This window comes from Pyrus communis, chromosome 17 (genome assembly GCF_041283825.1).
Source record: "Pyrus communis isolate YQ-2024b chromosome 17, ASM4128382v1, whole genome shotgun sequence".
In the NCBI taxonomy this organism is placed as follows: domain Eukaryota; kingdom Viridiplantae; phylum Streptophyta; class Magnoliopsida; order Rosales; family Rosaceae; genus Pyrus; species Pyrus communis.
Window position 1 is genome coordinate 5,293,628 of NC_142581.1, and position 54,552 is coordinate 5,348,179.

At 37.2% G+C, this 54,552-nt stretch overlaps 2 protein-coding genes and 2 long non-coding RNA genes across 11 annotated transcripts; all 4 read right to left on the bottom strand.

Annotated features, from left to right (window-relative positions):
• Positions 1-1,985: 1,985 nt before the first annotated feature.
• Positions 1,986-8,664, bottom strand: LOC137708776 (uncharacterized). Of its 4 annotated transcripts, none has more exons than XM_068447927.2 (9): positions 7,556-8,664; positions 7,135-7,472; positions 6,969-7,025; positions 6,296-6,802; positions 5,962-6,111; positions 4,409-4,513; positions 4,194-4,241; positions 3,636-4,069; positions 1,986-2,789 (listed from the first exon to the last, which is right to left on the bottom strand). In XM_068447927.2, exons 2-9 carry the CDS (start codon positions 7,463-7,465, stop codon positions 2,166-2,168), a joined length of 2,256 nt encoding a protein of 751 aa, XP_068304028.1. In that variant the 5' UTR covers positions 7,466-7,472; positions 7,556-8,664; the 3' UTR covers positions 1,986-2,165. The 4 variants fall into 4 exon arrangements, with proteins under 4 accessions (XP_068304028.1, XP_088545067.1, XP_068304029.1 ...); XM_088688941.1 differs by having other exon boundaries at positions 7,552-8,632; XM_068447928.2 differs by having other exon boundaries at positions 7,610-8,616.
• A 5,317-nt stretch (positions 8,665-13,981) lies between these two features.
• Positions 13,982-15,944, bottom strand: LOC148689310 (uncharacterized). Its single transcript, XR_015958388.1, has 2 exons — positions 15,740-15,944; positions 13,982-15,639 (listed from the first exon to the last, which is right to left on the bottom strand). It is a non-coding gene; the product is annotated as an uncharacterized LOC148689310 (long non-coding RNA).
• Positions 15,945-21,389: 5,445 nt separating this feature from the next.
• On the bottom strand, positions 21,390-38,837 carry LOC137708868 (uncharacterized). Of its 5 annotated transcripts, XR_015958472.1 has the most exons (10): positions 38,677-38,837; positions 38,430-38,530; positions 36,443-36,985; positions 35,322-35,496; positions 35,011-35,238; positions 34,429-34,545; positions 33,929-34,338; positions 33,632-33,755; positions 22,320-22,386; positions 21,390-21,548 (listed from the first exon to the last, which is right to left on the bottom strand). XR_015958472.1 is itself a non-coding variant. In XM_088689196.1 (7 exons), the coding sequence occupies exons 5-7, from the start codon at positions 35,048-35,050 to the stop codon at positions 34,133-34,135; spliced, it is 363 nt and encodes a 120-aa protein (XP_088545322.1). In that variant the 5' UTR covers positions 35,051-35,238; positions 35,322-35,496; positions 36,443-36,985; positions 38,430-38,530; positions 38,677-38,837; the 3' UTR covers positions 33,757-34,132. The 5 variants fall into 5 exon arrangements, 2 of the variants coding, with proteins under 2 accessions (XP_088545322.1, XP_088545323.1); XR_015958474.1 differs by lacking the exon at positions 22,320-22,386 and having other exon boundaries at positions 33,632-33,739; XR_015958473.1 differs by lacking the exon at positions 22,320-22,386.
• A 980-nt stretch (positions 38,838-39,817) lies between these two features.
• On the bottom strand, positions 39,818-42,479 carry LOC148689311 (uncharacterized). Its single transcript, XR_015958476.1, has 2 exons — positions 42,044-42,479; positions 39,818-40,013 (listed from the first exon to the last, which is right to left on the bottom strand). It is a non-coding gene; the product is annotated as an uncharacterized LOC148689311 (long non-coding RNA).
• Positions 42,480-54,552: the final 12,073 nt, after the last annotated feature.

The window sequence follows — 54,552 nt, forward strand, 5'->3', positions numbered from 1 at the left end:
AAAACTAATGAAAAGAACTTGAAAACTTTGAGTTTTAACGATAGGGACAAAATAAAGAATAAAGTGAATAGTACCAGGTTTAACTTTTTAGTGTAAAATGTGGTTTTTCATTAAAGTGAACAATACCGTGGGTTTTTCGTTAAAACTTCCTTTGTTTTCGGTGGAAAACGAGGTGGGCTTCGACCCATTTCGACTTTTTAGGAAAGGCCTAACTTAACTTCGACCCGTTTCAAATTGGACATGTCACAAGAGGTCTTGTGCATGACCAATTTTAAAAAAAAATCCAGAAGTATTGGAAGACGCTTCGTGGGTTTAGATTTTGTAGTATACTCAGAATATAAATCGGTACATCACATGTTATAATATAAGGAGAGAGATGCGAAAAATGTATATTTATCTAGTATTCATAATGTATTAACTTGTATTCCGGATAGATGAAAAAATTTCTCCCTTTAAGGGTGTTAATTCCAACATCCGATGGAGTTGATCCTTGAGGGATAACTAAAGATTTCATTGTTTGAAACTTTAAAATAAAGGATAAAATTTAGTGACAGTCCATTCAAATAGGAGTAAACTGTGGTGTTAGCCCATCAATTATTTCTTCATCGACTTCTACAAGTTAGCTTATTATTCCTACAAAGACAACACCAAACTAGATTTCTTCTCGTTCAAGAAAGGCCCAAGAGCATTTAGCACTTAACTAGTTTGGTATTTTTCATCGTTCCTACATGAAACAATGCAACGTCTGAGTGTTTTTCAGTCACGACCTTTGCAAGCAGATACTTTGATGGAAACAGTTTATGAATATAGATGCCCATTGCACCATTCAATCATCCAATTCATCCCTAAAATTCTGCCAAGGATTTTGTCAACAATGTCCTTATCGTATTTTCTTTTCATAAAACAAGGCTTAATCAGATGCAAGGTTTCTATGACAATAGAGTATTCAAAAGATAGCCCATATAGTGAAAAAAAGTGAGAATTGAACCCTGGTGATAGAGACTACTTGGAATTGAGCCCCGGATTAAAAACAATAGGCCTTCCTTCCCATTTTAGCTCACCGATTCATCCAGAACCAATTTCATGTAATTTGGCTTTGTTTGTTTTTCTTCCAACTTGAATTGTTTGAGTCATTTAATTAATTGGGTTTTTATTGTTTCTTTGTTTTGGGTTCTAATGAGTTCAGTTGGAAGAATCCCCACCGAATTATGTTTGGGTTTTGAACTCAAATTTCTCTTGCCCAAAAATAAATCAAAGAAATATAAACAGAAGAAAGCATCAGAGAGACAAAATTTGCAGTCAAAATCGTTCTACACGCCTGCAAATCTGTGAAAGTTGAGATGTGGGTTATCTGAGGAGGCGAAATGAGAGTTCTCCGTTTTGCCAATGTGAAAGAGAAAGACGTGGAATGGGTTAACAAATGAAAGGTGATTAATTTAACCTTGCATGTGAGACTCACTGGCAGCATATTAACGATACTTAACATAAATTTTAACTTAGGATTCAATTTCTAACCGTCCTCACCACAAGGGTTTATTTCTTAATTTGTTTACTACAGGGGATATTTTCCGAATACTATATCATTACGGGGACCATTTATCCGATTTAGCTTGCCAAACAAGGATAAAGCAATTAACGTCATAAAAATGTCAAAACATCAATTGTGCTTCAAGTGTTATCAATTATTTTTATTTTTTTTCATTCATATGGCAAAGTCATGCATTGTATATTAGTCTAGGTACTTAGTGTAGGTACAGTATTTTCTTATTAAGTGCATTAGTTTAGGTATATTACATATTTAGAGGCAATGGATTAGTCTAGGTATAATACTACAGGTACAATCACACTTATGTAGAATTTTCCCAATGATTGATGAGGATGAATGTAAAATGGTTTAAATTTGGAAGGAGGATCAAAGTAGTTTAGTTGATGCTCAAATATGCAAAGTTCAATCTATTTAAAATAATAAGAAATCAAGCTATAAATGAGATTCTAAAAGTATGATTTACTCAAAAGTGACAGAATCCGGAACACATACATTATACATGCTTTAGGCCCAAAAACATAAAGAGTGCAAAAATCCTTTTTATCATTATTCATTATACAAATCCTAAAAACTTCCTCAAAAGAGACAGAAGCAAATATCAACGCAAAATGAGTACAGTTTAAGACGAACTGAAAGACCAAGGTTTGCTTTTTTTGTTGATCAAAAATATTCCACCTCCGTAAGTAGAAATGAAGATCTCAACAAGAAGAGAAAATTGCATCCATACAAAGGAGACAACCGGAACACTAGCAAGTAAAATCATCGGATACACTATCCACTTTTTTGCTTCCAGCATAAGAAAAAGGGTTGAAGAAAACGCGATCATCATGGTAACGATAGAGGAGAAGAGGGTGAAAAGGCCTATCATCATCTTTGTTGGCAATGATTTAAGAAAATCATCTTCAGCATAACGCGAGTTAAGAATTCCTAAAAATGTCACGACTGAAGTTGTGGAAGAAAAAAGTGAAAAGACATCCGCAACTATAAAAACCATAAATATCCTTTTATTTAGGAAGATGGGAAAGCCTGCTTTGCTCCCACCAGGAACTGAAAATACTGCAATAAACATGATTGTAACAATAAGAGCAGCTACAACCGTACAAGAAGTTGCAGTTGCTTTCATTGATCTTTCACCTTCGTTTGCCAATTCCTTGTGGTTCTTAGTAAATAGATCGCGGGCGGTCATGCCATCTGGATGGTTAACAACTTCAAGAAACTTGGAAGGTACAAGTTTCTCCACCTCCTGCATTTCAGTGAATAGAAGAAACTTAAATTTTCTTTAATTTATTTTCTTCAAAGGCACTCAAATCTAACCCCAAGTAATTAATACTTTTGTACTCTTACAAATCCTTGATGTATGCCCTTTGACCTTGAATGTATATGCTCAAATCTAATCCCAAATAACCTAACATTCTGAGTTCGTAACAGTAATCAAAATTTCATTTTTGTGATTTCATTTTTAATTTGGTTGTTTCCTATTTGAGATTGCAAATTGCTGTCACAAATAATCAAGTTTTATTTGGTATAGTTTCCAAATAATCAAGTAATATACCGATTGACCACGTGGCTAGAACTTTATACAGTAAAACCTATTAATTTACAGACCTTGTGGATTGCTTTGGAGATAAACTCATTTTTCTTTAACTCACTATGTCTTAAATCTAAACCCTCATCCATTTAGTCTAGCTTAAAATTGTAATATTGTTTATAAAATTTTGGTTCCAATTTCGGCCAATTATAAATAGAAATTATCTCCATTTTGTACTAAGCTATGTTCCTTTTAATTCACGCCCTAAGAAGAGAGGTGGTCTTTAAATAGAATACTCCCATATCGGTTTGAATGAGGCCACATTTTAGCAGTCACTTAAGTTTGTAATACTCATATATATATATATAAAGGTATTGGTGTTGGTGGTGGTTATATAGGTTTTGGTAGTGGTGGGTTCACATTTATACTAAGTCAGTCATAATTAGATCTTAAACTCGCTATCGATGAGAAAAAAAAAAAATAATAAATATATATATATATAGAGAGAGAGAGAGAGAGAGAGAGAGGGAGGGAGAGAGAGAGAGAGAGAGAGATTCTAACCTTAAACCATTGTAATTCTCTTTGCATCTGCAGTGCTGCACATTGGATATGTTTAAGCTGTGCAGGTGGGGATAACCTCGCTGCTGAATGCAGTAAAGTATTGTTGAACTTATCTACTCTGGATTCAGTACGAACATTCATGATTCGGATAAATTCATGGAAAAAGTTATAGACTTTTTCTTGACGGCATTCAATGGAAAACTGAAACATGCCCTTTGCATTTTCATCATATATCCCTAAGGCTAGGATATTTGCTGTAAACAGCTGACGAAGAAACTCATCATTCCCGTGTTCAACAGCTTTGAAGAGTGCTGTTTGTACGGAACTTCCTTGCATTTGTTTAAGGCTTACACCTTCTATCATTTTGCACATGCCTTGTAAAACTTCAAGGGATTGAACATGGATCTGTTTCATTTTGTACATGTGATCGATTCCTAGGTTGGCATAGAAAAATAATTAATCATTAAGTTTCAAAAGTACGACCAAAAGAAGTTCTAAGCGATGACTGGATAAATGTTAGAGTAAAACTTGAATGAAAAGATTGACAAGAAGCATTACCGAAAAGTTTACGGACAGTTGAGACGAGCCCTCGCAGTAAAGCCATAACTACATCGCAAATACAAAATGTTTTGCATTAGCTATTCAAAGAATTTGTTAATTAGGTATGATCTATAACAAAGTAAAAGATGCGCCTGAGGACATAACTCTCGTTTTACTATATAGGGTACTGGGAAAAAAAATGCATAGTTCCATCTTACATGGATATTACATACCTGAGCGAATTATGAGATCCCTTTGATCATTAACCGGGTCATTGGCTTGTTTTTGAACATCTATACGAACATCACGGATCCCAGAAGCATGTCGTATGTGTATACCTATCAAAAAAATAAACACATGCCTCTAGTCAATATATAGAACTTTTTTTTAGTCTAGGGTCTGGACACATTAAACCTTTTCTTTTACTGTATAAATATTTATGTCTGTGAAAAGAGAAGTTAAGGTGCATACCCAAAATAAATGATTAATGGACACTGATGACGATAGAAGTACACATTAAATTTTTTAACACTTACTTTTAGATACTAAAAAATAAACTCAAGAGGGAAAATAACTTGCACTATAATATTTGAGCAAGACCCAAAACCAAAATTCTAATTTAACTCGTAACCTTAAACACCACATATTGAAGCTGTGCCGCTATAGAACTCATCGCATCTCACGTTAAAAAAAACTTGTGAAACAATTGAGGGATCTGTGAACTCGAACTTGAAACATGTTTGTATATGAGTACATCAAATACATGTTTGTCTTATTTGTCTATTTGTATGCAAGGCACTTACCGGTGAAGACAAACATAAGAGCCATTTAGGTTTTGGGGTATTGTTACTATTTCTTGACTTACACTAGTGAAGAAAAACATAGTGTGCATACAAATTAATCATGCCCAATCATAGCGTGTCAAGTGAAATATAAGCTGAATTTGACGGAACTACCTCCGATATCGTGAGAAACCACCATCTCCACTCTAAGTGGGCTAAGCAGACCAACCCTCTAAGGACCGGCATATGCCCACAACTATCAGGCCCTAACCCCTGATTCTCGCTAAGCAAGCTAGCAAACATTTTGTTTTTCTTCGAGGGACATGGTTGTCGACCCCGTGCACCTCAACCCTATATAAAATTGAGGTTCAATCATAAAATTAATTGACAATATAAGGAGTAACCCAACCCGTTATAAGTCATTGCAAGGTTTCTCTTTTTATCAATGTGAGACTTTTTACCTTCACATCATCACACAGCCCCTTACGTATGATTAACTTTTGAATCAAACACATGGACAATACAAATTGGGTGATGTTGAGGACAGTGACCATTGGGCTTCATAACCTACATGTATCTAAGCGGGAAGGGAGACTCATTGACTTGACTAAGCCCACTACGGCCTACTGGTAGACAATTTATGGATCTCTTCCACTATAAATAGCCAAGTCATACAAGGAAACTGGTTTATCACAAACTCTATTTAGAATTCTCTAATTAATTTTAGTCTTTCTCAAACACTTTTTGACTTAGAAATCTCCATCCAGACATAGAATGCATTTTATTGTTTTAATAATATATATATATATATATATATATATATATATATATAATATCAGGTTTTGAGATAAATCAGATTGCAGGAATCGTGTGCACGTCTCCTTCTATGTATAACATTTAGGAAATATCTTATTGAAAAACCGACCAACGCCCACCCAACTAGAGGGACAGAGAAATTAATAAAGTATAAAATTCATCATAGAATAAAGAATGTAGTTACTAACTGTTATAGATCCATTGTTGCCAGAATCTGAGACGTGTTCCACTTAAAAAGAGAGAGGGCATACAAGCCAATTCCTGTAAAAGTGTTTTCCCAGTAGAGTTTGTGGCAAAGGCCAAGTTTGGACAACGCTGAATTAAATCCAATGCAATATCTACAATAGGGTAAAAAGAAGAATTATATACATGAAAAAAGTAAGTAATCAATATTTGTTAGGGAACATGCTATTTAAACACATTCTCAAGTACAGGTGAGTTCTATAAATAATGAAACAGTCCACCTTAGTTAGAGTGTGTCAGAAAATGTGTGCGAATATTGTATCTAAAACATTTATGTACCCAGTTCTTTGGAGCTAAAACAGTGGGAAATAAGATCAGCACCAGTCCGACAGTTATCTTGGGTCGACGTCAAAGTTTCCAATGGAGTAACTGAATATAGATAGCGAGCCAATCCCCAGTGGCCGCCATGACAAGCCATGATCAGTGGGATCATATTCTGGAGATTGCAGGGTATGCAGAGTAATCTCTTGTTCTTCTCGATTATGCATCTAGCCACTTCGGGTCCTATGAGCGTAGCTAAAGCTATAGCTGTGACACCATTAGCGTCTTCTATTTCCAAGTCTTCCTCTGTCATCCACTCTACTACTTCTTTCGCCATATATTCGTTTTCCATTGAAACTGCCATGTGAAGAGCTGTCAAGCCTGATAGTGAACCTCTTTCTCTGATTGCGTCGGGATGCATAGTAAGATACTTCTTTGCAGAACTCCAGTCACCTTTTGCAACAGCATCAATCAAGGGTTGATGGTGGGGGAACTCGTTGAAGTCGCCGTTAGCTTTATAATACTCTGTCAAGTAATATTATTTATTGTTTGTTAACTAAACGTCAAGAATTTGGGGAAAAATTATACATAATGTTGAAATAAAAGAGAACTGAATCAAATAAAATTAAACGAAACAATAGAGATTCATACATGCTGCAGTAGATATCACCTAATATTACTACGTACGTACCCTCATTCCGCGTCAGACCGGTATTCAGCTCTTCATGTGCCATCAAAGGCACATCCTCTGCATCGATCACGCACGGTGACTTTATTAGAAGAAGAAAACTAAACTTAATAGTTATAATATTGGAATTTACTTGGAAAGGAGACATGTAGTACGTGCGTACACATACCTGTATTTTCCAAGGCTTGATCGGCCGGCTTCAACTTTTCAGCCAAAGTATCCCAGGCGATTCTGGCCGAGCTAATGCCCCGGATAATAAAATGAGTATCATCCCCGCAACAAGTATGGATTGCATGTAAAACCTTGGCATTATTCTTCCTCCAAACCATAAATTCCGCTTCACCATCTTCTTGTCTAGGAGGTTCAAAGGTCTCTTCCACAACCTCCCAAAGATCTTCAGCCAACAAGTAGGTTTTAAGGTGGAAACTCCAATCTTCATAATTATCATGACTAAGAACTTTAAGATTAGCAATTACACTTGAAACAACTGTAACTGCCATGTTTAATCTGCAAATGTAATCAATTATCCAAAGTGATATTAGGTCGATTAATTAAGAAAATAATGAAACAAAACAATATAACTCACTCACTCTGCTCGATCGAGTAGTGGCAATCTTCAAAAATAAGTAAGCTGCAGCTATTACCAATGAGCTTAAGTAAATTCCCATTCGGTGCACTTAGAGTGACCACACTTCTGATGTATATATAGATGTATAGCAAATGAGCGATGAAAAAGGACAAGAGACTCGGAAGACTATGCCACCTAATACTCCATTAATTTCCTGGTCGTTGTTAACTGCGTGAATTCAATAATGGGAGAGTTCTATCGCTAGTTTCAGCCATACACTTCTTGTCTTCAATAATTGACGGGGATAATACTTGCCTTCAACAATTGTGTGGCCCAATAAAATTATTCCACCTGTTAAGTGAAACTCAATCAAACACTTCTGATTCTCCTAACCAAACGCTCTGTCTTCCTCCTCAACCCTTCTTCCTCCAGCAACCCCTCACTCCGTTTCTTCTCCGGCGAACTACTCTCACTCCGGACCACTCCCATTCCCTCTCTTCTCCGGTGACTTCAATTTCAATCCCTCGCCGGCGTCCAGATCTGAGCTCGGTGGAATTGGGTTATGGAAATCCGCGACATTGGAGCTTGTGGAAGACAAGAGGTTTGGAACTTTGAAGTTCAAAAGAATTGCAGACTTTGATGTGAGAGAGAGAGAGAGAGATTGGAGCTTGTGGAAGACAAGAGGTTCGGAACTTTGAAGTTCAAAAGAATTGCAGACTTTGATGTGAGACAGAGAGAGAGAGAGATTCGGGTGAAAAGGGTTTGGATATCCTCATCTCAATCCCTCTTTTCGTTGCCCACCTCTTCACCTAGCGTGTCCAACCCCTGTTTGAACCAACTGGTTCACCTACAATATCTTTACTCTAATATCCCCTCTGCTTTGCTAAGTTCCGCGCCACTTATTTCCCTACCAAATGAAAATGCTGCGTTCCGCCCCCATCCTCGTCCGTTGGTCTCTCCGAGTCTCTTTCCACACGTGTTGAGGTGGCTGCTGTGGTGGTGCTAATCTCAGTGGCGGTAGCGACTGCTAGTTCTTGAAGATATTTTGGTGTAGGTGTTTTAGGGTTAGTGTTAAATTGGGGCTTCTTGTACTTTTGTTAAATTATTTGTATTTGTATTCCATTGTTAAATAATATGAATTTTTATTATCAATTATCTATATATGTAAAATTTTGAAATATATTATGAAAAGAAAATAATATAATAAAATAATAATTTAATTTAACATATCGGGCGGAAGGGCAAAACTTTGAAAAATGTCAAAATGCCACATAGGTTGTCAAATTCAAAATTTATGTTTAAAATTTGACATCTTCTTTGAAGATATTCTTAGGAGTCAAATTTGACATCAATGTTAAATTTACTTTTAATTAATTTTAATGGTGGGTCCTTCCGTTAACATTTCAACCAATAAAAAATTTGTTTCAACATTTTTTTTTTAATAATTACAATCATTTAAAGATTTATTTTAATAAAAATATAATAATTGACAATTCAATGTAATAAGTAGAAAATTTAACATAAGATTTCAAATTATCATATTAGCCATCAATTATAATTTAACATGTTCTTTGGAGATGATTTGGTATTATATTTTCTTTTTTTCATCAAAAAACTGCTTTAAAATTAAGCACTAAAATATTTGGTAAAGTAAGCAGCCTTGTTGCTTTCATAAAAGTAGAGCATAGCTCATTTAATAAATATTTTCACTTCCTGTAATACTTTTATTAGTTACTTAAAAGACGTTTATCCTTTTACACACACATTTTCTCTCATAGAAAATAAAGTGAGCACTATTACCTACCACTTGACATCACTACTGCCATTACCACCGACATCACAACCACAACCACAACAATCGATGTTGCCATCCCTACGACCATTGCTGCCTCAGCATCCCCAATTACCATACCTCACATTAACACCACCACCATAATGGCTACCACCAACACCACAACCATCGCCACAACCACATATGACTGCAAGTCTGTAACCACGACAGCAAACATGGCAAGCAAGAAGAATCATAAGTATAAAGTGAAGTTGGATTTTTTTTAAGATTGAAGTGCATACATTATTAGAAAAAACACACACACAAATATTAAAAATTATCTTAGGAGTTCCTAGAAATTTTTTATTCTAACCATGCTCTTTAATTTAGGAAATTAAGCAACTAAGAACTAATAGAAATATAATTTTTATTTGTCAATTAGTGTAGAATATCACTTAAAATTTAAATAAAAAAATTAATAATGAAAGTGACAAGCTTCTCTCACTCCTCAAACGTCAAAAACTGAACGCGATTTTACCATCTTAAGTGCATAATAAGGTGCATGACATCAAGTGACCAGTGAGAGACTCCCGACTCCAAATCTAAATTATATCCCACGTGAACTTGATGATATTTTTTAGGTAAAAGTTTTGCCATGTACTCCGCAATGGAGGTGGATTGTCAGCCCTTCCATTTCCATACTTTTTTCATGCTCTTCTTTTTATATAGTCATGGTTAAATCACGTTAACATTTTATATTCTTATTACTTTTTGTTTTATTATTTTTATAAAAAATTAATATAAAATATTGACGTAATTTAACCGTAACCATATATTACAGAAAACATGTGATGAGTATGAAAATGAAAGGACAATCCACATCCACTACGCAGAAAAATTTTTAGGAGTGCCGGGTACACCAAAAAATTTTGATGTACCCTCACTCATTAGAATTTGATTTTATTTATTTATTAAAAAATAAGTGAGGGTAGGGTCCACCATTATGAGTGAGGGTACACCAAAATTTTTTGATGTACCCACCAAAATTTTTTGATGTACCCACCAAAATTTTTTGATGTACCCGGCACTCCTAAAAATTTCTCCACTACGCAATACCTGAACTGTCCACATCAGACGCGGTTTTTGTGGACATTCTGTCTAGTCCCCGCTAAGAGAATTGCCCACAACAGAGACCGTTCTTTTGGGCGCACACTCTAGTCACCACTACTAGAATCTGCACAACAGTAATCAGACAGTTTTTCTGGGCCATACTCAATAATGGTACCGTCATACCCAACAACGGCACAGACAATGTGGTTGATTGATTCGGTGTCGGTTAAAAAATAAAAAGGATGTGTTCACACATTTATTTTTAGTTCTCATATATTTTTTTAATTTCTATTCATTGATCTTTTTCACTTACATTCGATTTAACAGTTGAAAATTAAAAGGATATGTGAGAAATAAAAAAAAGTGTGTATACCATATCCCAAAATAAAAATAAATGAGACCGCCATTGCAATGATTATTCTGCATTCACCCAAAAGGCAGGCCGGTCCTTTTCTTAGCTGTCAAGAGTGTCTTATTTTTCGTTTTCCATCTTTTTCTTTCTTCTTTTACCACCACAAAACGATGGCCGCTCAAAATCTGCGAATCACAATTCATATCCTTTCTGTCTGAAGGAATGAGTGGTGTCTAGAGTCCGTATCAAGCATGATTCTCAATTCATATAGCATTTCAGAAAGCCAGAGTTTACTGTGCACATAGTTTCCGAGTGATAATTTTCTTTTTAAATGAATATTAGGGCGTCTCTAGCAAACTTTGTGCTTGTTCTCATCCATAATTAAGTTAAATTTTGCATATTGAAGATTGTAATTAAATGACGAACATAGATCATAGTTAGTAAAGTATTTTCAACGAGCTAATGGCAAAGCAGCCTTAATTTGTTCGGTGTTCAGCTTCAATCCCGCACCCTAGCTAGGATCCCGAAACCAAAGCATACGCAGCTCAGATAAATGGAACCAAAAAGGAAGCCCTTAGAGCATTTTTCCCAATTTTGAAATATTTGAGTCTAGGAATGGGGTTGTTGTTTTGGGGGGGGGGGGGGGGGGGGGGGGGGGGGGGGTGGGGGGTGGGTTGGGTGGTGGGGTGGGGTGTAATTATTCATTTCAAATTTTCAATAGTGAACTGCTATAGCCTCTCAAAAACCACTCTCCATGCACCCATTTTGAATGGTATGCTGTTGTTATTTACAATTATTATTACTTTTCATGTTTGATTTAATAATTTAATAATTATTCAACGAAAAAGATTAATATAAAATAAGTTCTTATTTTTATTTCACTAAATAATATTATTTATGATGAATGGTGGTTTCGGTTTCTGTTTCAAGATCATGATATCTTTCTAAAAAGGAACGACAAGACAAATCAAACTTATCATGTCATCACGACTGGAAGATGGATTTTGGCATTTTAACTTCGTTTAGAGAGTTAAAACAACTTTTTATTTTGTGTTATGCATATTTCATGTACTTTTATAATTCACATCGTTGATTTCTAATAACATTTCCAGTGACCATGATTTGGCTATGTGTCCATATCTATCAGAAATATTGCTGAGATTTTGAATAAGATTGGAACGTAGAAAAAAAGAAGAAGTTATTTTAATAGAGTTTTGGTGTGAGGAGTGAAGAATATAATTTAATATTTACAGAAAAAAAATATGTTTTTCAAAGTATTTTTCTTGACTCTTTTTTTTTTTTTTTTTTAATTTTATTTTATTTCAAAAAATTATGACTGTTAGATTGAAGTGTGAAGATTGGTACTTACTATATATATTTACACATTGATAATTTACATATTTTTATCAAATTTTTATGTATTAATTTGTTCATACATGTTTGAAACTTCCACACATCCTCCTACACGTGCATTACATTTTTCTTATTGTCGTGTAATTGGATTGGTTATCCAACTGTACAACCCCATCTCCAAACTGAGCAAGACGGCACTTGTACTGTTGTACACTCAACTGTCGAACTCTATTTACTTGGTAAGCTCTCTTTTGGTTGGATAGATATACGTGCAAGTTAATATTCATCCCTTTATTGTATTTTAACTTAGTTCCCAACTCTAGTGGCCGACTTCATTTAACAATGAAAATCATTATGTTTAGATGAGAGATGTTAACCATTAAATTCTTAATGTATTATTCCTTTTCCTTCATACAAATGCATATGTGTGTAAAATAGTAGTGAAAAAGTAATTGTTGTGCATCTGATACATTACATTTCAGTGCATCCTAATTATGTAACAAATCAAATGAAAATACTATAATCCATAATAATTACTAAATATTTCTCATCAAATTTTAAAATAGATCACCAAGCTGCAAGGTACAACCACTGCCGTATGTTTATCAGTTTTTCTTTTTTCCAACTTTTAATGTATGTACGTGCCTACTTCGTGTAATTGTTGATTCTGTCTTGGCTTCGAAATTTTAAACAAAGTATCACATGCTTCTTTGGATGTGGCTTTGTCCTTTATAAATTTATACGTTTCAACCCCGCAAGAACTCTAGATGGGATATAAGGCCTTGACATCCTCTTTCTTCCAAGCCTTACGTTCTTCAAGAGGTTCATGGGTGCCTTTGACAATGTCCCAAAGATCTTCAGCTAACAAGTAGGTCTTTACCCGAGAACTCCAATCATCAAAATTTTTTACAGTTAAGCATTGTAGGAACAATTTTAGCTATCATGTTCAATCTGCCATTTATTCAACGAGATTTCATGTCAACCGAGCATATGTGAAAAAAAAAAAAAAAAAAAAAAAGCAAGAAATAAAAAATGGAACAAAGTCAATCTGTCTAACAACACTTGAGGAGGGCTAGTGTCGTATTGGAAATCAAGCACTCTTGTAACCTTCCTCACCGATAGGTTTGAGGCTTCCCGTCCCTTTTTCCCGTAGAACCCCTACCTACTATTGAAAAACAACGACACTACATATTGAATAGGGGCAATAAGAGTCTGCAGTTATGAGCTTTCTAATTAGTAAATTGGTAATTCTCCTGCACGTTTGCTTATAGATTAGTCAGATGACTTCCTTTAATTGCAACTGAAAGAAGCACTTATCACATTAAAGTCATTAATATCTCCTTGATAAATAACCGAGAACCCGATACGCAATTAAATTCAAGTATTTTGGATTCTGGGAAGCTGCTAGAGTTGATGTGTAAACAATTTTTGCAGATTGCTTGATTGTCAATTTTAATTAAGTCTTATCGAAAATCATCCCATTTTCTTTCAAATTCTTCTCATAATTAACTACAAATCAACATATAAACACTAACATGGCCTCCAAGTTCAATTGCTTAATCTGGGCATGAATATGTTATTTTGTGCAGTGGAAAAAATCAAACTTGAATTGATCTTCTCTACAGTGAAATCGAGCTTCAAAAACTATTGGGTGCTCCATATACGAGTCTAATATGGCTGGATCGACTGGTTTTGAATTTTCCATTTAAAATTTCCTACCCTAATCATCTATTACGCCTTAAAAATAGAAATTTGAGTTCTACAATCAAATTGAGCAATTTAAAATGGAAGATTTTTAAAGAATTAAATGAGAATTATAGACTATATAAAAATTTGTACAGGCAATCACAAAACCAAACAAATAATCTAATATGTGGACACAATTATTTTTATTTATTGGGTGTGATTATCATCCATCTTCGAATTCATACAAACCCTTGATTCTATGTCACTAGTTAATTACACAAATTCTAATTAATGGTTAGGCAAAGAAACAACGTGCTGCTGCGCAGCGCTTGTTCAATATTCAAGAAGCACTAAGAGTCTATATGCCAAAATGTTCTTGCTGGAGAATTTTCATATCAGAAATAGAACAAAATAATACATAATTTATATTTGGAAGATTTCATTTCTAATATTACCGAAGTTTTTGATAAACATAATAATATGTGGTTAAGTAAAGACAATTTCATTAACATTGGTGGTAAGGCCATCTCCAACCAAGGGCTAGCCAGATGGCTCGTTTTAGCCCCTTGACCCTCCAAGAAATTAATATTTTAATGAACAGTATATGACCATATTTGCCTCTGTCTCCAACTGAGGGCCAAAGGGTCATAGGTGTAACATTCCACATCGCTCAGGAGAGTGATCCTTGAATGTATATTCTCATCCCTACCTAGCACGAGGCCTTTTGGGAACTCACGAGCAACATCCCAGTACGTCACCCATCATGGGATTGCTCTAGCTCCCTTTTCGCTTAACTTCGAAGTTCCTATGGAACCAGAAGCCAGTGAGCTCCCAAAAAGCCTCGTGCTAGGTAGGGATGGGAATATACATTTAAGGATCACTCCCCTGGGCGATGTGGGATGTTACAATCCACCCCCCTTAGGGGCCCGACGTCCTCGTCGGCACACACGTGGCCAGGGTTAGGCTCTGATACCAATTGTCACATCTCGGCCTGGGACGGATCATTTCCCGGGCTCATTCTACCACTGTAGCACGATATTGTCTGCTTTGGGCTTACCATTCCCTTACAGTTTTATTTTTGGGAACTCACGAGCAACTTCTCAGTGGGTCACCCATCATGGGATTGCTCTAGCCCCCTTCTCGCTTAACTTCAGAGAATTCACAATCATAAACCATAAACTTACCTGGCACTTACCTGTGCGTCCGCAGCACGAAACATACATATATGCAACTACTAATGCATAAATAAATAGGCAAATGCTATGCATGGCATTTAAAACATATAAACATTCCATATCATTTTCTGGGAAAAACCACAAGTATATAGGTATATACAGAAAACCAAAAGCCCACTCACTGATATGTGGAAGGGTCGTAACCCCCTTGCCTCGAGTGACTGCGCTCGTCCTCAGAATGGGTCTCACCTATATGCGAAACAACTATAAAAACGTCAATTTAAAGCACATAACCAAAACTAGGTAATAACTTCTCATACAATGCTCAAATGGGGTGTGTGAATACACCAACGTGATCTACTCAACCTCACAAACATCCCCATATTTTTAAAATAATTTTCCGACCACCCACGCGCCATCATGCGCCGGCCAAGGCACGGCCAGACGCGCTGGGCACGCTCGGGCACGTGCCTGGCACACGTGTGGTAACCCTAATGGCGTTAGGGAATATTCCGTCCAAAAATGGAATATACCGTTATATATACTTGACGCCATTAGTATATTCCATCAAAATTGACAGAATATTCCTTGTCTTCTCCTGTGAGTCTCACCGGTTACCGCTGTCCGCTGCCGTCTGCAACTCGAATTCTCGCCGGAAACTGGAAAATTTTCAAAACTTCATATCTTCTTCATTTCTCAACCAAATTCCATGAAATTGGTACCAAAATGAAGCTTACAACGAGTAGAACAAAACCTTACCACTGTGAAGCCCTTAAATTCATGGAATCTCGCCAGAGAAACCACGAAATTCCAGCCAAACCTACAACTCGCCACTCCTGGCCTTCCCGATGTCCAATTTCTTCCAAAATGCTTCTCCGAGCTTCGTGAGAGTATTCTAAAGCTTCCTATGACCTTAAAAACTTCTAAAACCCCACGATCACGTGTGCATGAACAGTGCACAAAATCAGGGTTCCCTAGTTCTTAGGTTTCTGAGGGTTTCAAGTTCTAAAAGTGGTATGGATGAACTCAGGAACTTGCAAGGAGTTCGAATCTTACCTTCTAGACGTTGATCCGTGCGTGAAAGGTTGGTTTTGAAGTTTATCCGTACACTTGCAAAGGAAATGGAAGAAAATCCGAGAGAAAGAAGAGAGAGAGAGTCATGGGAGTGTATAGTATGGGTGTGTGTGTGTCCTGTAGAGTCAACCACCAAAAACAACAAAACAACACACCAAAATGGCAAATACCCACCAAGGGCATTATTGTCATTTCACACCTACGGTACAATTAATTTGAGACGGGATATCACAATCGACCCTCCTTAAAAAAATTTCGTCCCGAAATTCATAACAACTCAAACTAACCACTAGTAACCATAGAACAACCGAGGATACAAATCTCTCATCCGGTCTTTCGTCTCCTAAGTAGCCTCCTCTATTGAGTGATTCCTCCACAAAACTTTCACTAAACTCACAATCTTGTTCCTTAGAACCTTTTCCTTCCAATCCAGAATAGTTACTGGTTCCTCATCATATGTCAAAGCCGGATTAATTTCCAATGGTTGAGGAGGTATCACATGCGACGGATCCGCAACGTAATGACGAAGCCTGGACACATGAAAAACATTATACATTTTAGCCAGCTCAGAAGGCAACTCAAGCCTGTAAGCCACTTCACCAACTCGCTCGGTGATCAAATATAGTCTGATATACCTGGGACTTAACTTACCTTTCTTTCTGAACCGTACTACACCTCTCCACGATGAAAGCTTCAGAAACACCCAATCACCAACTTTATACACCCTGTCAGTGGCATGTCGGTCCGCTAAGCTCTTTTGTCGATCCTGGGCCGCTTTCAGGTTAGACTTAATTACTTGAACATTCTGAGTAGTCTCATTTATAATCTCGGGGCCCACCAAAACTTTTTCTCCGACCTCTGACCAACATAAGGGTGTACGACAAGATTTACCATACAGTGCCTCAAATGGTGACATGCCGATACTCGAATGAAAGCTGTTGTTGTAGGCAAATTCCATTAAATCTAATCGCTTGTGCCAAGCATCACTAAACTGCAACACCGAAGATCTCAACATATCCTCCAACGTCTGAATGGTCCTCTCTAATTGTCCGTCTGTCTGAGGATGATATGTCGTACTGTAAAGTAATCTCGTACCTAAAGCTTCTTGAAAAACCACCCAAAATTTAGAAGTAAATCTTGGGTCACGATCCGAGACAATACTCACTGGAACACCATGGTACTTCACAATCTTCGATATGAATAATTCAGCTAATCGGCCCAAAGAATACTTTTCCCTTACTGGAACAAAATGCGCTGACTTAGTAAGCCGATCAACTGTCACCCAAATGCCATCAAAACCATTATGTGTACGCGAAAGCTTGTACACAAAATCCATCGTAATGTTTTCCCATTTCCACTCTGGAACGAGAAGCAACTGCAGCAACCCAAACGGCTTCTTCCTTTTAGCTTTAACCTGTTGGCAAATGGCACACTTACTCACATACTCAGCTATCTCTCTTTTCATACCCAGCCAATAATAGAATAGTCGAATGGTATGATACATTTTAGTACCTCCTGGATGCATCGCATAAGCTGAGATATGCGTTTCATCAAGAATTGCTTTCTCTAATTCCAAATTATTTGGCATAAACATTCTACTCTCCTGCATAAGCATGTCATCCGATTCTCGAACTCTGAAGTCTTTCTTTTTCCCTTGATTCCTTGCTTGAATTATTTCCTGGGTCTCTTCATCAACCATCTGGCCTTCAAGTACACGATCAATTAAAATCGGCCTAACTTGAAAATTAGCAAGTAAGGCTACCTCCTGATCTTCTACCTCTAACCTCACTCCAATTGATCTCAAGTCTGCCAGAAGAGGAACACGATTAGCGTACAACGCGTTAATACGGCCCTAAGATTTTCTACTAAGTGCATCAGCTACCATATTCGCACGACCAGGGTGATAATCAATCGTGCAATCATAATCACTAAGCAGTTCCAACCATCTCCGTTGATGAAGATTAAGGTCTCTCTAAGTGAAAAGATATTGAAGACTCTTATGATCCGTAAAGATTTTACATTTTTCCCCATAATTTTCCCATAAAGATAATGTCTCCACATCTTCCAAACAAAGATAATGGCCGCTAACTCCAAATCATGCGTAGGGTAATTCAACTCATGAGCCTTTAATTGTCGTGAAGCATAAGCAATCACTCTACCATGTTGCATTAGCACACATCCTAGACCATTTAAGGAAGCATCACTGTAAACTTCGAAATTACCACTATCATCAGGGAGTGCCAAAACAGGTGCATGAGTGAGACAATACTTCAATTGCTGAAAACTCTGCTCACAATTATCATCTCATTCAAATTTAACATCCTTCCTCGTTAACCTAGTCAGTGGTAAAGCTATTACGGAAAAATCCTTTACAAACCGTCGGTAATATCCTGCTAAGCCAAGAAAACTCCTCACCTCAGTAACGGTTCGTGGTTGCTCCCAATTCTCCACTGCTGCTACCTTTTGAGGATTCACCAAAATACCTTGAGCAGATATGACGTGTCCCAAAAATGCCACTTGATCTAACCAAAATTGGCACTTGCTAAACTTAGCATATAGTTGGTGTTCCCTCAACCTTTTCAACACCAAAGTAAGATGTCAAACATGCTCAGATTTAGACTTAGAGTATACCAGGATATCGTCAATAAAGACAATGACAAACCTATCCAAATACAGTTGGAATACTCGGTACATCAAATCTATAAAAGTTGTTGGTTCATTCATCAATTCAAATGGCATCACCAGAAACTCGTAATGACCATAACGAGTCCTGAAAGCTGTCTTAGGGACATCCTCACTACTGATCTTCAACTGATAATAACCAGACCTCAAATCAATCTTAGAAAATACGCAGGCACCTCGAAGCTGATCAAACAAATCATCTATAAGCGACAATGGACAACGATTTTTAATTGTTACCCGATTCAATTACCGGTAATCAATGCATAGACTCAAAGTCCTGTCTTTCTTCCTCAAAAACAACACTGGAGCTCCCCAAGGTGAAGTACTAGGCTGAATAAAACCTTTATCCACTAATTCCTGCAACTGGATTTTCAATTCCCTCAACTCAACAGGAGCCATTCGATAAAGAGTTAAGGATATAAGGTTAGTACCTGGAACAAATCAATGGTAAACTCCACATCTCGATCTGGCGGTAATCCAGGTAAATCATTAGCAAAATGCCTAACTACTTTCACGTCCTCCACGCTACTAGGAGCAACATCATTCAACACTACATGAGTTAAGTATCCCTGGCAACCTTTTGGTAACAACATTTTTGCTCACACAGCAGATATAACGTCATGTCTCACCCCACTCTGCTCACCCACAAAAGTAACCACAGGTAATCCAGGATGATGGAAGGTAATTGTTTTCCCCTAGCAATCAATATTGGCACGATTAAAATGCAACCAATCTGTGCCCAAAATCACATCAAAATCAACAATATCTAACGGGATAAGGTTAAATGGCATAACTACATCCTCCATCATCACTGGACATCCTGGATACACACAATCAACATAACACCTCTCCCCTCTAGGTATAGCAAACTCTAAATCATACCCTAAATGTGTAGGGTGAGGTTGCGTCACTTGAGCAAATGTATAAAAAATAATAGAATGTGTCGCATCATAATCAATCAATACTCTAGCAAAATAACCAAGGATATTTAACGTACCCATAATCAAGTCAGGATTATTCTAAGCATCCTGCAGAGAAATATTGTGGATGCGCCCCTTGGTCTGCTGTCGTCCACCATGACCTCTACTAGTCTGACCACCTCGACTCTGCACATTACGCCCCTGACTAGGCTGACCAGACTACCTTGAAGATCTCGCACTATTAGTAGCAATCTCTCTCTGCTGAAACGGTCCTCCCTGGTACCACTGAGATCCACCTGCTGGAATGGGAGGATACGGCATATAACCTCCGGAGTACTGATGATACCCACATTGAGAATAAGGATCCTGGGGATACGGATACTGTCCTAAAGCATAAGGAACAACATCACCCTAATAATAGTAGACACCACCACGACCCATCTGACCATAACTACCAGGCCCTGGAACTTTCTGGATCGGCACAGGTGGTGGTAAGAAAGATTGCTGGGGCCTCTGTTGATTCTAAGGACAATTTGCAGCTCTATGTCCCATTTTCCCACAAGTGAAACAACCACTGTTGCCTCTCCTGCACTCTCCAAAATGCCGATTTTTACACCTGCAGCACAACGGAGCTCTTCCTCTACCAGTATCGCCCTGTCTTTGGCCTTTAGGAACCCTAGAAAATCTACCACCTCTTCCCTGACCAGTGGCACTAAAACCTCCGCTGGAAGAACTGGAACTAGTCCCACCTCGCTTAAAACTCTAGATCTTGCGAAGTCCTAGAGATGCTTGACCTTTGCCTTTATCGTCTTTCCTCTGATTGCCATCTTTTTCCTCTTCTTCACTCTCACTAGGCATGTTCTCAGAATCCTCAATCCTCAACAAAATCTCATAGAACTCCCGATAAGAGTCGTAAGGAGTAGTGGTCGACATAGAACGCAACTTCTTCTTAGTACCCAATCAAAAACGATGAAGCATCTCACCCGGATTGGCAACAACCTCCGAATAATAACGAGATAAATCAGTGAACCTCCTATAATATTCATTCGCCGTCAACTTCCCTTACCTCAACTCAGTAAATTCTTGCTTCTTACGATTAATGTACTCAGGAGGCACAAACCTTTTCCGAAACAAATGTTTAAACATCTCCCAGTTAGCCCTTTCCTCTGGGGTCAAACTAAGAACCTCATGTTCCCACCAGGATGATGATTCCTTACCCAAGAACCATGAAGTCGTCTCTACCCACTTTTCAACAGGAAGATTCCCCTGATTATGCAACACTCGAAAAGTCTTTTTAATATGCTCCAGCCATCGCTCAGCTCCCTCAAAACCCTCGTGGCCCTCAAACTTATCCAGCTTCAAATTATACATGGTCTCAAGAGCTGGGGAGAACGGAGCGCAGACTGAATAGCGGTAGCAATAGCTTCCCCTAATTGAGCTACATCGGGGAAACTAGGCTCAGCAGAGCGATGTGGTTCCCTACAAGGCGGCATAGTTCTGACAGAAGACACCAAAATAATTAGAACACTCACAAAATATGCAGGACTACCAAACCTATGCTCTGATACCAAACTGACACATACCAAACTGACACACCCCGATCGGAATCAAAGTGTGCTGGCCACCACGTGAGGGTGCCGTAACCATGTGCATAGTGCGAAAGCAAAAGATAATAATAAAAGTACGAATAAATAAAAACCAAGCTACTAAATAAACTAATTAAAGTAACACACTAATGCAAGACTAAGTGTGATAAACATAATCAGAGCACAGTGCAGTCCAGAAGAAGAATACTAATTACACAACACCCAAAGGTGATCCTACATTTGTGATGTTCTATCAAAACCACCGACAAGTCCTCGTGAACCACCAAAGCTGCTTCTAACTAGAACCTGGAGGGGTGCAAAACAGAAAGTGTGAGTGGGCAAAATCAAAGCTTTTCAAAATCATTTCATTATCAAAAGTTCTAACCCTTCGCCGTAAAACCTGTATAGTTTTCCAGAAAATAAATATACACATATATCGAAAACATGTTCAAAAATATACCATGTCGAATGCCTCCACATAAAATGTAAGTAACCCAAGTAATGTCAATCAATGCAAGTAACATGTCAGCCAGGGTCACCTGACGTGACCTGTATGGCTGAATCTAGAGCTCAAATCCCTAACTCACTAACTATACCTACACACGAGTCGGAACCACCTAAAGTGGTCTGTACGACAAGACTGACTGTAAATAAATATGCTCAAGTGCTACGATCACGTGAAGATTGGGCGAATAATCACGAGTCACCTACGAGTCGGAACCACCTATAGTGGTCTGTACGACAGGACTGTGCACCTAACTTGGATCCAAGATGAGCGTGTGGTGCGGGAAGTGAACATCACGTGAAGGGCCATGCCCTACTATGGGCGGGAGCACTAACACTGGGGTGCAAGTCATGAGCTCTCTATGCATCTCACATAACCACTAATTCACCATAAACTTACCTGGCACTTACATGTGCGTCCGTAGCACCAAACATAAATATATGCAACTACTATTGCATAAATAAATAGGCAAACGCTATGCATGGCATTTAAAACATATAAACACTATATTTCATTTTCTGGGAAAAACCACAAGTATATAGATATATACGGAAAACCAAAAGCCCACTCACTGATATGTGGAAAGGTCGTAACCCCCTTGCCTCGAGTGACTGCGCTCGTCTTCAGGATGAGTCTTACCTATATGCGAAACAACTATAAAAACGTCAATTTAAAGCACATAACCAAAACTAGGTAATAACTTCTCATACAATGCTCAAATGGGGTGTGTGAATACACCAACGTGATCTACTCAACCTCACGAACAACCCCATATTTTTAAAATAATTTTTCGAGGCTCCACGCGCCCCCACGCGTGACCAAAACTGACGGATGCCCTAACCACCGTTAGGGAATATTCTGTTAAACCCTAACAGATTCCGTTAAAACTAACCTAACGCTGTTAAGAATATTTCGTTAACTTAACGGAATATTCCCTTGTCTTCACCGGTGAGTCTCGCTGGCCGCCGCCGTCCACCGCCGTTAGCCCCGCCGTCTGCAACTTGAATTCTCACCGGAAACTGGAAAATTTTCAAAACTTCATATCTTCTTCATTTCTCAACCAAAATTCATGAAATTGGTACCAAAATGAAGCTTACAATGAGTAGAACAAAACCTTACCACTTTGAAGCCCTTAAATTCACGGAATCTCGCCGGATAAACCACGAAATTCCGGCCAAACTTGTAACTCGCCACTCCTGGCCTTCCCGACGTCCAATTTCTTCCAAAATGCTTCTCCGAGCTTCGTGAGAGTATTCTAAAGCTTCCTAGGACCTTAAAAACTTCTAAAACCCCCACGATCACGTGTGCATGAACAGTGCACAAAATCTGGGTTCCCAGGTTCTTGGGTTTTCGAGGGTTTCACGTCTAAAAAATGGTATAGATGAGTTCGTGATGACGAGGTGAAGGTGATGGTACTAAACATGATAATGCCCTTGGTGGGTATTTGCCATTTTGGTGTGTTGTTTTGTTGTTTTTGGTGGTTGACTCTATAGAACACACACACATACACCTATACTACACACTCACGTGACCCCCTCTCTTTTTTTTCTCGGGTTTTCTTCCATTTTCTTTGCAAGTGTATGGACGAACTTCAAAACCAACCTTTCACGCACGGATTGACTTCTAGAAGGTAAGATTCGAACTCCTTGCAAGCTCCTGAGTTCATCCATACCATTTTTAGAACTTGAAACCCTCGAAAACCCTAGAACCCGAGAACCGAATTTTCATGCATTGTTCATGCACTAATCCTTGCGAAGGTTTCAGTGGATTTTAAGGTCTTAGAGAGCTTTAGAATACTCTCACGAAGCTCTGGGAACAAGTTTGAAGGATTTTGGACGTTGGGATAGCAAGTTCTAAGGTTGGCCGGATTTTGTGAAGTTTCTCCAGCGAGATTCCATGAATTTCAGGGCTTGAAAGTGGTAAGGTTTTGTTCTACTTGTTGTAAGCTTCATTTTGGTACCAATTTCATGGAATTCGGTTGAGAAATGAAGAAGATGTGAAGTTTTGAAAATTTTCCAGTTTTCGGCGAGAATTCATGTTGCAGACGGCAGCGTTGACGGCGGTGGCCGGCGAGACTCACCGGAGAAGACAAGGAATATTCCGTCAACTTTGATGGAATATAGTAACGGCGTCAGGTATATTTAATGGTATATTCTATTTTTGGACGGAATATTCCCTAATGCCGTTAGAGTTACCACATGTGTGCCAGGCACGTGCCCGCGCGTGGCCGGCGCGTCTGGCCGTGCCTTGGCCAACGCATGGGAGGTCAGAAAATTATTTTAAAAATATGGGGTTGTTCGTGAGGTTGAGTAAATCACGTTGATGTATCCAAATATCCCATTTGAGCATTGTATGAGAAGTTATTACCTAGTTTTGGTTATGTGCTTTAAATTGACGTTTGTATAATTGTTTCGCATATAGGTGAAACCCATCCTGAGGACGAGCGCAATCACTCGAGAGAAGGGGGTTACGACCCTTCCACATATCAGTGAGTGGGCTTTTGGTTTTCCATATATACCTATATACTTGTGGTTTTTCCCAGAAAATGAAATGGAATGTTTATAGGTTTTAAATACCATGCATAGTGTTTTCCTATTTATTTATGCATTAGTAATTGCATATATGTATGTTTAGTGCTCCGGACCCACAGGTAAGTGCCAGGTAAGTTTATGGTTTATGATTGTGAATTAGTGGTTATGTGAGATGCATAGAGAGCTCATAACCTGTACCTCCAGTGTTAGTGCTCCCGCCTAGAGTAGGGCATAGTCCTTCACGTGATGTTCACCTCCCGCACCACACGCTCATCTTGGATCCAAGTTAGGTGCACAGTCATGTCGTACAGACCACTATAGTTGGTTCCGACTCATAGGTGACCCGCGATTATTCGTCCAGTCTTGACGTGATCGTAGCACTTGAGCGTATTTATTTTACACCTAGTCATGTCGTACAAACCACTTTAGGTGGTTCCGACTCGTGTGCAGGTATAGTTAGTGAGTTAGGATTTGAGCTCTAGATTCAGCCGTACAGGTCACGTTAGGTGACTCTAGCTAACATGTTACTTGCATTGATTGACATTACCTAGGTTACTTATAGTTTGTGTGGAGGCATTTGACATGGCATATTTCTGAGCATGTTTTCGATATATGTGTATATTCTATTTTCTGGGAAACTATACAGGTTTTACAGCGAGGGGTTAGAACTTTTGATAATGAAATGATTTTGAAAAGCTTTGTTTTTGCCCACTCACACTTTCTGTTTTGCATCCCTCCAGGTTCTAGTTAGAATCAGCTTTGGTAGTCACGAGGACTTGACGTGGTTCTGACAGAACAACACAAATGTAGGATCACCTTTGGGTGTTGTGTAATTAGTATTCGTTCTTCTGGACTGCACTTAGGCTTTCTGTGCTCTGATTATGTTTATCACACTTAGTCTCACACTAGTGTGTTACTTTAACTAGTTTATTTAGTAGTTTGGTTTTTTATTTATTCGTACTTTAATTATTTATCTTTTGCTTCCGCACTGTGCACATGGCTACGTCACCCTCACGTGATGGCCAGCACGCCTTGATTCCGGTCGAGGTGTGTCAGTTTGGTATCAGAGCCTAGGTTTGGCAGTCTTGCATATTTTGTGAGTGTTCTAAATGCTTTGGTGTCTTCTGTCAATGCCGCCTCGTAGGGAACCACGTCGCTCTACTGAGCCTAGTTTCCCCAATGTAGCTCAATTAGGGGAAGCTATTGCTACCGCTATTCAGTCAGCGCTCTGCCCTCCCGAGAGGACAACCCTGGAGACCATGTATAATTTAAAGCTGGATAAGTTTGAGGGCCACGAGGGTTTTAATGGAGCTGAGCGATGGGTTGAGCATATCGAAAAGAATTTTTGAGTGTTGCATAATCAGGGGAATCTTCCTGTTGAAAAGTGGGTAGAGACGACTTCATGGTTCTTGGGTAAAGAATCGTCATCCTGGTGGGGACAGGAGGTTCGTCGTTTGACTCTAGAGGAAAATGCTGACTCGGAAGTGTTAAGTAGTTGTTTCGGAAAAGGTTTGTGCCTCCTGAGTACATTGATCGTAAGAAGCAAGAATTTACCAAGTTGAGGCAAGGGAAGTTGATGGCGAATGAATATTATAAGAGGTTCACTGATTTATCTCGTTATTATCCGGAGGTTGCTGCCAATCTGAGTGAGATGCTTCATCGTTTTCGATTGGGTACTAAGAAGAAGTGGCGTTCTATGGTGATCACTACTCTTTACGACTTTTATCAGGAGTTCTATGAGATTTTGTTGAGCATTGAGGATTCTGAGAATATGCCTAACGAGAGTGAGGAAAAAGAAAAAGATGGCAATCAAAGAAAAGACGATAAAGGCAAAGGTCAAACATATCAAAGACCTCGCAAGACCCAGAGTTTTAAGCAGAGTCGAGCTAGTTCCAGTTCTTCCTGTGGAGGTTTTAGTACCATTGGTCAGAGAAGAGGTGGTAGATTTTCTGGGGGTCCTAGAGGCCAGAGACAGGGCGATACTGGTAGAGGAAGAACTTTGTTGTGCCGCAGGTGTAACAATTGGCATTTTGGAGAGTGCAGGAGAGGCAGCAGTAGATGTTTTACTTATGGGCAAGTGGGACATAGAGCTGCAATTTGTCCCCATAATCAGCAGAGGCCCAGCAGTCTTTCTTACCACCACCTGTGCTGATCCAGCAGGTTCCAGGGCCTGTTAGTTATGGTCAGATGGGTCGTGGTGATGCCTACTATTATCAGGGTGATGTTGTTCCTTATGCTCCAGGGCAATATCCGTATCCCCAGGATCCTTATTCACAGAGTGGGTATCCTCAGTACTCCGGATGTTATACACCGTATCCTCCCATTCCAGCGGATGGATTTCAGTGGTACCAAGGAGGATAGCCTCAGCAGGGAGAGATTGCTACTAGTAGTGCGGGATCTTCAAGGCAGTCTGGTCAGCTTAGTTAGGGGCGTAATGTGCAGGGTTGAGGTGGTCAGACTAGTAGAGGTCGTGGTAGACGACAGCAGACTCAGGGATGCATCCACAATATTTCTCTGCAGGATGCTCAAAATAATCCTGACTGGATTATGGGTACGTTAAATATCCTTGGTTATTTTGCTAGAGTATTGATTGATTGTGGTGCGACACATTCTGTTATTTCTCATACATTTGCTCAAGTGGCGCAACCTCACCCTACACCTCTAGGGTATGATTTAGAGTTTGCTATGCCTAGAAGGGAGATATGTTATGTCGATTGTGGGTATCCAGGATGTCCAGTGATGGTGGAGGATGTTGTTATGCCAGCTGACCTTATCCCGTTAGATATTGTTGATTTTGATGTGATTTTGGGCACAGATTGGTTACATTTTAATCGTGCCAATATTAATTGCTACGGGAAAACAGTTACCTTTCATCGTTCTGGATTACCTGTGGTTACTTTTGTGGGTGAGCAAAGTGGGGTGAGATATGGCGTTATTTCTGCTGTGAGAGCAAAAAGGTTGTTATCAAAAGGTTGCCAAGGATACTTAGCTTATATAGTGTTGAACGATGTTGCTCGTAGTAGCGTTGAGGACGTAAGAGTAGTCAGGCATTTTCCTGATGTTTTCCCTGATGATTTACCTGGATTGCCGCCAGACCGAGATGTGGAGTTTACCATTGATTTGAATCCAGGTAATAATCCTATATCCTTAACTCCTTATCGAATGGCTCCTGCTGAGTTGAGGGAAATGAAAATCCAGTTGCAGGAATTAGTGGATAAATGTTTTATTCAGCCTAGTACTTCACCCTGAGGAGCTCTAGTGTTGTTTGTGAGAAAGAAAGACGGGGCTTTGAGGTTATGCATTGATTACCGGCAATTGAATCAGGTAACAATTAAAAATCGTTATCCATTGCCGCGTATAGATGATTTGTTTGATCAACTTCGAGGTGCTTGTGTATTTTCCAAGATTGATTTGAGGTCTGGTTATTATCAGTTGAAGATCAGTAGTGAGAATGTCCTTAAGACAGCTTTCAGGACTCGTTATGGTCATTACGAGTTTCTGGTGATACCATTTAGATTAACGAATGCACCAGCAGCTTTTATGGATTTGATGAACCGAGTATTTTAGCCGTATTTGGATAGGTTTGTCATTGTCTTTATTAACAATATCCTGGTATACTCTAAGTCTAAATTTGAGCATGTTCGACATCTTACTTTGGTGTTGAAAAGGTTGAGGGAACACCAACTGTATGCTAAGTTTAGCAATTGCCAATTTTGGTTAGATCAAGTGGCATTTTTGGGACACGTCATTTCTGCTCAAGGTATTTTGGTGGATCCTCAAAAGGTAGCAGAAGTGGAGAATTGGGAGCAGCCACGAACCGTCACTGAGGTGAGGAGTTTTCTTGGCTTAGTAGGATATTACCGACGGTTTGTAAAGGATTTTTTCATGATGCTTTACCACTGATAAGGTTAACGAGGAAGGATGTTAAATTTGAGTAGGATGATAATTATGCGCAGAGTTTCCAGCAATTGAAGTATTGTCTTACTCATGCACCTGTTTTGGCACTCCCAGATGATAGTGGTAATTTCGAAGTCTACAGTGATGCTTCCTTGAATGGTTTGGGATATGTGCTGATGCAGCATGGTAGGGTGATTGCTTATGCTTCACGACAATTAAAGGCTCATGAGTTGAATTACCCTACGCATGATTTGGAGTTGGCAGCCATTATCTTTGCTTTGAAGATGTGGAAATATTATCTTTATGGAGAAAAATGTAAGATCTTTACGGATCATAAGAGTCTTCAATATCTTTTCACTCAGAAAGATTTTAATCTTCGTCAATAGAGATGGTTGGAACTGCGTAGTGATTATGATTGCACGATTGATTATCACCCTGGTCGTGCGAATGTGGTAGCTAATGCACTTAGCAGAAAATCTCAAGGTCGTATTAACGCGTTGTACGCTAGTCGTGTTCCTCTTCTGGCAGACTTGAGATCAACTAGAGTGAGGTTAGAGGTAGAAGATCAGGAGGTAGCCTTACTTGCTAATTTTCAAGTTAGGCCGATTTTAATTGATCGTGTACTTGAAGCCTAGATGGTTGATGAAGAGACCCAGGAAATAATTCAAGCAAGGAATCAGGGGAAAAAGAAAGACTTCAGAGTTCGAGAATCGGATAGCATGCTTATGCAAGAGAGTAGAATGTTTGTGCCGAATAATTTGGAATTAAAGAAAGCAATTCTTGATGAAGCGCATATCTCATCTTATGCGATGCATCCAGGAGGTACTAAAATGTATCATACCATTCGACCATTCTATTATTGGCCGGGTATGAAAAGAGAGATAGCTGAGTATGTGAGTAGGTGTGCCATTTGCCAACAGGTTAAAGCTGAAAGGAAGAAGCCGTGGGTTGCTGCAGCCGCTTCCCATTCCAGAGTGGAAATGGGAAAATATTACTATGGATTTTGTGTACAAGCTTCCACGTACACATAATGGTTTTGACGGCATTTGGGTAATAGTTGATCGGCTTACTAAGTCAGCGCATTTTATTCCAGTGAGGGAAAAGTATTCTTTAAGCTGATTAGCTGAATTATTCATATCGAAGATTGTGAAGTGCCATGGTGTTCCAGTGAGTATTGTCTTGGGTCGTGACCCCAGATTTACTTCTAAATTTTGGGTGGCTTTTCAGGAAGCTTTGGGTACGAGATTACTCTACAGTACGACATATCATCCTCAGACAGACGGACAATCAGAAAGGACCATTCAGACGTTGGAAGATATATTGAGATCTTCGGTGTTGCAGTTTGGCGATGCTTAGCACAAGCGGTTATATTTAATGAAATTTTCCTACAACAACAGCTTTCATTCGAGTATCGGCATGTCACTATTGAGGCATTGTATGGTAAATCTTGTCGTACACCCTTATGTTGGTCTGATGTCGGAGAAAGAGTTTTGGTGGGCCCTAAGGGGGATGGATTGTAACATCCTACATCGTCCAGAGGAGTGATCCTTAAATGTATATTCTCATCCCTACCTAGCACAAGGCCTTTTGGGAGCTTATTGCCTTCAGGTTCCATATGAACTCCGAAGTTAAGCGAGAAGGCGGCTAGAACAATCCCGTGATGGGTGACCTACTATGAAGTTGCTCGTGAGTTCCCAAAAATAAAACTGTGAGGGAATGGTAAGCCCAAAGTGGACAATATCGTACTACGGTGGTGGAGCGAGCCTGGGAAGTGATCCGTCCCGGGCCGGGATGTGACAATAGCGCTCGTTTTAGCCATGTCACAAAAAACCGTCTCCAACCGAGGGCCATAGGGCCAAACATAATTTATTATTTAAAAACTACAACTTGAATTCAAATCCAACGGCTAAGTGACATCAGTTAGCCGTTGGATTTGAAATTTTCTTTTGCTATAAATATGGTGGATATTGGGCTATAATTCACACAACTTTAAATTCAATCTATTTCAATTCAATCTCTTTTAATTCAATCTTTTTCAATTCAAGTTTGCAATGAATTCCAACTTTGGATTCTCTTCGGATTCGAACTGGGGGTCCTCATCCAATTCCAAATTGGAAGCAAAATGGGCGCAAATGAGACGAGAAGATGAGGAGTTTGATGAAGAAGTTCAAGAAGATGAGGCGCAAATGTTATTTAATGTTGTTTCATATTGTTTAATGTTGTTTCATGTTACCTAATTTAATTTAATGTTGTATAATGGCTTAGGAAGTTATAGGAAAAAAAATATAATTTAAAAAAAATATGAAACAAATTTTGTGAAATAGAAGTTATAGGAAAAATTTTGTAAATAAAAAATAATAATAAAACTGTAAAAAAAAAAAAAAAAAAAATCAAATGCAACGGCTAGCTGACGTCAGCTAGCCGTTGCATTTGAATTTTAGCTTAAGGATTCCTGTAGGTTATAACCGACAGGAATAATGATTTTTCTGGCCAGCCCTCCAACCCTCCAACCCTTTCAAATTTCGTGGGGCCCTCTTATATTCCACAAGCCCTCTAGCCTAGCCTTAGGTTGAAGACAATTTTCGGGCTATTTTTGGCCTTCTGGCCCTCTAGACCCTTCGGTTGAAGATGGCCTAACTCACGCTAAGCCAAAATGTGTATTATAGCCTTAGATCATGTCATTCTTCGAATGTGTTTTAGGCTCGATTTATTAGCAATTTTTGAAAAATTGCACTAGCTCTAACTTAAAGGTATTGATTTAATGACCAGTCATTCAAAAAGATGTGCATTGACTCCTAGGGGTGATTTTGGTACATTATTGTACCAAAACCTCTATACCAATTACCATACCAAATATTTGGTACGGCAAAATCTATTACCATTACCATACCAAACTTTCAGTATACCGAATATCGGTATACCAAATAGTTTGGTTGGTATGGTATGCCAATGGTAATTGCCACTTTGTTTTACGCCACTTAATTTGCCCAAAATCTAATATTTTTTAATTAATGTAGAAGTGTAAAAAATATAGAAAAAATATATAAACGCTCGTAATGACAAGCTTTACAACTTTCGTGAAGAGCTTAACTTTGAAATTCGTCATTATCTTCATATAAATCATAGATCAAAATTTAACCGTTGATTGTTGTTTACATTTACGCTTCATTTTCCTCATCAAATTTTCTTTTTTTCGGATTTTCTTTTTTTGAAAACATAATCTATTAAAGAATGCAGGAAAATGAACGGTTTGGATCGTTGATATTATGTTCAGAGTTTTACGGTTAGTGAAAATATTGCTTGATGTTTATAAAGTTTCTACAAACAATATGACATCGACTCATATTTCAGTTAACCGTAAATATCGAAAACGTGATATCAAAGATCTGAACCATTCATCTTCTTACATTCGCTAGAAGATCATGTATTTAAAAAAGAAAATTTTAAAAATGAAATTCAGTAAGAAGAATAAAGCGTAACTGACAATCGACGGTTAAATATAAATTTAAGGTTTATGGATTATAGTGTTGGATTTTGAAGTTGACTTCTTCATAAAAGGTGTAAAGCTTATCACTATCAATGATTGTATATATTTTTTTTACATTTTTTACACTACAACAATAATTATTATTAATTTTTCCCTCAAATAATTATATGAATAAATACATAATATAATATTAATAATATTGGTAGGTACGGTATACCACCGATACTGGTTTTGGATACTAGTACCGTACCGAAACTGTAGTATCCCACATCGGCCACACGAGGGTTGAGCCTGGGCCTTATATACCATTGCCAGCATGTACCTTTCGAAGGCGCCTTTTGAGCTGCGGCTCGAGAGGACAAACCCGTGAGTGGGGTCGGACCGGTGCGCCGGGTTCCACCACAAAGCGGACAATACCTTCGCGAGGGAAGGCTGGAATGAATGTCTATACCTTCCCTCGCGAAGGTATTGTCCGCTTTGTGGTGGAACCCGGCGCACCGGTCCGACCCCACTCACGGGTTTGTCCTCTCGAGCCGCAGCTCAAAAGGCGCCTTCGAAAGGTACATGCTGGCAATGGTATATAAGGCCCAGGCTTAACCCTCGTGTGGCCGATGTGGGATACTACAATCCACCCCCCTTAGGGAGCCCGACGTCCTCGTCGGCACACCGAACCAGCACGAGTCCGGCTCTGATACCAGATAGACATTCATTCCAGCCTTCCCTCGCGAAGGTATTGTCCGCTTTGTGGTGGAACCCGGCGCACCGGTCCGACCCCACTCACGGGTTTGTCCTCTCGAGCCGCAGCTCAAAAGGCGCCTTCTAAAGGTACATGCTGGCAATGGTATATAAGGCCCAGGCTCAACCCTCGTGTGGCCGATGTGGGATACTACAGAAACAGTATGGTACGGTACAAATACCGTACCGTTACCAATTGGTACAAATTTTTGGTAATAATTTGGTATGGTATGGTTGGTACGGTAATTTGGTAAAAATTTTCACCCCTATTGACTCCAGTACTTTGGGCTCTAAATAAGACTGTTGTTAGATTCAATATGATGAATAGAATTTTTTTTTTTTTTTTTTTTGGGAAAAAAAAAGAAAGAAAAAAGAATATATTAGTTTTTTATGTGAAAGTCACTCGTGAAGAAGCATGTTGGAGAATAGAGTTTGACATCGGAAACCAAGGCATTTTATAATAAAGTCTCATACCAAATAATAAGTGATTGACTAAATTAGAAACAATATGAATGATATTAGTGGTCATACTAAACCTTTAGGTTAGATCATTGTTTATTGATTCATAGTTGGTACTCTTATATTTTTGCATATTTTCTTATATGCCACCAATTCATTACAATATATTTAGGTATGAAGATTTCAATACACTAAGTTAGTATAATATGTTTAGGTACATACATTTCTTTCACTAGTTTCATATAATATATTTAGGTACCAACATTTCGGTACCTTAGTTTAGTATTATATATTTAGGTAAGGAATTTTCGATACACTTATGTTTTTGCATATTTTGTTATGTGCCACTAATTAACTACAATACATTTAGGTAGTACAATATATTTACGTATGGACATTTTGGTACACTAATTTAGTAAAAATATATTAAGATACAAACATTTAGGTACTAATTAGAGGAAGTTAAATAAAATTAATGAATTAAAATGTGTATAATAATCAATTTAAAATTTAATGTAATGACATTAAATAAGATATCTATTAAATATTAAAACAAAAATATAATATGAATTTGAATTAAGTACACATTAAAGGACTAAAATCAATATCCAATCTAACACCAGGTTTTTATTAAATTTTAATCTTCTTTAAGGATTAAAGTTTAAAAACCCTTTTATTTTTTCAAACGAGCGAAAGGACTTTTATTGTGGAGGGTAATAGGTAATTTTAAAAGCTGAAAATATGAGGAGAAAATAAAAAACAGTGTTGAACTAACCGTAATAAATCTTTTCCCAGAAATTGAGTCGGCTTCCACTTTTGAATGTTGAACAATCACTGGCCAATGTTATCAAGGGGAATTCTCCGTCGTGATCTTTAGCCATGGCTAGTTATGGGTAACGCTAAATCAAATCCCACACAATATTTATATATAATAGAAATGTGAAAAACGACAGTAAAGTATGCAGATAAAATATGTAACCAAAAAGATCACACACGGGCAAAAGAAGATATAGCTAGGGCGTCGACATTAATAATTGGTCGTGTTTGAAACTCAGTCGATTCCCTCTCTTACCAAATCGTTTATAACGAAGGCCGAGAGAAATCAGTTGAGAGGCATCGGTAACGTGCAGTGTTTCGCGTGGAGTAACAGAATAGAGATAACGAGCCATTATTTCCCCATTTGACAAACTCTGAGCGAAGACAACTAGAGGCGTCAGTGCCGGAAGGTAAAATACTAAGTAATTTGTCATTCTTTTCAACCATGCGTTTGGCTACTTCAACCCTGTTTTGACTGTTCCATATTGCGCACGCTGCAGTTGTTAAGCGGCCGGACTGCATAGTGAAGAGCTGTACCGCCACTTGAAATTCTTTCACTTCCTACCTGGGGATGGTCGCGAAGAAACTGGATCGCTTTATCCCAATCATTAGACTTCACATATTTGACGAAAGTTGCATAGATATCGTTTGCATTGCTCTCATGTCCTGAATGCCATATTTTATTTTAACTTTGTTAACTGCTAACTTTCCCACGCAATATCTTAATTTGTGAGGGATCAAGGTATATATACACACTACCTGCATTGAGCCCTTCTTCCATTGCGAGCTCTGGCCTAGCTTCACGATCAGTTGGGGTTGGCCCATCATCATGATCAATCGGGGCTGGATACGCTTGAAGAAGTGACCTCTCATCTGAAAATGGAAATCTTGATGTTCAGATATTACCATCAATTCTTAATTTTTCCTTTCTTTTCCTTTCTTACAAATGCCTATGTGTGTGAGAAGTTCAGCACCGTAAAACTAATTGGTAAATGAGAAGGTAATACGCCTACTACCAATAAGCACAAGTAAGGTCCCTCTTTTCTCCAATGTGGGATTCACTCTCAATACGCTCCCTCATGTGTGGCGAAATTTCAAGCTTAACATGTGGACAACACAAATCGGATGACGTGGAGCATGTGTGACCATTGCCATAGAAAGTTAGAATTCCACTGTAAAACCAATTGGTAAATGAGAAGGTAACACAGCTACTAAAAAGCACAAGCAATGTCCCTCTTTTCTCTGATTGGCAATATTGGAGTAGCTCAATTACTTATAAGTACAAGTAAGGTCCCTCCTTCCTCGATGTGGAATTCACTATCAGCAATATGTACGTACCTGTTCTCGTTCTGTCTGATGGTTGACTATAATGTGGCATCAATTTATTTGACAAAATATCTCATGCTTCTTTCGCCGTGATTGCGCTTTTGATAAACTTACAAGTATCGTCCCCGCAAAAACTCTGGATTGCATATAAGGCCCTGGCATCCTTCTTCCTCCAAGCCTTACGTTCATCTTTTTTTTTCTTCATCTGTTTTAGGAGCTTTGCCTCTTTTGGAAACGTCCCTATTAGTAAAATGAAAATATATAAATAAGTATAAAATCTAATTTCCAATATTGAATACTTGAATATTAATATGGAAACATACATAAAAAAATTTACATCCGTAGGTTCATTGGTGCCTTCGACGACGTCCTAAAGATCTTCGGCCAACAAGTAGGTCTTAACCGGACAGCTTCAATCTTTATTGTTAATACGGTTAGGAGGTTTAAGATTAGCAATTACACTGGTAGGGACAACCGTTGCTAACACATTTAATCTGCCTATTACCAATAAAATTTTATGTTAATCAAGCGTAAGCGAGGAAAAAAAAAAAAAAAAAAAAAAAGGAAGGAAAAAATTTTATCGCTGCAGCCTCTTTTGAAGATTGCCCTAACTCAATCTGTGTTGGGGCAATCTTCAAAAGAAGCTGCAACGATGAGCTATCTAATTCTTAATTAACCTACATGTCCAGAGTAGCCAATCTTCTCATTTATAGATAAGCAATAATGTAAGGTTTTTTTTTCCCTTTATATGTTCGTTTGTAATAAAAGATTAGCAATTAAAACATACTTGGAAAAAGACCAAGAAAGATAGAAATGAACAAAATTATAAGCTTTGTAAGACAACGGTTGGTGTCAAAACTCAGATGGAGTCTAAATTTAATACAACACGTACTGCTGCGACTGTTCTTTTTGGTCTCAGCGTCACAGGATGGCTTGAGAGAAAGAGAGGGGCTTGTCAGTGTTAGAGGTTGCCAACAACAATGTTATCTTCGTGCGTGTGTGAAAGTTGCATGTAAATTTGACTTCTTAACCAAAAGATTGTGTATTGAGTAGGACACTAATTCGGTTCAATTCTTTTATGTGTATCAAGCGAACGAGGACTTAAAATTCAGTGTAACTTCCTGTATGCTTGCCTAAAATGTAAATGAAAGCGAAATAGAAACTAAAATGAGAAACAAAATGTAATTATTTCATGACGAAGTCAAGGTTACAAACGTTTACAAAAGTAAAATTTAGGCAGATGGGCCAAGCTACATGACTTGAAATGTAAATTGATTGGAAATGTAAAGAAAGCAATAAAACTCTAGCAAAATTCAAGCCATGAAAAGCAAGTAATGCTAGAGTAGTCCATCGAGATCACTAGTATTAGATTGGACTTAGTACAAAACATGCGCCTTAGAGAGAAAATCATGGTGGTTGGAAATGCAAATCCATCGAATCTTACCACAGGGTGACTGAGCTGTAAAGGTTTTGGACCACAAAGATCGTAGGCAATGTTTGCTTCGAAAGAAGGCTTGAGATTGTAGCTGAAAAGCTAAAGAGTTTTGCTGAAGAGCAATTGGGCTTGCGCTGAAAAACATTTGGGTTGATTAAATTTGACAAAGGTCCTGAGCTTGAAGGCATGTGGTTCTATTTATAGACATAGGAAAAAAAAATCTCACATTGTTAAGTTGGAGCAGGGGTAAATCGGTCATTTGATGCTAACAGTGACTACAATTTCTAGATGCTGGTAGTGACATATCGTGTCGGATGATGTGTTTGTGACATCAGCGTGTGGATGATGCATGCATAGGTATTTAAGGAGACAAGATATTTTCAGACCTGGGTCGCCTGCATGGAAGAAACACTTTGGAGAGATTTCTGTTCAGGCCTCAGATAGGTTGGAGTTAAATGAGATGGTCCTCTAAGCCTTGGTTTGAGCTTCGAAGTTGGTGGCCAAAGTCATGCAACTTTCGCTGAATAAAAATGGATAGGCCTCATAGCATACCTAATTTATGGCTCAAACAATAACCATTTCAGTTAAAAAACGGAAAGCGAAATAAATTATCAAATAATATCCTAATATGTCAACCAGAGAAAGAGTTTAAACATTATTCAAGGAATTGCAATTAGATGGGTAAGCTACTAAGAGCACGGAGACGTGTAAAGGCACAGCAATAAGATACCATGCGAGACGCCGATTCAGAAAAAGTCATATAATTAGGATATGGATTACCAAGCTAAGAACGAACAAGAGAAGAAATTACAGTATGCATTTTCATATTTTGAGTGATTCAGCTTCCAACTCAACCAATGTATTAAAAGCGTGAGGCGTGGGCGAGGCGTCCGAGGCGAAGCCTAGCCTAGGCGTGAGGCGAAGCCTTACAGGATTTAATTTTTTTTTATATTAAAAAATAATACTATGTAAAATAAACATCCATTCTCAATTTTTCATTCAAATCCATAGTCATTCAAAAGATAATATCATTTAAATTCATCATTCAAAGGTAATATCACCCAAATTCATCATTCAAAAGGTAATACAAACAAAGAAAACAATCATTCATCCAAATCATCTTCATATAAATCAAAATACAAACAAATATATAAATCATTCATCTAAATAAATTTCTAACAATTTATTAATTAATTTATAAATTAATCCTTTAATTAATTTATTAACAATTAACCCCTTAGTGCCAATTTCTAACAATTTATCTAAGTGCCAATTTATGGCAGTGCACATGGACACAATTTATGGCAGCCGGCAGAAGCATTAAGTTTATGGTATAAGACTATAAGTGCAAAACAGTTTGGCAGCCACACAGACATAAAACCGTGGGCTCTGTCCCCTGTTTTCTATTCTGCTTCTTCCTCTCTCTCTCTGTCTCTCTCTCTCTGTCTCTCTCTCGCAGAGCACCTTCGGCCTTCCCCAGAAAATGCAAAACCAGAAAACTAAATCCCCATTAACCCCAGAAAACTATTAACCCCTTCCCCAGAAAATAAATCCCTAATTTCAGAAACCGTAACCTTTGGGATCTTGCTGACGGCGCTGGGGCTGGGCTGATGGCGCTGAGGTGACGGCGGCGTGGCGGCGTGGCGACACCGATGTTCTGAGCCTCTGGGCTTCTGGCGCGCGAGAGTAGAAGAAGCAAGGCAGAGCCGCAGAAGGCAAAAGGCAGAGGCAGAAAAATGGGTCGAATTCGAAGGTATGGTGGGTGAAGACTGAAAATCCTTACCCAAACGACGTTGTTTTGGGTTTGGATAGTTTAAAAAAAAAAAAAAAAAAAAAACGTCCAGACGCCTTGAGGCGCGCCTCCGCCGCCTCGGCGTCTCCAGCGAAGCATTTCGCCTACTCCAGCAAAACTGAGGCGTTTGCCTCTCCGCCCAGCCTCAAGGGCGCCCTAGGCGCGCCCCTAGGCGAGTTCTTTAAAACATTGAACTCAACTCACCTTTTAGTAGGCCTCCAGCAAAGGGTTACCAAAGAGGAAGCAACAAGATCCAAGCACGAAATCAAACCAACGCCCTGATCCGATAAGGAAGAACCCGCAATCTATAAAGAAATTCGAAAATATGTAAGCAACATGGTTAAAATACCACGTATTCAGTCCCAAAAAACTGTTCAATCTGGATAAAGAAACAAAAAAAATAAAGATCTACTAAGAACCAAATGAGACAACTGGGGAGAAGTTTAAGAACCTGGCAAGAAAACAAGAGAATGTTGCGACCTTAAACGAAGAGAAACACAACTACCATGACAGCTAAGAGAAAGGCCTCTGAACTTTGGTTGATTGATAAGTGTAATGGTTGTAATCTTTATTCTAACAAATCAAAAACAAACAAAAAAACAAAAGCGTAATCTCATCTTTGATGAGTTCTCTCTCTTTTTATGGTGTACTCGTCCACTCATCTTATCTCTTTCTAAAGACATATATAGATATATAGAATCCAGACACATGAAAACATGTAAAAAAAATTGTTAAAAAGGTAATTTTGCATGTGTGGGGAAAATTATATACCATGTAAAATTGGTGAAAGAAGTGATCAATTAAGTAAACACTGTGTCTGATATGTACAACCTAACTACCATGTCCTCGTGTTCTAGTCAATCGTTTCTACTGAAGAAAGTTTCATAAAATTAATTGGCAATATGAGAGTGGGTCAAACTCTTATAAGCTAAAGTCCCTCTTTCTATCAATGTGAGGCTTATTCTCCACATCTACTCACTACTAGAATGCTCCACAACAGACATCTTGGACATATAATTGATTGTCGTGATAGAGTATGAGTTTAAACATGACATTAAAGCAGGTTATAGTGTGAGAATTAGATATGGAAAAGTCTTATTAATAAGCTTTGAGTAATCCTAATTCTTGTAGGATTGATAGTACTAATGATAGTTTGAGTTTTGAGGACTTAAATATGTGCTAGGATTGTGTATATTCACATGTTAATATGAACTGGATAGTTGAGTCCTATGCTGATTCTAATAGGAGGCCAACAAGGAAAACATTCACACTACAAGAAAAATGAGCATTGCACACAATAAATTATATGTGCCCCTTGAGGCCAAAAAGCACCAACAATTGTGCTCATAGACCAATAGCAACAACGCAGCTACTATCTTTGTGTATGTGCCCTCTATGGACGTCACCATTTCCAAAAGGGCACAATACACTGTTTGGTGTTGAAAGAGGCAGACACAAATGGACCACTATTTGTGCCTGTTTCTGACAACTTTATCAGAAGACTTTTTCCAGCCATATTGACACTTACATTATAATTGTGCCAACATGAATTAAATATTAAAAAAATCAAAATTTAACAAACTCAAACTGAATTGAGGAAATGCAAAAATTTAAATTTTCATAAAATGAAAACAGCCTACAACCATGAAACCAACTTTCACTTTCCCAATCTCACAAACATATATTATAATGTTACATATTTTATCTCTAATACAAAAAGACTTGAAAACAAACATTTTCGGAAAGATGCATCTTCCCCAACAAGCCTTGCACTTCATCAAACCTTTGCTGCTCCAGAAACGAATTAATGAAGATAACATGTGCAATATTTGAACCTCTCACAAAAGTCATGAATAAATATCAAATTCAAAGATAAAGAAAAACCACACAATTTACAAGAGCAAAGAAAATGAAGGGATAAAGAAAGAAATAACTGTGGGAGGACTCTTATTTGCTTTAGGGGCCTTTCTACCAATTGCTTAAAGATGATTCTTATATCACAACTCAACCCTCCAAAACAGCCAACAACAGAAGCGGAAGATTAATAATGAAAGTATACAAGCGCTCCTCATAAAAAAATAAGTTTACAAGTGTTCAAGATAAAAAAAAAACAAACAAATAAAGCAACTCATACAACTAACAAGAGGGGAAACTACCACATATTTCCAGTGATGTTCAACGACCAAAACTTTCAAACAAAAAACTTTAAAATGCATTACTACGTTGTTCAGTCCCATAAGACCTTGCATAAGGTTACATGGCTAATTGCTCAAGGTTCAAATTCGTCATAGATAAATCTTATCATCTTCATTTTGACTTTACATTACCACATGTATGATATGATCTACAAAAAGTTCATATGTTTCTGAGTAAATTCTCCAAGTTTCCACAAAAAAATACTCAAATAGTGCACTGATCCTTCTCAGCATCTCAGCTTCACTACTTGACTCACTAACAATCATAAAATCTAGCATAATTAAACAAGGAGCCAGACCACTAACGGTCTGAAAATTGGTAAAGTACTAAAAAAATACTAGATCAAGGAACATCAACAAAACTGGTTGAAAGAAAATAATCAACAACAAAAATGAAAATTCCATTGTTGCTGAAAGACAAACGTGAATCACAACTATTCCCACTGAAAACCAAAGCAAGAAAAGAGCCTATCAAATCCAGAATAAAATAAATAAATAAACCCTATTTTCATAGAAACATAACACAAAACATTTTACACATTTTCCACCAGCTGAACAATTCCCCACCAGCAAGGAGAAAGTTAAAACACCCAAATAACATATCACAACCTTTTCTTTTTTAATGAAAAGTCTTAGTTTTTAACGGTTACTAATACCTCTCCAAGAAGAACTTTGAACTTTGAAGCCACAACATGAACTCCCAAATCTAATTTGACAACATATTAAATCACAGTTCTTAAACACAATCCCCAAATTCAACCCCGAAATTTAAAACAGAATAGACTTGAAATTAAGTCCAACTATATCCCAGTTCCTATATTAGAAACAAATGAGCTAAAAACTAAAAAACAAAAACAATCAGATGAACAAACACAATACCCAAAAATATGACTTATTTGGAAGTGGAATGGGTGATTATTATAATCAAAAAAATGAAGAGCCTTGCCACTATATCGAAGTCTAAGAGGAAGAGAGGAGTGAGAAGTTGTCCTCCCTGCAACTCTGTCGTCATCCAGCAGGTCATCTAGACTGGAGAAATGGGTCTTCCAATTCCCACCATTAATACCAATGCATACATAATCAAAATACGCCATAAACTGACAACGTATAAACCCCAAATTCATAAACCCATGACTTATTCCATCAACAATTCCAAAACCCACCAATCATTTCATACAAATTTTCAAACGCAATCAATCATTTCATGCTTGATCTTAGTGACTAAAAGACCCACTCGGCTAACAGACTACAATATTCATCGGGTACACATGGATTCTATAGCCATCACTCATCAGAAACCAAGACAAATATAGTCGAATGCAAAACCATTCCTACAGGACGGACTACCAGTACTCCATTCGTTATTTTCGTGCTTTGCTTTTTTTTTTTTTAACGGACTTTAAATTTCTTATTCACACTAGAAAATCTTTAAAAAAATTACAGATTATTGAATCTGGGATCAACAGAAGCAATTTACAACATTTCAAATATGGGATACAATACTAATTGACATCTATAATGGAATTAAAATTTGACATCTAGAATTGATCCCAAAACTGAAATTTCTATTTTGGAAAAGCACTTACATTAGAGGACAGCCCACGAAGAAAGGATCATTTTTACCTCTTAGGTCGAGGTCCAATTCCTGCAGGCTTGGCTAGAAATTGGCCGGAAAACCCACGGTCACCGTTTCTTAGATATGAAATTGAGAAAATTCGGTTACGAATTTGTAGAAACAAACTTAGGGGTTGGAAAGAGAACTGGAAGATGATTCTAGAGGTATAATTTGGCGGCCGTTGGTGACTAGTGGACGGTGGCGCTGTTGCGTGAAAGAGAAGAGGAAGAGAGAGGATGCGAGAGGGAGGAAGATGATTGAGGAGGAAATGGAGGATAGCTTAAGTGAGGATGTGGTTGACGAGGAGAGCCCGGGGTTGGTGAAAGGCTTGGGTTGATTGGGAAAGGGAGAGATAGAGGAGAGGCGGGAGGAATTGAGAGGAAATGTTGGGGTTGAGAAAGAAGGGAAAGAGAAAGAGGAAAGGCGGAAGGAATGAATTGAGAAGAGTGAAGATTGACAAGAGAGAGAGTGGTATTTTTTTTTTTTTTTGGTCTAAAGAAAGAGTGGTGTTCTGATTTTATTTAAAACAAAGGACACGAAAATATTATTATGTCAGTTTGAAATTAATAAACAATCTTATTATTGTGGAATAGGAAAAAGTAAATATGTAGAGGACACAAAAACATACTTTTTATTTAAATATATTAAATTAGAGGGCACGAAAACTGATATCGTGTCTTTGTAAATTAATATTAAATTTTCATTTCTGACATTAAAGGGACACGTGAAAGCTGGATGGACATTTGGGCACAAAAGGCTTGGTTTTCGTGCCCAATAATGTGTTTGTGTCAACTTTTTTTATATTTGGGCACAATACTTGGTGCCCTTTATAAAATGCTCACTGTTCCACCCTATTAGTGTTTAAAGGGACACAAACTCCTCATATGTGTCCTCAATTTTGTATCCATAACCCATTTTTCTTGTAGTGTCAGTATATAAACACTAGTCACTGCTTTTGCAATTCTCCTGCTTGTTTCAATTCAAAGACCTATTCTTCTCGTTTCATTTTTGTAGTTGCAAAGTTGTGCTTATCTTTTGTGGCTCAATGGCACACCTATGGTCTATAATATGGTAATTATATACATATATATACATCTTACAGGTCGAGCCATTAGAAATTGAACAAGGGTTGGTCTTCTCTATATGTGCAATAAAGATGAATAGAGTTGAGTCCTACAGGATTCTAAAGGCCAGTCATTATGTGATAAAAGTTTTGAATACTTTCATTGTCAGTCTCTAATTGGTATCATCTAGTAAATTTAGATTTCATATACAACATTGCTAAACAATCCCAAACTTTTTTAGACGTAGAAAATTTTGCAAGTTGCATGTCAACAGAATTGTTGATCCAAATAAATAATTTTTGAGTTGTTCATCTGCTAAGTATCTAGCAACTCAACATAGTTTTTCTCCTTAGAGCAATTCTGTCACATCCTGGCTTGGGTCCCCACCACATTTCGGGCTGGACTTTACCGTAGCACGATGTTATCCGCTTTGGACCCGGCCCTACCACGCCCTCACGGTTTTGTTTCTGGGAACTCACACGAGCATCCCGGTTTGGACGGAATGTGCTGACACCGTCAGTCAGTTTTAATGGAATCCGTTAGGGTTTAACGGAATATTCCTAACGGCATTAAATGACGCCGTCAGTGTGACTGTCATGTGGCTGCGCATAGGTCCGTGCACTCGCCGGTGCGTGGCAGTACGTGGGGCCTCGAAAAATTATTTTAAAAATATGGAGATGTTCGTGAGGGTGAGTAGATCACGTTGGTATATCCAAACACCCCATTTGAGCATTGTATGAGAAGTTATTACCTAATTTTGGTTATATGCTTTAAATTGACATTTTTATAGTTGTTTCGCATATAGGTGAGACCTATCCTGAGGATGAGCGCAGTCACTCAAGGCTCGGGGGCTACGACCCTTCCACATACCAGTGAGTGGGCTTTTGGTTTTCCGTATATACCTATATACTTGAGAATTTTCCCAGATAATGAAATTGAATGTTTATATGTTTTAAATGCCATGCATAGTCTTTGCCTGTTTTAATTATGCATTGTTTGTTGCATATATTTGTGTTTGGTGCTGCAGACGCACAGGTAAGTGTCAGGTAAGTTATAGGTTATGGTTGTGAATTAGTGGTTATGTGAGATGCATGGAAAGCTCATAAACCTGCACCCCGGTGTTAGTGCTCCCACCCAGAGTAGGGCATAGTCCTTCACGTGATGTTCACCTCCCGCACCACATGCTCATCTTGGATCCAAGTTAGGTGCACAGTCCTGTCGTATAGAACACTTTAGGTGGTTCCGACTTGTGTGCAGATGTAGTGGTTAAGTTGTGGATTTGAGCTCTAGATTCAGCCGTACAGGTCACGTTAGGTGACTCCGGCTAACATATATTCTACATTAATTGACATTACCTGGGTTACTTACATCATATGCTGAATTAGTTGATATGGCTTACATACATACATATTTGTGAATGTTGCTACTCTGAGCATGGTTGTGGTATATTTATATATTTTATTTTCTGGGAAATTATATAGGTTTTACGGAGAGGGGTTAGAACTTTTGAGATTGAAATGATTTTGAAAAGCTTTGTTTTTGCTCACTCACACTTTCTGTTTTGTGCCCCTCCATGTTCTAGTTAGAAGCGCTTTGGTGGTTCATAAGGACTTGACGGTGGTTCTGACAGAACAACACAAATGTAGGATCACCTTTGGGTGTTGTGTAATTAGTATTCGTTCTTTTGGACTGCACTTAGGCTTTTTGTGCTCTGATTTTGTTTATCACACTTAGTCTCACACTAGTGTGTTACTTTAACTAGCTTATTTAGTAGTTTGGTTTTTATTTATTCGTACTTTTATTATTATTATTGCTTCCGCACTGTGCACATGGCTACGTCACCCTCACGTGACGGCCATCACGCCTTGATTTCGGTCGGGGTGTGTCAAATTCTACCTCACTCAGACCATAATTGCACAAGTAATTATGCAAAGGTAATTATTATTTTAATGAATAGTAATTATCCGAGTGCATCTCTACTTTGAAACTGATTAGTCAAGGCAATTGGTATTGAACTTTTTTTAAATGTTAATAAAAAATAATTTTATGTTTAATTTCAAATAGGATTTTTAACCAATCCTGTCACACCACGTGTTATTCTCCAAAAATTACAATTCGTGTGGTTTGATCTTCGATTAGATATTTAATCAATTATGTAGCGCCACGTGTTATTCTCCAAAATTAAAATTTGTGTGGTTTGATTTTTCGATTAGATGTTTAATCAATTATGTAGCGTCACTTGTTATGATTTTGTAATTTTTAGGGTTCTTTAGATATAGACCCATACAACTTGTAATTTTTAGATTAAAACCCATATATCTTTAAACATCCAATATAAACCCAAAATTCAAATATGTTGCCACATTAGAAATTAAATGGCCTATTACTTAAGATAATTTACAACATATGCTACAACCCTTCTAACGTTTTCTCACACACAACCCTCCAATTTTGGCTTCAATCATGCCCACATAATATGTGCATTAAATTCTAATTAATCCTCTCGACGTTTTTTTAGCCACTTATAATCATATGTATTTGAAATAAAATAATATTTTTATATTTTGTAGGTAAACCATTTCATATATATATTCGTCACATTATTATTATGGTGTGTAACATAATTTACCTATATTTATATGTAATGTATAGGTAAATTAATGTTGTAGGTAAATTAATTTACATGTATTAGTACATATGTTAGGCTTGGATAAATAAAAAAAAGTACATATGTTAGGCACGTTTTATTGTTACCATATGTATGTCTATGTAAAGTAATTTACCTATATCTATATGTAAAATATAGTTAATTAACTTTGAATAAAATAACATTTCTATATGTTGCAGATAAATTATTTTACATGTATTAATATATACAAGGCACATTTTATTATTATTATATATGCGCGTGTAAAATAATTTGCCTATATTTATATGTAAAATATTATTATTATATATGTGTGTGTAAAATAATTTACCTATATTTATATGTAAAATAACTTTGAGGCAAATAACATTTCTTTATGTTGTAGGTAAATTATTCTCCATATATTAGCACAACTATTAGGCACATTTATTGATTCCCCACATATTTGTTAAATTACATCATATATATTGTGATCGAATCACAGTATGAACATTAATGCTTATTTCTCTTTTCAAGAATCATTAATCCACCTTTTAATCCGTATACAATTAATTGTATAGGTAAAAAATGTAATTAAGGGTATATTAGGCATTCAAAAAATGTACAATGGTGAAGTCAAACATAGTTAATGAATTTGTTTGTGTGGAGTCTAGTCAATGAGTTTTAATCAAGTAAAAAAATTATGTCGGGTTTTATGTAACGAAAATTGAATTTCAAGGGCTACAGTCATATTTTTAATAATTTGTAATTTTTTTAATATTTTGTTCTCACCCAACTAACATGGATAGTTGGATTACATTTTTTTGTTTTTTGCAATCCAACAACCCATATTATGCAATGTGGACCCAACGGTAAAAATAATTTTTTTTTTTTGCAATCCAACAGCCCATACTATTGCAAATCCAACGACAGTTGTGGTGAGACTGGTGAGTGCACAGGCCCCAACACCTGGGTTTTGGTCTGCTGAGTCACCGTCAAGCACGTGTACTAGCACATGTGAAGTACACGTGCCTGACATAAAAAAAAAAAAAAAATGATAACATAACTGACGTTAGCTTTATGTCACATAGACTAAAGCACACATGACTGCTTGATACGGAATGGATGGGCTCACGAATAGTCTGACTTTTTGGGCTGGGATGGAGAGGATTTTTTTAGTTTTAGGGGATTCGATTGCCTATCCTTGGCAATTAATGGGAGTAGAGTTGCTCTTAATATCTGATGGAACGGTAACATCTTCATATACGTAACCACACACTGATTTTTCATCAAAAAATCTTCATAACATTTGTCAAATGAGTGTAATTACTTTCATTCAGTCTCACACCAATAGCTTGAAGGGAAAATCATCTTTCGCATCCACCATATTCAATAAACGTTAGAAACGAACAGCTAATTAACCCATAAAGAAACTAAGCAAACATTCAAATTGAAAATGGCAGAAAAGTAGAATGCTTAGCACTCGAAATCGTGGGTGTACTCAAAATATGTACACAAAGAGCCAAAGCCAAGATGAACAAACAAAAAAAAAAAAAAAAAAAAAAAACCAAATCAAACCAAATCAAACCGACCCAAACAGTTTGATTGTGCGAACCAAATTGACAAAACAAACAAAAAACTCTAATCCAAACCAAACATGGGAAACCATTTCAAAACAAGGAAATGAAATTAATTAATTTGCAAGTTTTAGGATTATGTGTGGAAGTCCACTCTTCGTAGTGATTTTGGTTAAGAAGTGGATTACCAGGACTTCAATGCTCCATCTGTCAACTTGCATAACGTTATTTAAAAACAATCGATGGAGCTCTACCCCAAGCAGCTAATTAGTAGAGAGCTCGGGTGATGGAAACAATGGTTGATTTCTTTTATTTACTTTCAAACTTCTTAGTCCTTATAGAAATAACTCGTGAATCATCCCGTTAAAACACCACTCTCAATTATCTACGCCAAATTTGAGAGTGTTAACTCTATTACATATTGATCACATATTGACTACATGTCCGCATTTAAATAATGTGATTAACCGCAAAGTAAAAAAACCGTGTGTGCATATACATATGTTTGTGTATATTCTTCAAGCCAAGTCAGATTGGACTCGTCCTTGTTAAGCTTGCAGATATTTGCTTGATAATTTTGGAATACAAGAGACCATAATCCAAATCTTCCAACTTCGAGGAAACCAGCCGAATCAAATTCATGCTTGTTATTTCTTTGCCCCTTGGGTCAAGAAATTCATTCAGTTTGGGTATAACATAAAACTCAAATTATCTACATGTTATTGGCGTTTCTTTGATACTTTCAAGGGGTCTTTGAAACTTTTGCCCTCATAATTCGGTGTTTGGTTTGATATTTCTTAAATTTTTTAAAAGCAACTTCTTAAAAAAGTTAGAGCCTTAATATGTTTGGTAAGTGAAAAAAAAAGTATTTTCTTATTCAAAATTACGGGTCCAAAACAGCAGAAAACAAAAGTAGCTCTACACATGCTTCTCAAAAATGCGTTTTTTTTTTCATTGGAGGCAAATGAACAATACCAATTAATGAAACTTTCATATTAGCAATTATAACCACTCCATCTTTTTTTTTTTTCGAAAAACAGTTTTAGCATTATATTCCAACATTTTTTTCATAGCTATTTATTCTCAATGTGAAATGGATGCCTATAGTCTCACTCCATTTTAGCATATATGGAGGCCAACAATTATGAACAAAAAGGAAGTTCTTTCCATTTTGACTCAAACACTTGCATACTCCAACATGCCACGACAAAGAAAAAACTTTAAAAACTCTAATTTTGTGGCTCATTTCTCTAATATTTTCTCTACCTGTTGTAATCATATTAACACTCACTGTCGTACTAACAAATATTAGCCTTCATGCACATGCGTGAATACAACACTCACTATCGTACTAACAAATACTAGCCTTCATACACGCGCGACGTTCATGCGTGTGCATAAGACATTTTTTGAATCACATTGTGCTACAAGCGACTTATACGTTTTAAATGTATTTAGCGTAAATTGAAAAAAGGAAAGTCAAATATTTGAAGTAAATGAATAATCTTAGATCATGCTAAAAGAAAGCCCTTATAAACAAATTAAAGCAGCTGAATTCACATAATAAAATCGGTCTCCATAGAATTTACATTAAGAATAGAGAAAATAATATTTAATAAACAATTGATTGAATCACATTATTGCTAGCTCATTGTGAGACTAAACCCACCCCCTCCCCTTAGTGTTATTCAATCATTACTAGCTCATTGTGAGGCTAAGCTCATCCTTCCCCCTTAGTGTAGATACTATCGTTTGTTAAAAAAAAAAAAAATCATTTGACAACTAATTTAATCACATTATTATCTGCGTGCGAAAGACCTTTTTTATAACTGGCATTACAAGCCTCTTAAGATGTTTTGAACGTGTTTAAAAATAGAGAAAATAATATTTAATAAACAATTGATTGAATCACATTATTGCTAGCTCATTGTGAGACTAAACCCACCCCCTCCCCCTTAGTATAAACAATATCGTTTGTTAAAAAAAAAAAAAATCATTTGACAATTAATTTAATCACATTATTATCCGCGTGCGAATGACTTTTTTTATAATCAGCATTACACTTCTCTTAAGATGTTTTGAACGTGTTTAAAAATAGAAAAATTGAATCATATTATTGCTAGCCTATTATGATGTACTAATTTAAAAATAAAATAAAAGCACAAAAAAATTAATTAATAAAAAACTGTTAAAATGATGAAAATACCCCTACCTTATTTGATGCATTATTTTGGGATGCCTTTGAAGTTTTTTGTCTTAGGGGCATTTTTGTCCAAATTTTTTTGTTGAAGCTTGGTGACACCAAAATCACTATTCACTTTTCCATTGACTTTATATATAAGAAGATATGCAACTCCACATAGTTTTAGAAATAAAATTGAGTGAGAAAACATAATATGAAGGAAGACCAGAATTTAATAGAAATTTTGTATATATTTGCTATATTAATGTACAATTTTCTAAATGAAAAGGGTGAGAGGGGCACACGTCCCCTGAGCCTATGCCCCTCTCCCTTTGCCAATAGTTGCGAGACAAGCCAAGATGAGGTTAAGTTATAGATTCGATTCATTTTCGTATAACAAACAAAAATTCCTAAATCTTAAAGCTTTGTTGGGTTTGAAGGATTAGATTAAAATGGATAAGCATCTATTTTTAAAGTACGTTGAAAGAAGAAATGAAAAAATTGTGATCAAAGGGAGCATGATTGTTCGAGAAATAAATTTATCTATTCCAATCATCCCCAAAATAAAAGAATAATAAAGAAGAAGTTTTTATCGTATCTAATCCTCTTACAATCTCCTCAAATTGAAAAATAGTTCTCATCTACCTTTGATATTCTTGCATTTTGTAGAGTTATTTGTTCCAGTTACATCGATCCTTTATACCAAACGACTCGGAACCACATAACTTTCATACAAAAGTCCAATAGCAACAGGAAAACAAACTAAAACACAAAACAAAAAGCTGGAAATACACATGCATGAAAGAACCAGATAAGTTGAATGCATTGAACCTTGCTTCAATCAGCAAAGTCAAACATATTGTTCTAATATGTAACTAGAAGTTTTGTATTCAACACAATCAAATACTGTGTGCTTAGATTCTATTTGGCACATAATCAATATTGTTAAACTAGATTATGAACTAATAAACAATCAGATTATACTTTTGTAGTTGCTTTACGCTTAATTTAAACACAAAAACACAAAGAACATATTCCACAAATAAAATAACGATAACTAAATAGAAAAAACAAATGCAATTAGGTTTGAGAAGCGCCCACAGATCGGATGGCGGTATTACAAAAAGGCCTCCTCAAATTGAGGAGTTAAAATTGTGATGGAGAGAGATAAAGCAGGTGACGTTTTTCCACGTAACGTGGGTGGAGTCTGACATTGGAGATCAGAAGAAACGTGGTGGTCACGCGCTGTTCTCGTGGGGTTCAAGGTTCATGGGTTGTTGGAAGCTACTTGCATTTGCATGGATGCCACATTTTCCGACCTTTTCTTCTGCGTCCTACACGTGTCATTATGTTTCAGAAATATAATAAATTTTTAATTGTGACGAAAACACAAGGAGTACACCACGTGTTTTAATAGAAGTGGTGGGAAATTTCATTTTTTAAGTTATTAACTTTTTAGCACATATATCTCACTATTTATACAATTACACATGATGTTTCATCTTATATACCCATTACATTGAAAAATCTCTTCAGAAATAGGTACACCACTTTTTCCTCGACGTTCTCGTGTCCATCCCCTCGTCCTCGTTTGCTTTCCGCAATGGCAAGGTATGGGTTAACAATAAAGGAGAGTTTATATCTTCAAAATTGAGGGGTTATTCTTCAAGATATTTTATTATTAATTTTATAAAATTTTGTATTTATAATCAAAACGGTTAATATTAAGAAATTATTCTGTAAATATTACTTGGAAATTTATTTAACATGAGGTTGTTTGGCCAATAAATTGTAGCAATAAAGAGACAATTTGTATACATTTCAATTATTAGACATATTATTTTCTATTAACTTTTTTCAAAAGTGATTTTTGTAGAGTGATTTGTAGTATAAATTATTTCATTTATAATCACCAAATTCCTTAAATCGGTAACAAGACATCCAAGAACTTATCCTCAGTCAAGTTACCTTTCTAACAATATATCCTCTTTTTCTTGTATATCTTTCTTTTGAGTCATGGCACATGATTATTAGTTCATCTTGAATTAATTGAGGTTATTGCCATCATTGGTTCTTGTTGTGTTGATTGAGGTTTTTAATTTACGAGTGAGACATCTCAAATTTTAGTACTTAAAATTCTTATTATGTTAATGAGGTTTTATTAGGTTCTAGTACTGTCGTTTTATTTTGTGATACGAGTGGTGTGTACGAGGCTCGGGAATGAATTCACCATCATATGGTTGACCGACAATTATTAGCGATTCCGGCTTCATGTAGGCGTTTTGCAGCTTACAATCTAATGAGGTTTTATTAGGTTCTAGTACTGTCGTTTTATTTTGTAATACGGGTGGTGTGTACGAGGCTTGGGAACAAATTCACCGTCGTATGGTTGACCGATGATTATTAGCGATTCCGGCTTCATGTAGGCGTGTTGTAGCTTACAATCCAAAACTAAGGACGGGTTTTTGGAGTTAGCTCACCATCGCGGGATTGTGACTCTTTGTTCCGGCCATTGTAGCACGTATGTTGCCCGAGGCGTAGGGGGCATGATGATTTATGTATTCCAATGAAATTATATATTTTATAAGTATAATCAGACACTTATTTATACGCTATAATAAATTTACTTAAATTCTCCTATAGTCCGCCTTGTCTTCCGCCTAGACACTTAAACGTTAAGTTCTAGCCCGCCACCTAACTAGCAACTAGCATCTTTTACAACCTTACATATACTCATCAATTAAACTCATTCATATTGAAGTCAAATATTCCCAAATATTGTGATTCCAATTTATAGGAATCCAACCTAACAGGGCAAGTGTCCTTATGTTTAATTGAGAATGTATGGTACTCATCTTGTTACGTAACACATGAGTTTGTAGACCATGGATTTCTTTATTAACTCTTGCTAACCAGCTTTTCAATCATTATCTTAAAATTAAATACAACCACAGATTAATAATTGGATCGTAAACGTGTTAAAGAAATGTATTCTCTGATCCATTTATATGTAAACACACATTGTTTTATAGGTAGAGCCACTCCCACAAGCCATCAGCCGCGAGGGCAAATATATTATATTAACTTTGTTGATGAGTCGCCCACGGGCTAGGCCATGGATTATAAAACCAAAACTAGGGGAATTGGGGAGTGGTATTTGAGAGCCTATCGACCATTTGGAGATGGAGAGTTGAACAAACGACTTCTACCATGGAAATTTGAGAAGCTTCCCAAAAATTTAGGAGCAAATAATGTGGATGTTGCTTGTGACCAAAATTGGAAAATGATGGAAATGGTCATTTTTCAATTTCACAATACTTAGTGCACGACCAAAACACATGGCTGAATGGGCTTGCAGCCAATTATCAAGACGTTGTCATTCCTCAGAACCTAATCGCCACGCGCACTGTCCTCACTTCTCGTTCCTGTCCACAACCTGTGCATGGAAGGCACATTTTAACAATCGTTCTATTTATCCTACACGTATACCGTGGTGCTCCAGAACCAGAAGAAGCTTTGGTGCTTTGTTGGCTGTGCCTGCCAGTGCCATCTGACTCATTTTAGATAATACTTATTAAAAAAAAAAAAAATTCAAAGGATACTTTTAAAAAAATGAAATTTTTACAAATTTTTTATCGACTCATAGTTTTTTTATAATGTTTTATAATATTAATACGAAAATTAGTATTAAATTATGAGATGACAGAAAATGAATACAACAAAGACAAGTTGATATTTTATAAACTTGGTTCGAAAGTGTATTCGTCCTGCTTGCATTACAACGAATAAGAAGTATATATAGGCAGATAACGAAATAGCTTTATATGATTATTTAACAACCAAAGAAATGAAGCAAGTTGGGTCTGGATAAAAAGATAACAAAATAACACAGGGAAGTGAATGTCCACAATGACGATTTTATGGTCATTTTCTAATGAGACACATTACACTTATTTTGAATGAAACCAAATAAGTCCAATGAATAAATCACATTGGATTTGGACAAGATAGGCAGGACGTTGGTGCAAGTCTCTGTCTTCCAAATAAGATCATTTAGATAATTATTTATTTTTTGTCATAATTTTACTGTAAAGTTAATTAGAAGAATAACTTTCCGTCTCTGGGTGGAAAACAACTATGTGTTTTGTGTGTGTGTGGACCTAGCTTTTAAAAAAAAATAAGGTAAAGAATGCGTGCATACCATGTGTAGAAGGTATAATTGGATTAGGGGAATGCTAGCAAACATTTCGCTTAAATCTTCTCATTTTATCTTTTTGGCTATCTTTCTCATTCTTCAATGTTGTTGAGTTCGAACTATTTACTTCCTAGATCATCATTTAAAGATTAACTCTGCAAAAATCAACCAAATTAGAAATCCTTAACTATTTGATTAACATTGCCAAAATTTCAATGTTTATTTCTCATGGTTCATCTATTTATTGGATAATCATTAGATGACTAAATAATTTTAGATTTAGTGAATATTTTCATACATTATCTTAAAAGGGTGATCTACAATGTAGAAGGTTCTTAGTGCAAATACATGGGGTTCCCTTATCATCAAGCAACATTCCAGAATAAGAATGAGAGCTAAGAAGGTAGAACAAGAAAGTATAAATGAGAAGGTTGATAGCACTCATTACGGTAATACCTAATTGGTATTCTTATTTTTACACACACACACACACTCAACTAAGCTTATTTAAGGGACACGCTTATAAGCCGTGTGGGATCTAAGACTCTAGCCTAATGGGGTCACAATGTAAAAAATCCAAACGCAGCATGTAAAAGTTTTCCAATTTTTTGCACAAAGGCATTTAATTGAGCACTTAGTAGGCATATGTCATCATTGTGCCTAGATATGTCGATAGCTTCCCAAGACATGCATCACTTGCCAAGATTTGTCAAATTATGCTGAAGCGACATTTCGTCGAATAGTTCGGAGGCATTCCAGTCCAATACCAAATGGCCATAGGGTCATCCTACAAACCTTCCCCATATATTTTCCGACTTCCATAGGGACCCTCATGGCACACTAAGTATTGTGTTTCAATGACCCCAATCATTT

Excerpts from the sequence above, each read along its gene's own strand:
- LOC137708776 (XM_068447927.2), bottom strand. The coding sequence starts at position 7,465 with ATGGCAGTTACAGTTGTTTCAAGTGTAATTGCTAATCTTAAAGTTCTT. Across the intron at positions 6,112-6,295 it reads TTTTAGCTCCAAAGAACTGG|ATATTGCATTGGATTTAATT; the intron begins GTACATAAATGT and ends ACCCTATTGTAG. Across the intron at positions 4,070-4,193 it reads AACTGTCCGTAAACTTTTCG|GAATCGATCACATGTACAAA; the intron begins GTAATGCTTCTT and ends ATGCCAACCTAG.
- LOC137708868 (XM_088689196.1), bottom strand. The coding sequence starts at position 35,050 with ATGCCACATTATAGTCAACCATCAGACAGAACGAGAACAG. Across the intron at positions 34,546-35,010 it reads ATCAGACAGAACGAGAACAG|ATGAGAGGTCACTTCTTCAA; the intron begins GTACGTACATAT and ends TTCCATTTTCAG. Across the intron at positions 34,339-34,428 it reads AGAAGGGCTCAATGCAGGTA|GACATGAGAGCAATGCAAAC; the intron begins GTGTGTATATAT and ends TATGGCATTCAG.